Source organism: Silene latifolia, chromosome 5 (genome assembly GCF_048544455.1).
Source record: "Silene latifolia isolate original U9 population chromosome 5, ASM4854445v1, whole genome shotgun sequence".
NCBI lineage: Eukaryota > Viridiplantae > Streptophyta > Magnoliopsida > Caryophyllales > Caryophyllaceae > Silene > Silene latifolia.
In genome coordinates this window covers 32,185,285-32,257,373 of record NC_133530.1, presented here as the reverse complement: position 1 = coordinate 32,257,373, position 72,089 = coordinate 32,185,285, and the positions used below count along the sequence as shown (strand labels likewise).

Here is a 72,089-nt window from a genome sequence, read left to right as displayed (position 1 = left end):
TGTATTTCGTTTATGACCATATTTCACATGTTAAATTTACGTTATAGTCCTAAATTTAAAGGGTCTTATACGGATATTACCCCACATTAACAACCCATTTGATTGACCTAACCCTCACTTAGGTTCCCCCTAAACCCTAGTGGGAGACTACTCACACATGGTTGCAAAGCAAATGTAAAAAAATGAGTAAAAGTAAGCAAACATGGCAACAAACATTATGAGAAGATGAACAATCACTAATTATCAAAAGGAGATGTAAATTATTAAATGAACAAAGTAAATAAGGAAGAGGATTATACCAACAATAAGGAAAGATTGATACTTTGATTGAATTAAGGAAAAAATTCTTCAATATCTCAAAATACAACCCGATAACCAAATGTAAACAATTCACTAATACCAACTCTAAGCTAATAATAAGAGTAATTAATAATTCATTAAGGAAAGATTAAGGTTTTGATTAAGGGTTTGCATAAAATTAAGGAAGTAATTTCAAATCTAGGGTTGTGTACACAATGATTAAGGGAAGGGGGTATTTATACCACCCCCTTTAATTAAACACAAATGAAGGAAAAGAAGCCCAAAATGTCAACTGTTGTCCTGTGCCGCCGGCACACCGGCTGCCGGCATACTCAACCGGCGGCGCCATCTTCAGAGCTTGGACCAAAATCTAACTTGGGGATCTCTCTGCCGGTGGACCGGCTGTCGGCCTGCCGGCAGAGAGTGCTCCTTCTTGGCCTTCTTCTTCATTTCTTCAGTAAGGGAAGCGTGCGTCGGTTGACCGGCTGTCGGCCACCCCTACCGGTAGCACGCACCCAAATTTTTGGCTTCAAAAACTCATCTAAAATTTGGCTAAGTGTTGGGGGTGTTCCCTGCCGGTGGACCGGCTGCCGGCCTGCCGGCAAAGAACACTTTCTCAGCATTTCCTTCATTCTGTGGATAGGAGGGATGTCTCTGCCGGTGGACGGGTTGCCGGCCTGCCGGCAGAGGCATCAGCTCAGCCTTTTTCCCTCCTTTTTTTCTCAAGTTGGCATGATCCTAAGCCCGAGCTTGCTCCTTCTTCTGTCTTGCCTCTTCTTAGGCCTATTCCCTACAAAATGAGGCGGGGATTCATGATATATCACCACGAGAAGAAAGGGGACAAAATGCAAGGGAGTCGGGGTTAAAACCGTGCCAAATTGGGTAAAAAAGTATGAGAATAAAGAGGGGAAATGGTCAATTCCGTGCCTCTCGACTTATAGAATGAATTAACAAACTTAATCTACGATTACAGCCAATAACCAAAGATTAAACAATATATTGCAAACATGTTATAGAAACTATTTTAATATCGTGACATTTCATTTTAACACATGAGATTAGTTATTTAGCATGACTTCCTTTATCCCCTTGACAAGATATATTACTCTTGCATTATGTAAATTAAGCTATTGATGAACAAAATGATAAACATAATGATAAGGAAATAATACTAGAAATAAATTACCTCAACAATGGAAATGGAATTGGAATTGAAGAACAATGCTTGAATAGAAATTGTAATACAATATTGAAATGCTAAAGGAAATGTAAATAACATAAAGGAAATCTAACCTACATTTTGTTATAAAACTAAGACTAAAACATATATGAAAATGTATGGAAAAAAATGTGTGTAAAGGTGTAAAACAAGATATCCCTAATGACGGATTAAGGCTCCTATTTCTAAGAAAATAGGGGCATAACGTAAAAGTCCAAAAGAGGGTCAACCCCGATCAGGGTTGCCATCCCCGATCGGGGCCGTGGGTTTCTGGGTTTATCTTCTTAATCTATAAAATCTTATTAAAAGGCTAGTCTCAAAAGGCCACGCAGACAATGCCACATAGGATAAGGAAAAGCCACGTATGCATTTGCAATGCCACATCTTAATCCGCGTGTCACTCTAATCTATAAAATTTTATTAAAAGTCTATTTGAAACACCTATTAAATGTCACGTAGACATCGACTAAAAGACACCTAAAATTATAAATGTCACGTAAACATCGACTAAAAACCACCTAACAATAAATTATTTTTTAATCCACTCTTTTTTCCTTCCTTAAAAAAAAATCGGATTAGTAATCCCTATTCTTTTACTCCACCCACATATGAATCAACTACATATACAATTTTCAAAATATCATCTTCCCCAATTTTTTTGCCAAAATGCCTTTGGATTGCCGATGTCCGTGTTGAAATATATTTCTATCTATACAATATAGTTAAATGACTAGCTAAATCATCTATAAAATACCATTAAAAGACTAACTTGAATAATATTTAATTGTCATGTGACAACTCTCCAAAACCTCCTAATATGCTATAATATTTCATGTCTAATTAAGTTCTAATAATAATAATAACACATTCAAGATGTTTTATTATGCATTTACTCCACTTTTGTTTTTCCTCTTCTCACATTTATTGTAAGTTCGTAACCTAATTTCAACCTTTCATCTTACTCTTGAATTCTTAATCTTAATGAATGTTATAGTTTTTTTTTTTATATTTAAATACTTCATCTTTTTAAGTGAAATTACATATCTTTTGTGTATATCTTGGTATTAATTTTTTTTATGGTTTTTTTACATTTCTATTAGTAAATTAACTCTAACCTCTTTATTTTGTTGTGTTTTATATGATTCGATGTCATGATCTTCTTTGATGTGAACGCTTTATTGTTATGTTGTAAGTTACTACTTTCGCCTATTGTTTTATTTTTCCATTTTTTTAATTTGTTTAACCCTTTCATTTTCATATATGTATAGTTTTTATTTTTACCAGCTTTGAGTTCAACATGACAAACAAAACCTTATATTTCACCTCATTCATAATTTTTTTTAAGAAAATAAAAAATAGTTGCAAACACAAAAAAAAAAAAAAAAAAAAAAATTGATGCAAACCTTTTATCTCCCTCTCATAACTTTGGTTATCAACTTACCCTACTTATTTAACTTTATTATCTTCTTAATGGTGATCTTTTTGATTTCCCCTCACCATTATATAACAATAATCATAATTTCCATATTATTCAAAAAATTGGTATGTAAAGTACAATATTATAAAAAGACAAGACTAAATATTTCACTAAGCCATCTCATTAAGCCATGTGTCATAAAAAAATTCATTTTTTATTATCTTACTCTTGAATTCTTAATCTTAATGAATGTTATAACATATATATATATATATATATATATATATATATATATAAATATATATATATATATATATATATATATATATATATATATATATAGATTTAGGATCCTATGAGAACCCCTCTTACCATGAGAACCATGAGAATCTTAGGTTCAGAATCTTTGTACTAAAGGTTCAGAACCTTTATACCCATGGTTCGGAACCTTTGTACCAAAAGAAACGACTATCATTGCCAACTCTGAAGCGTTATGCAACCATTGCGTAGATTTCATAGCTATATCATTAATTGATCCTGACTCCTGAGCATGTTTTATATAAATCCAAACCTTATCTAATTATTTCATGTGTACATAACTAGACAAATTCTAGTTAAATCGCTCGTTGACTTCACGTGTCTCTTACAGTATAAGCACAACAACTTTGGTGATTTTATCGATGCTGAAACGAGCGATATAACTAGTATTTGTCTTTTCCTGTGACGGTGAATTCAACAACAATGGTGACAGCTTTGTAGTCATTTGTATCGTTGCTTTAAGGACTTGAGGCTCGCATGGAAGACGAAAACAAGGCGGCATTGCTGAAGCTGTGAAGCAAATGGAGTTACTACCATGAATGACACTGACGTGAAGGATGAAGGTGTTATTGAATTAATATGAAAGAAGCAAAGCTATGTTGCCCATTCTATATCAGCCTTTGGGAATTATAATTTTAATCTTGTAAATACCTGCTTGTAGTTTGTAGCGTGTCATTCAAGTAAGACAGTTCTACACAAGCAAGCAAAAGTTTCGGGTTTACTGAGGAGTATTTACTGGCTTATGCATCGTTAAATATGAGACCATAGAAAATACGGTAATATTGAATAAAAAATCACAATGGAGAGCTTTGCCATCTGAGTTTACCACTAATAAGATAAACACACGTGATTTGCAGTCATAATTCTTCCTTCCAATCAGGTAATGTGTAGAGTTTCATTATTATCAAGCAATTTATGATTATGATACTCCAGCAAGTAGTCGTGTTGGAGGTCGGAACTCGGAAATAATTAGATATAGGTTTGGATTTATATTTGGTTAAGCCTCCCAATAATTTTACCATGCTTATGAATGTATTTATGTGTGTCATAGCCTCAACAGGATTATAGCCTTATAGGCCTATGGAGATGGTTACATAACTATGAACCTTCGGTATAAATGTTCTGAATTTTTGGTACAGTTATTCTGAACCTTTGGTACATAGGTTCTGAACGTAAGGTTCTCACGGTTCTCATGGGAAAGAAGTTCTCATAGGATCTTAACCATATATATATATATATATATATATATATATATATATATATATATATATATATATATATATATATATATATATAGAGGCGGATCCGGTGAGGCACCTCATTATGGCGAGGCGGCCGGTCTCACCAAATTACTACCTTGGACTCATTTGCATTATACATGGATGGGCTGATTTTGTAATGTTGGACTGAAAAAACAAGGATGAAAATTAGGGGTCAACAAGAAACTTTTCATTTGGTCCAAAACACTTTCTCTCTCTAATCTAAAAAAAAGCCCAAATACCTTATTCTCTCTAATCTAACCAAAAGGCCCAGATTCTTTCCTTCCAAAACTAATGAGCTTTCACGTTCAAAACACTCAATTTGGGCGTCGATTTCAAAGAGAGCTACAATATCATCAAATTTGTGAGACGATTTCATCAAATTAATCAAATTCTGACAATCAAAGAGGCGAATTCATCAAATTAATCGATTTCTTAGAAGATTTCGAGGTAATTTTCAGGTAATTTCATATTATTTGATGAAAAATTGATTTTCTTAACTTCGTTCATTAATTGATGATATAATGATCAAATTTGAACAAAATCGAACTGTTTTGTAAATTTATAAGGATCAAAACTGAAGTATTTCGTTAGTTTAGGGTTTGAATTCGATCAAAACTGAGCAATTGAGCAATTTCGGCATTCGCGGTGTAAAATTTGTTGATTTTGTTAATTCATTCATTAATTGATTATAATTCATTCATTAATAAGGCTCAAATTGACGTTGCGGCTTTAATTTCAATGGAGATTACGGACATTACAATAATGGTGATAATCTGCTTTGTTAAACAGGTAATCTCCGTTTTTTTTCGCTATTTTATGAAAGTTTGTTTTGCTATTCTCCGATTTTGTGAATATGTGAGGTTATATTGTGAATCTAAGAAGTTATTTCGTAAAACGAGAAGTTATTTCGTGAATGTAGGCTATAATATCCCGAATTTGATCAAAAATAATCAATTTCGCCCTACTTATTATGGTATTATCTGCGATGTTGCAGGTCTAACTCCACGATCGCAACGACTCGATAATAGTGCTATTACAACGGGTATTCTCTTTTGTCCCTATTTTATGAATTTGAGACGTTATTTTGTTCGGTTTTGTGAATCGAGAGGTTATTTTGCGAATCTAGGAGCTAATTTTGTGCAACTGAGAGGTTATTTTGAAAATATAGATCGCATTCGGTTTTTGTGAATCGAGAGGTTATTTTGCGAATCTAGGAGCTAATTTTGTGCATCGGAGAGGTTATTTTGAAAATATAGTTTGTTATGGTTTTGTGAATCGAGAGGTTATTTTGCGAATCTAGGAGTTAATTTTGTGCATCTGAGAGGTTATTTTGAAAATATAAACTGTCTATAATATCCTGAAACTTGGATCGTGGCAGAAATTGTTTGACATTGTCTATTTTGTGAATTAGAGTGCTTATTTTGTGAATATAAGAGCTAAATATAATATTGTAAAACTTAAAAATCTTGTAATTTTTCATCACATAAAATTTCGCAAGTTCATGGCTTTCGAATTAACTAAACAACAACATTCAAAAATAAAATAAATGAAAAGCTGAAAAATTAAGCAAGATATGATATTTGTTTAGTTTATCAATCACCCCTATTTGTTCGAGGCAATGCACATAGAGCAATATTGATATAGCTATAGGTGCACCGTTCATCTGCATCAGCGAGTGATCTTCCTGCGTGTTTAGATGAATATGGGACTCTTCTACATACTGGAGTGTAGTTAAAATATTGTGAATCAATCCTTGATGCTACCCATAGAAAGGGCCCCTGAACTCGGGAATAGGTAGCCAGCCATTCAGATCTAGTACGCCCAAATTGCTCGAACTTCTCCTGCAACTTAAAAGCCTGTTTGCAGCCATTGTCATTTGTGCCAAATTGAATTAGTACTAATCCCATAAAATGACAAGTCTGCCTGCAGATAACAGGCACCAAAGACTCTATCTCATAACCTTGGCTCATTAAACAATCTGCCAATTTAGAGAGGTCAGGACAAACATACTTCCCGTTTTGATTCATATAACCTGGAACATTCGCCAAAACACAAGTATAGGGAAATACAAATAAATGAGACATTGTGTGCAATAGGGATTTTTGAAATGTGTTACAGAAGAGAGAAGAGAGGTTATTGGGATATACTATTATGTTTTAGAAATTAGAAATTTATAGGCCTGGTATTTGGCACAACTGTCAACATTGCCTGTTCGCATTACCCATATATTAAATTGTTTGATTGAATGCTTTCTGATTGTTCAATGTCCTTTTCTTGGGAATGGAAGTGTTTTTAACAAATCAACAAAATATCTAGATACATACAACCTGACCTTTTCTTAAAAGTGAATTCATAATCTTCACCAATTTTTTTTTTTTTAATTATTTGAACTAATAATCTGATACTTTATTTAGTGAATCTCGGATTTTATTTGGTGAATCTCAGCCTATAGTTAGTGAATCTTGGGCCTTATTTTTCGAATCTCTGTTGTTAAACGTTACGATGCAATTTATTTATTTCTTATAGTTAGTGAATCTTGGACCCTAGTTTGTGAATCTTGGACCCTAGTTTGTGAACCTCGGACCCTTGTTTGTGAATCTTGGGCCTTATTTTCTGAATCTTGGGCCTTATTTTTCGAATCTTGGGCCTTATTTTTACGAATCTCACCTATAGTTAGTGAATCTTGGACCCTAGTTTGTGAAACTAGAAGGTTATTTTGTGAAACTTAAATAACTAATATATACAACCTGGGTGAGATTAAAACTAAATAAGATGACAAATTCTGAAAAGTTTGCACAAGTCCGCACCATTGAATGCTTTAATTGTCTTGTATCAGTAATATTGCATGCTTTCTTATCTATGGTTGTCCTTGTATTCATACTTATTATGGTGTTCCTACTATTTTGTTAATTTGAAACATTATTATCGTGAAACTGTATTTGTTAATATAAGAGCTAATAAGGCTCAAATTGACGTTTGCGGCTTCAATTTCAATGGAGATTACAGACATTACAAGAATGGGTGATAATATTTCTTTGTTGAAACAGGTAATCTCCTTTTTTCGCTATTATCCCGATTTTGTGAATATGTGAGGTTATTTTGTGAATATAAGAGTGAATTTTGTAAATCTGAGAAGTTATTTCGTGAATGTATGCTATAATATCCTGAATTTGATCAAAATTTATCAATTTCGTCCTACTTATTATAGTGTTTCTGCTGATGTTGCAGGTCTAACTCGATACTACGGCGACTCGATAAGAGTGCTAGTGCAATGTATTCTGTTTTGTCCCTATTTTATGAATTTGAGACGTTATTTTGGTCTGGTTTTGTGAATCTGAGAAGTTTATTTGCGAATCTAGGAGCTAATTTTGTGCATCCGAGAGGTTATTTTGAAAATATAGACTAATATCCCGAAACTTGGTTTGTGACAGAGGAACTTAGATGCTAATATTGTGAAACTTGATTTGTGAATCTCCTATGTTGCTCTTTTTGGCAAAACTTACTAATTGAACCGAAGAAACATCAATCTTTTATGAATTTGAGATGTTATTTTTTTGAGATTGTTTTGCTATTCTCCTTATTTTGTGAATCAGATAGCTTATTTTGTGAATATAAGAGCTAATTATGTGAATTTGATAGGTTATTTAGTGAATATAGACTATAAGATTATGAAGCTTGGTTTGTGGCAGAGATTGTTTAACATTGTCTATTTTGTGAATCAGAGTGCTTATTTTGTAAATATAAGAGCTAATTATTTGAATCTAGTAGGTTATCTATTGAAATATAGACTATAAGATCCTGAAACTTGGTTTGTGGCATAGATTATGAACCTTATATGCGAATATTGTGGAACTTTATTTGTTAATCTCCTATCTTGCACTTTTGGCTTATTTTATGAATCTACAATTTTCAGTTGTTGATTCCAATGTTAATTACGGTGAAGCTTCTACCTCTCTTTGTGTTAACAAGCCCTACAAGTACCAACTATTTCCACACCTACTACTCTTATAACTTACACACCGAGTGGCGGCCAACAATGGATAAATAGGATTGATGAAAAGTTTACACCAGCGATTGGGAAAACATTTATTGACTTAGACTCAGCGATCTTTGTTTTATGAAACGTCGCCGTTGCTTGTGGGTTTAAATCAAGGAAATCTTCAAGCAAAAGGTTTCGTGATGATATTATCAGAACAAAGTGCATGGTTTGCAATCGGGAAGGTTGTAATAAGAAGAAAAGACGACCTGCCCTAAGCGGTGTTGCGAGAAAAGGCGGATGAATCCGTTGCATCGAAATAACAGAAATAGGTAGTACAAAGAGCAAACCGAACAAACCAAATCGCTAAACGTAGGGTGAAAAAAGGTGGAGGAGAGGCGAGAGAGTTCCAACAAAGGGTCAACCACAAGAATAACAAAGATTAGAAGGTGGGGCTGTCCAACAATGATAAAGTTCAAGTTCCATGAGAACAAGTACATGGTTGACGTGTTTATTGAGGGTCACAATCACCCGCTTGATGTTGTGAAAAATAAGGAATTTGAGAAACTTGCTGAAAATATCAATGAATTTCATATGCAAATGATTGTCAACCATTCAAAAGCAAATGTTGGTCCTAGCTTAACACACCAACTATGCACTCAACAATTGGGTGGTTTTCAAAATGTCGGGGGCAACGGTCAAGCAATTCAAAAATTTTCGAGGGAAATGAAGTGTCTAATGAACAGTCATGATGGGGAAATGTTCAAATCACGCTTAGACACCCTAGCTGAAACAAAAGGGCTCCACTTTGTTTATGAAAAAGATTCCAAGAATGCATTGACAAGGATTTTCGGGGACGAATTGTGACATGCAAAGAGCGTATGCTCGTTTGGGGATGGAGTTTCATACGACCCAACTTATGGTACAAACAAGTACAACATGACGTTCACGCCTTTCACGGGCATTGACCATCATAAAAGGTCAATCACATTTGCATGTGCGCTTATAGAACATGAAAACGATAAGTCATTCATGTGGGTATTTGACCGATTTAAAGCGGTATGGGTGGGAAAGAGCCCAACTACATAATCAGCGAAGACCAGGAATAATTAAAGCGAGTTCAGGTATGTTTGAACTTTGCAAATCGTACCTATTAACTTGTGAAACTTCATATTAAATTGTGAATCCTACATTTGTTTTGTTGATTCTAGTTGGCACTGGAAAATATGATGGTTGTAATAATTTGTTTGGTTTTTTGTTTATGTGAATCGTAGTGCTTATTATGCGAAACTAGATCATGAATTTGTGAAACTGGGGTAAAAATATGTTTCACGTACTTATATCGCGAATAAGGCACAAAATTTATATAGTCTGAATCCGAGGTTAAGACATGAGATTCACAAAATAACCCCCCAGATTTACAAAATAAGCTATAGGATTCACAAAATAAGCTATATGATGTATAGTCCGAATACGAGGATAAGACTTGAGATTTACATAATAGTGCATCGTATGACTTTGTTATGTGAAACTGCGTGAATTTAGTTATTATAAAATGATGGTGACGGTCGATAATTTGATTTTGTTCATTGCAGCTAAGTTCAAAACAGCGAAACATCGGTTTTGCATGTGGCACATCATGAAGAAAATAACCGACAAGGTTGGGAGTAAAATTTGTAGAGATACCGACTTTTTAACCCGTACGAACGGTGTTGTATGGGACGATGACCTGGAGCCCGGGGAATTTGAAGAGAAGTGGCTTAAAGTCATGAACGATTTCTCCTTGGAAGACAATACGTGGTTGAATGGGAAGTTCATTTGATAGACACACATGGATACCCGCTTATTTTAAATGTGCCAATGGGCGGTTTACTACGAACTACACAAAGGTCAGAGAGTGCTAATAGTTTCTTTAAGCGGTTTGAAAACAAATACGGGACATTAACTGAGTTTTTGGTGCGCTATGAAAGCGCCACTGACCACCAAATGCACTCGCCTGAAGCTCCGTGAAGAGGAGAATGCGAATTCAATCCACGAAACACTTGTATGGGTCAAAATGGGAGACACAAGCAAGTGAGAAGCTATACCCATGCGATGTTCTATGAGTTCCAAAACCAGGTGAAGCTTTCAATAAATACCTGCAGTTTGGTTGGATACACTCCGCATGAGATCTGTGACGAACTTTGAAGTGTCGTTAGTTGAGGATGCAAAGAAAGGACTAAAATTTGCGGTTGAGTGCGGTAGAAGCACGAATGATGTAAGGTGCACATGTAAATTGTTTGAAAGGAGAGGTATTTTATGCAGTCACATCATTTGGGTTTGTTCGGGAAAGTTTAAGGACATACCTGATAAATATATTTTGCAAAGGTGGAGCAAGAATGCACTCAAAAGTGACGTTTATGATTGGAATGGGAATCTGTTAGAGAAATACAACAATACCAAAGTACAAAAGCAGTTGGAATATCGTGGTGTGGTCCGAGATTCGATTAATCTGTTGGTATGCTCAAAAGGAAAGAAGAGTCGGATGTGAGAGAGTTTGCCAAGTTAATCAAGGAATTCAGGACAAAACTAGAGGGAAACACTCAACCGTTGACAAAACAACAACAGATTGAGCTTCTGGGCCTGCAAGGTTCAGAAGAAACCAACATCTTACCGCCTAATGTGTCTAGGAACAAAGGCTGTGGTAAACGGTTGGTGAGCAAGAAAAATAAGGCAATCAAGAAGGCGGAAAAAGCAAAAAGGTTGTGTGCTAACTGTAAGCGCAAGGGCAACCACGACAAAAGGAATTGTCCATATGATTTTGCAGACCTTCCTCCAGTGAATCAGGTTTGTATTCATCTACGTAACTACATCTGATATTAATCAAGTATTTCATTTATCTGTTTATCTTACTTTGAGAATCCCAGAGGTTGCTTTGTGAATCCCAGGTCTTAATTTGTGAATCCTGGGTCTTGTTATGTGAATCACATATCTTTATTTGTGAATCACAGAAATGAGACTGATTGTATGTAGTAACCTGATATAATTCCTCACTTTGTAACATAAATGACAACAGTTGGCTTATATGAATGTGATTCACGTCGTGTCACCCAATTTTGCATGATCCTCACTTTTATTATTGTACATCTAATGTTTGTAAAACATCTTTCTAATTCGGCTCTGTCTTTTACGTAGGGAGAGCTAGCGGACGAAGAAGTAGAAGAGGAAGGGGATGAGGATGAAGAATGAAGGAAAGAGTCTTCTTTCCTTGAGAAATAGATATGATGATTGAAGAAGACACTGACAATTTTGAAAGGAGCGATCTTTTAGTTTGGCAACATATTTATTTGTTTATCTTATTTTTGTGAATCTGAGAGATTCTTTTGTGAATGTAAGAGGTTTTTTAATGAATCTTAAATCTTAATATGTACAAAAGACCTGGAAATCTTATTTTTGGCAGTAAACCAATTCTCAAGCGCGCTTTCTTGTGAGACCATATCACAACGATTTAAAATGGACAAATTCTCATTTCAAACGGTCTATTTTGTTGGATAATTTCAGACGGATTTTATGTGACCCATTTTTATAGTCAAATGTGACAAATTTTAAATGGTAATATTTTTATAAAATTGTCACATCTGTTCATAAAAATGGTCATATAAGACCGGTCCAAGCCTTCAAACAAGATAGGGAGTCTAAAGTAAAACACTAAGAGCTACTATATTATCTAGTTTTTTAATCACATTTATTACCTTCAAACAAGATAGGGACTCTAAATAGAAAATGCCTAAGTACATCTTCTATTCTGTAAGTGCCTCATATTACCTTTTCGGATTGTTTTGAAATCCGCAACTCGTCATGACCTTTTTCTAATTGAATACATAGAATATGAATACATAGAATAAAAGTAAAATGATCATTATCACCTTCAACCCAATCACCATCTTTGAAGTTAATAAAATATAACCAACATTATAAAAAGTACAGAACAAATTAATAATCCGGAAAGTAGTTGCGGATTTCAAAACGAATATCACTGAAAACATCATTATCACCTTCAACCCAATCCACCGGGTCGTTCTCCCATGCAAGCGGAATTGTCCCGAACTCAAAGGAAGGCCCCTTCGCATACAAATATGCGACCAGTCCCAAATCATCTCTATTAGCAACCCATAAATATGGTCCTGACGGAGGTTTAACGTTTTCAAACCACCACCTCGAAGCTTCATTATTAGAAAAAGCGCGCTCCAGTTTGCGCGCTTGAAGGAAGCAATTGCGCTCATCTCCCCCTCCAAACTCGATCATTGCATGTCCCTTGAACGACCCATTGTCAGTAATAGCCGGGTGGATAGCTTGAACTAAATTTAATCCAGCACCCCGAATAATTTCTACTAATCTGTCAAGATCATATGAGAGAGTTTCCTTTCCAAACCCATCTCTTGTGCTTGGCAAATTATAAAGAATGCACATCACAGGTTTGACGTACGATATTTCGGAATGGCATCCGAAACTTTCTACTGAATCAAAGGATGCATCAGATTCATAGCCATCAGATTCATAGCCATCAGATTCATAGCCATCAGATTCATACGATGCATCAGATGAATTATTAGAAGACATAATGGTTTTAGAGGGAATTCACTATGGATTAAGTTTGAAGTTTCGGGATAGACGGGTATGGAGGGTTAAATAAGTAGATGTGAAACAAAGAGATGTGAGTAACTAAAGAGAATTAAACAAAGAGATGTGAAACAAAACCTATTTATATAGAAACAAACCGATTGATGAAACAAAGAGATGCATCAGATGCAATGGATAGAGTTGAAATGTGTTTGGTGTGAAACGTTTTAAATAAAGAGAATGAATGAATGTTTTGTGTGAAACGTTATAAATAACAACATTCATGGCACTTGCCACGATGTGTAGAAATGTCTAGAAATGTGTATGTGTGGTAAATAATTAACACAGATGAAATGTTTAGAAATATGTAAATGACGGTTTATCTTATTTTTGTGAATCTGAGAGATTCTTTTGTGAATGTAAGAGGTTTTTTTATGAATCTTAAATCTTAATATGTACAAAAGACCTGGAAATCTTATTTGTTGGTATTAATTTGTGAATCCTGGGTCTAATTTTCGCGATTATTAGGAAGATTCGTAATCTTATTAGAAAGGAAGTCAAATGGCTAAACGGTCTTATTTTGTGAACGACACAATTTAAATATTATTTCATGAATCTTACCGTGTGAATGACAATATATAAATCCGAGGTCTAATATTGTGAATCGACTTGTTTTGTGAATCCATCTTTTGTGAATATCGTTTTTTTTTGAATCTCGGACATTCTTATTCTTTTGTAAATCGCGAGGTCTCATTTTATCGACTTGTTTTGTGAATCCATCTTTTTGTGAATATCGTCCTTTTTTTTTTTTGAATCTCAGACATTCTTTTGTGAATCTCAGGTCTAATTTTGCGAATCAGACGCTTTATAAATCATCCACGTTAAATTTCACAACTTCAAGCGACTAATCAATTCCATTGATTAAAGTCAACTATTACAAACGGAGATCTACTAAATAAGCAGATTAGCACCCAACTAAATGACTAATAACATATTCACTAGAATACTTGATAGATCCTGCATATACCATCTAATACTATACTAACATAATACTTGATTGTATCCACCACAAGTTAAATCCCACGCATAAGGGACAAATGCCTCCGACGAACCAACCAGAGATAAGTAAGTATACACTGCATAACACCCAAAACTCACAACAAAAGAATAAATGCTGCCCCGTTTCTACTACACGCTCACAAAGACAATCATGAAGAATAAATTCCCAACCAGAGAAGCATACACTGAAGAACGATCTCACGCTTCACATCATATCACCACCATAGACAAGCACATCTTGCTACTTATACTCCTATATCGAAAAACACATACAATATTTCAAAATATATACACGGACAAGCATGGCTCGCTACTATTCAAAATATCGCGGATACTATGAATGAATGGGGATTTGATATGCAAAAGTTATTAAAGAACCGGGATTGTACCGTTCTAGTATTTGCATCCCATGAAAGTAGTTGCATCATTCGGACTTTCGAAAATCGGCATTTCTGCAATTGTAAGAAATTATAGTTGAAATTAATGAACAACACGGTTTCAAATACTGATTTCATGTACGTATCTTTGTTCAACTTGTTTCTTACCCGATAATTTATGCGGATTCGGCCAATCACCGAGCTCACGGTCCAACATACTCAAATACCTCAACACGTGAGCTCCACAATCAAAACTGAATGTAGTATAGTGTTCAATTGTTTAGTAAACAATATTTAATTTCCGTAAAGCGGACACATTAGGGAATAACTTACTTATTTGATTGTTGAGGAACTTTGAGAGTTATAACCTGTGAGAGTGCGAAACCGCATGGGATAATATGACGGGGAACTACTTGCCAAAATAGGAGATAATTTGGCCACACGAAAATGTTTCGAGTTAATACCGATTATACACTAAAAATGTTTTATATACTCGATTCACAAACTGTCAAGGGTTAGATTAGGCAAATAATTAATACCATGTCTATGGTTGTATTATGTACATCATAAGACCGTGTCTGTTGTTGCTTGAGTTGAGGATGTAATTCGTTTTACTCTCCATATCGCATATACAAGCCCACCAATGTTTGTCTTTGATCAACGGTATAAAAACCTGATATAATAAAGATTAGTCTCCAATTTGACCCTACATGTCCACCACAAAAAATTAAAAAAAATAAAAATAATAAAAAAAATATTGTGGAGGGACCAGACCTTTCGGATTGTGGCACCATTCATAGGTTTGTATGTCCCATCGATGTATTGATTCCAAATACAAGGGTTTTTCTTCTTTGTACAGTTCTACATACCACAAAAGGTGATTTTACAAACCATATCAATTTGGGATAATCAAGATACTTGAATATTAAAACAAGTTCAAAGCTAACCACGATGACAGTCGATGGCAAGTACAGAAGATCTGGTCGATGAAGTGTCGTCTTAATCCCAAACATATCAATCACCTAAAAAAACAATATTAGGAATGAAACAAAAGATTACAGATAATACAATGAAATGAACGCTGATAGTAGTCTACTTACTTGATCCATAACCCACTGACGCGGTCTAAGCGTAGATAAAGCCGCTCGTGTGACTTCCATCCACTCAGTACACACCATAGCCTCATTTGTAGTAAGGCACATTAAGAAACATTACTAGAATTATCCAAAATAAAAATAAAAATTAAAGTAAAGGGGCAAGGGAAAAGCACAAAAAAATAAAAGTAAAGGGGAAAAATACTTACTGTATGACATCTCTTCCTTTGCGGTGCCAAATAAACTTCACAAGGTCGTCTTCAGAATAAGGTAGACGCCGGTAGCCCCTGACAAATATTAATAAGACAGACTTAAGATCGTGATTCACAAATCAAGATCTTTGATTCACATAATAAGACCCACGATTCAGAAATTAAGAACAACAGATAAAACCAATAATAACATCTAAGATTCACAAAACATGATTAATAAGGGAATGGGTCATACATAGGCACACAATTCCACTCTTACGCACTTCGTTCGACAAAGTAGCTTTCAACATGTTGTCACCGGAGGTCATAATTCGAAGGCATAACTTCAATGCATAGCGTTTCAGTTGACTTACCTATAAATGCAAAACAAAAAGTCCTTATAATTATTCCAAAGTTCGGGCGGCCCCAGGTTTCAGGAAATTAACTCCAGTGTCCGACAAATCTAACTCTCGGGTTCACAAGGTTAAGTAAAGGTATCTTCTGAAGTTATAATTAAAGGACGATCAGTTTTGTTCCCTTTGTAATGCTCCAACATGTGAAACAAATAGACGCCGGTATCCATTTCACCAGACTTCAAAATTGAAGGAGGGATAAACAACTCGGGCATCATGTCACCCATCTGCTGCGAATCTTGGTGAAACCCAATTAATGAGCCTGTCTTTACGCACGAGACACAACCTAAATTAGCACTTAATTATGTGGATGTGTTACATGCTTGTCAAACACTTTGATCGTGAATTGACTTTGCATAACCAGAAATGGAGGAAAAGACGCACCGTAGGTTGCACATAATCAGAATAGTTAACATCTACTCCATTCATAAGGTGTATGACTGTCAATTTATTCCATCGAAGGTCGAAACAAAAGAAGAACGGTGGGCATGATGTAGACATGATTGGAGTGCAAATCTGAAAACAAGACAAGATGAAATGAAAAGAAGAACATAAAGATGAAAATAGGTTTCACAAAACATAATAACACCAAACCAAAACTTACTAATTGAACTAAAGAAACATCAATATTTTCCGGACAACCCAGGGGGGGAACTAACACCGTCATTGGAGTATGGAACAAATAAACGAACAGGAGAATCCGGTGATTTCAACTTCTCATTATTGTTTAGGATCTCACACCAAATATTTACTGACTTCAGAACATACTCGATCACCTTCGGGTATAGTCCTCAACATGCTCCTTGTCAATCTCTCGAGTGTTACTTTGAAAAAGAATATCACCGCACTCAACAATCAAAACAATCGATTCGCAAAACAAGCCGTCGATTCGCAAAACAGTCTATTGGATTCACAATATAAGCCCTACGATTTATAAATTGTCTGATTCACAAAATGAGACCTGAGATTTACAAAACAAGGTCATAGTCAAATACCTTTGTTCTCTTTGTTGAGCAAAGCCCGAAAATCCAACGGTATTTTCTCCTCCCTATTAAAAGCGTAATAACACCGATGTTTCTTTGGAGATACGGAGATCGATAGGGCGGCACTGGAATTATCTCTCTTCTAGGACGCACAATAGCGGGAGTATTGACATCAACATTATTGACATCAACATTAGTGACATCAACATGATCGTAAAGCGATGGTACCGATAATGTAGGAAATCTGGTTCCCTCATCCTCTTCCCCCGACACTTTGAACTATTCTTTCCTCACCTTGTATGCTTTCCTCACCTGGTCCCTCTTCGTCTGCGCTTTACGGCACGGGCCGGTGGTTTCATCCGACAAACGGTTTCCATGACGGCGACGAATGTACGGGTGAGTGACCAATGGTTTTTCAGGCAATTGCTCGATTCTTCCACACACGATTTCGGAGATGGTGGACGGACGACTGGAATCATTGGAGTATCGGGTAAATCAATAACAATTGGGGTTTCGGCTAGTTCGACAACTGGTGTTGGTGTTGGTGGGACCGAGGATCAATAGACTGTCTTCTTGAGAAGACAAAAAATGATCGTCGTCGCTAGCGCCTCCACCGTGGGCAATCGATGGGGTTGGCAATCTTGGTTTACGACGTTTCCGAATGGGTTTGCTTGTCACTTTGGGATCTGGTGCACGAATCGGTACAAAAGTGTCATCCATAATTTCCAATGCCGCACGTAAATCAGCGTCGGACCATCCACCCATCTTGTCCACATCGTCATTAACAACGTGATCATTCTCCACAACATTCGCTGAAATGGATAACGTGTTTCCAACGATATTATTGACCACGTTGTCCAAATTCAGTTCACCGTCCTCATCCTTATTAGCATCCTCAGTATTACCCATCTCTATATTTTCCTCCTTATTCCCATCGGCATTTTCTTCATCCCCAACATTCTCATCAAACTCATCCTGTTGGGATGAAATATACCCGTCCGCAATACCATTAACTGTTTTGCCACCATAGTAGAGACCGCCGAGGAAGGTAGCTTGTTCGTAGCTTGAATAGCAAGAGATGCAGTACCTAGCGAAAGTCTGCAGCCGCTACCTTTGCGGCGTCGGCAAGTTTGTGAACAATCTCACACTTCTTGTCACTAAGGCCATCGGTTTCCTTGTCACCGCAATGTGGAATGTCGGACCCTATATCCGGTTTGCCTTCTTCAATGGTTGATTTGGATTTGAACATGCTCAAGCTTTGTGACCGGTGGGTGAGGTGCGGGTGCGAGTGTGTGGTAGCTCATGACAAGGGAGGCTCCACAGAACCTTGACCGAAACCTTTTTGCCTTCAACTCTGTTTAATTCTTTTTGCAATTTTTCTTTCGTCCAATTACAACAAGTTGGAAACTTTCTTACGACCAATCTTGATTTGTAGACGAAACGGTCCAAGTAAATGTACACGAGCACCATAATGGGTCCACCAAAAAAATTATCTCCTTTCAAGCGTTTGACATCTCTCCACTCCTCCTTTTGCCAAGACTCAACTTGGTCACCAACTGTTTGATGAAATTGCACCAATTGAATTCGGAATCGAGTGAAGTATCACCTAAACTTTTTAAAATCCTCAAACTTGCGCGATTCCCTTGCACACCACCCAACAGAGACGAGAATATGTAAACGATGAAATTTCGTTTAAAGTCATCTCCACCATCTTTCTGCATGGATAATTTGTTCAAGACGTGGTGATCATCGATATATTTGTGTGGATATTGCTTTCGGAAGTTTTCCAACGTAGCTAAATAAGCAGGACACTTATCCACATGTGACGCTTCCTCAACAGGTCTTGAACCCATTGGAATGCTCATGCAAAGATGGATGTCCTCCTCTAATACAGGGAGTTTTTGGTCAAATAACCATCCCTTTCTTTGGGTTGTAATTTGACACTAGCCAATAAGCAAGGTCCCCGGGAACCTTGTCTGTTTCAATCATTAACAGACCGCCAAAGCCCATGTCTTTTATAGCTTGAATCTGTTGATCACTCGGTGGATTTTTCGTATCTTTCAGAAAGTTGTACAACCCTTTTGGCGACATTCGAGTCCTCACCGTGGCGGTCCCTCCGTACGCACCCTTTTGTCTTTTTCTTTGGTGGAGGAGCGGCGGCTTGCTCAACAACCGCTTTGTGATGGTCGCTTCATCTTGTAGCCTGTTTCACAATAATCATCTTTAGCGTCACAAAATAAGCTGAAAGGATACACAAAAATAAGAACTAATATTTATATAGTCTATTTTGGGGGGGATAGGACCTGAGCTTCACAAAATAACTCTCCAGTTTCACGAACTAACCTCAAGGATTCTTTTCAATAAGACATAAGATTTATATAGTCTGAATGTGAGGATAAGACCTGAGATTCACAAAATAACTCCCCAGTTTCACAAATTAACCTCTATGATTCACAAAATAAGGCATAAAATTTATATAGTCTGAATCCAGGGATAAGACCTGAGATGCACAAAATAAACCCCCAGTCTCACAAAATAAGCTATAGGATTCAAAAATAAGCTATATGATTTATAGTCTGAAACTGTTCTTGATCCAACGCCAAGACCAAAAGACACCCTAGGAGGGGACGGGTGAACCCTTTTTGGGGACGGGGGGTTAAGTAGGGGCCGGGTGTCCTAAAACGGGACGGGAAAGGGTTTAGGGTTGGATTAGGCGGATCCGCTACCGCGGATCCGCCTAATCCAACCCTAAACCCTTTCCCTTGTACATAGTCATTCGACCAACGCCAAGACCAAAAGACACCATAGGAGGGGACGGGTGAACCCTTTTTTGGGGGACGGGGTTAACAGTAGGGGCCGGGTGTCCTAAAACGGGACGGGAAAGGGTTTAGGGAAACCCTTTCCCTTGTACATAGTCATTCGACCAACGCCAAGACCAAAAGACACCCTAGGAGGGGACGGGTGAACCCTTTTTTGGGGGACGGGGTTAACAGTAGGGGTCGGGTGTCCTAAAACGGGACGGGAAGGGGTTTAGGGTTGGATTAGGCGGATCCGCTACCGCGGATCCGCCTAATCCAACCCTAAACCCTTTCTCTTGTACATAGTCATTCGACCAACGCCAAGACCAAAAGACACCCTAGGAGGGGACGGGTGAACCCTTTTTTGGGGGACGGGGTTAACAGTAGGGGCCGGGTGTCCTAAAAGCGGGACGGGGAAAGGGTTTAGGGTTGGATTAGGCGGATCGCTACCGCGGATCCGCCTAATCCAACCCTAAACCCTTTCCCTTGTACATAGTCATTCGACCAACGCCAAGCCCAAAAGACACCCTAGGAGGGGACGGGTGAACCCTTTTTTTGGGGGACGGGGTTAACAGTAGGGGCCGGGTGTCCTAAAACGGGACGGGAAAGGGTTTAGGGTTGGATTAGGCGGATCGCACCGCGGAACCGCCTAATCCAACCCTAAACCCTTTCCCTTGTACATAGTCATTCGACCAACGACAAGACCAAAAGACACCCTAGGAGGGGACGGGTGAACCCTTTTTGGGGGACGGGGTTAACAGTAGGGGGCGGGTGTCCTAAAACGGGACGGGAAAGGGTTTAGGGTTGGGTTGGCGGATCCGCACCGCGGATCCGCCTAATCCAACCCTAAACCCTTTCCCTTGTACATAGTCATTCGACCAACGCCAAGACCAAAAGACACCCTAGGAGGGGACGGGTGTACCCTTTTTGGGGGACGGGGTTACGATAGGGGCGGGTGTCCTAAAGCGGGACGGGGAAAGGGTTTAGGGTTGGATTAGGCGGATCCGCTACCGCGGATCCGCCTAATCCAACCCTAAACCCTTTCCCTTGTACATAGTCATTCGACCAACGCCAATACCAAAAGACACCCTAGGAGAGGACGGGTGAACCCTTTTTGGGGGACGGGGTTAAAGAGGGGCGGAAATGTCAACGGGGCATGAAGTTATTATTGAAGTTATTATTGAAATTGTCATTTGAAGTTATTATGAAACAATAGGGAACGCAAGGATTCACAAAAAACAAAGAACACAAAGCAAACTTCATTAATAAAACATAGTAGTCATACATTATATTTATAAACTATCGACAATAGAACACGGCAAACAAGATAGCAAGTTCAATGCCGAAAATTACAAAGATAGTATTTTAGGAAAAGGGATACAAATGTAGGCTATAGGTCCATAATAGAAGGTAAATCAATAGAACATGCATCTATACAATTGCGTAATAAGTTGACAGCAATAGCAATTGCAGTGGCTCGTTCAGTAGACATCATCTTTGGAGGTAAAGAACGTAAGTTCTCATAAATTGTAAGCGCGATCAATAGCATTCGGAAGGTTCATGGCACTTGGATGGTTATATTGGTGAAAATGAAGGATGAATTTAGTGACATATTATCGTCGGCAAACATTTGCACGTTTGGAATATTAGGTTAGCACCCCTATGAATAATTAGAATACCCTCCACATGGTTGATTTCAAGAGAAAGCCAATATGCGGTTACAGGAGCATTGGGATGAATAAGAAATAATCGAGACCAATTCCGACACACAATAGCCATATTTGCCTTGTCTTCAAAGGCATCAAGTTTAGAAAATATATTATGCATAACTCCTTGAATATTGAAAACAGAATGTTGTGAGTGATAGCGAGGGAAGATAATTTAACTTCGCCAAATCGGCTTCCTTAAAAGACAAACGATTGCGTTTTGTTTTTGACGGACATAAGTTGCACGAAATGACGATTCGTCTTCTTCAAAAGCATTAACGACACACCCTTTGCACCAAGACTCCATAATTCACTAAAAATAATAATAGGAACGCATAGTAGGTTAGTAACTAAATGAATAAGTTTCACAATGGCAGATCTAGGTTTCACAACAACTACTCCAAGATTCACAAAATCAAGTATACGATTCACGTAATTATGAATCAACATTACTGACATAGAGAGACAGAACAGAATCTCATCAAGTGCATGCCAGCTAAATTATTATGAAAGTTGTATTCGAAGTTATTATGAAAGATAGATGCTCGAGGATTGACAAAATAAAAGGAAAATAAACTTGATTAATAGAACATAGTATTCATACATTATGTTGATACAACATCCGAAATAGAAAACTACTGATTACATATTTATACAAGGGTGCCTTAGCAAGTATACAAACGTAAGATTAAATACTAACGGTGATAGACCTAAGTACACCGACCGACAACTAAACATAATAGGTTCATTTGAAATATAATTTAGTAGCTACATCCCTAACACGCAAGGGTACAACTTCAAGTCCTACAACTGTGTTCATAAGGTATTCTTGTCCTCATATTCAGCCATACTTTGTACAATTCCTTGTGTTGTATTATAAGGCGTTGTAGGCAAGCTTTCTTTAGATGTACAAGAAAGCAAATATATCAAAGATGAAGATGAGGACGATGAAGATAATCGATCCCTCCAAAACAAGTCTTTCTCATGGCATATATGTTCTGCCATATCCCACAATTTGGTGTTGCTCATTTAGCCAGGAAACAGTCACAACTAGAAGGCCGGGCTAAATGAGCAACACAAATGTCGGGATATGGCAGAAAATATAGGTCGTGAGAAAGGCTTGTTTGTAGGGATCGATCTTCATCGTTATCATCTTCATCTATGATACATATTCTTTCTACTAGTACATGGAAAGAAAGGTAACCTAAAATTCCGTTTTAATACAACCCAAGGAATTGTACGGATGAGGCGAGTTTGAGCATAGTAATACCTTAAGAACACATTTGTAAGACTTAAAAGTGTACCCTTGCGTGATAGGGAATGTAGCTACTAAACTATATTTCAAATGACCAGTAATAGTCCCTACAGTCAGCAAGCTGTCCGGCAAGATAGCATATCCATGTAATGAGCTCAAACTCTGCCTCTTCAAAGATATCGACTACCCGACCCGTACACCAAGTGTCCATAGTTGGCAACGTATACGCAGACAGGAGCAATTGACCTAGGCATATAAATAACTAAAACAGTTCAGACAAAAATAAATGAAAATAATTAAAACATAATAAGTAATACATTTCATACACATACACAAAATGTCAAGTTTCATATAAGTACATTCCAGATAAGTAGGATTAAAAGCCATATCAAAACAAGGTAAAGCATTCAGATGAAGTTTTACAAATGACCAACTATGGACAAAGTGGTCTATAGGTTTCGCAAGATAAGGTCTATGCTTGGACAAGCATTCACATAAACTCATCATAAAAAGATGACAATCATGAGGCGAGTTTGACTTCGCATTATAATGAGAATGATTCGCAAAATATTCCACAGATTCACAAAATATTCCACCAGATTCACAAAAACGACTCCAAGATTCACAAAATTAACTCGGGTTTAACAACGACACATCAGTCCAATATTCACAATATCACCTCCAAGTTTCATGATACACAAACACGGGTTTAACTTCTGCATTATAATGAGAATGATTCACAAAATATTCGACCAGATTCACAAAATATTCCACCAGATTCACAAAAACGACTCCAAAATTCACAAAATTAACTCAGGTTTAACAACACATCAGACCAATATTCACAATATCGCCTCCAAGTTTCATGATACACAAACACAGAACTATGTCGCCATTGCAGAATCAACAGAGCACCACAACAACAACAACAAAAAAGCACAATATTAACAAAAACGAAACATATTAAGCAATGAACAATGAGAAAAACCTAATAAACAAAAATTGACGAAGTAAGTATTGAAGAGAGCGAACAGGACATACAAATAGTAGATCGAAAATGCTCTGAAATTGATTTTGTTGCGTTAAATCTTGATCGGATAATTCTTGAGGATGATTAAAACTGCATTATAATGAAAATGATTTAGTAATACATTATCGAAAAAAATAGTAGATTGAAAAGCACGAAAATAGCGAGATCTACAATAATTGATCGAAAATGAAGAAAAATAGTGATACTGACGACAATATCACATACCTAGATCCGAAAAAGGACGACCGAAACGAGAGATGATGATGATGATGACGATCGCGATCAAAATATCAGATGATGAACTGCGTGTGATTGAGGACGATGATGAACGAAGTTAATCGAAAAACGGTAGTTGTTGAGTGTTGAGAGTTGAGTAAATGCGTGAAAGACGAGAGAGGGGGAGAGAGAGAGTAGAGAGAGAGAGTGAAATGTCGTAAATGAAGTTGTTGGCTGGCATTTGCTTTGAGTGTATGATTAAATAGGGACACGTGGCAAAGATCATACAGTGCGTCTATAGTTATTAGATCGACGGTTTAGAAGGTGTCCGGCCGCCTCACCCTAAGAAGGGTGCCTCACATGATTCAATCTCTATATATATATATATATATATATATATATATATATATATATATATATATATATATATATATATATATATATATATATATATATATATATATATATATATATATATATATATATATATATATATGCTTCATCTTTTTAAGTGAAATTACATATCTTTTGTGTATATCTTGGTATTGATTTTTTTTTTTTATGGTTTTTTTGACATTTCTATTAATAAATTAAGTCTAACCTCTTTATTTTGTTGTGTTTTTATAGGATTCAATGTCATGATCTTAGCTGCCAAAAAAAAACATGTCATGATCTTCTTTGATGTGAACGCTTTATTGTTATGTTGTAAGTTACTACTTTTGCCTATTGTTTTATTTTTCCATTTTTTAAATTTGTTTAACCCTTTAATTTTCATATATGTATAGTTTTTATTTTTACCAGCTTTGAGTTAAACATGACAAATAAAACCTTATATTTCACCTCATTCATAAATTTTTAAAAAAAAATAAAAAATATAAGTTGCAAACACAAAAAAAAAAAAAAAAAAAAAAAAAAATTGATGCAAACCTTTTATCTCCCTCCCATAACTTTGGTTATCAATTTACCCTATTTATTTAACTTTATTATCTTCTTAATGATGATCTTTTTGCTCTCCCCTCACCATTATATAACAATAATCATAATTTTCATGTTATTCAAAAAATTGGTATGTAAAGTACAATATTATAAAAAGGCAAGACTAAATATTTCACTAAGTCATCTTACTAAGCCATGTGTGATTTAAAAAATTCATTTTTTATTATCATGTGTCACATGCTTATTAGTAAAAAATTTTTAAAAAATATAAAGTCTCAAACATACAAAATAAATTAAAAAAAATTGATTCAAAATTTTTATCTCCCTCTCATAACTTTAGTCATCAATTTACCCTATTTATTTAACTTTATTACTTTTATTTAATGATGATCTTTTTGCTTTTCCCTCACCATTATATAGCAATCAAAATTTCCATTTTATTCCAAAAATTGGTATGTAAAGCTTACATAGATAACTAGAATATTTTTTTACTTTTTTTCTTTATTGTATATTGAATTAATTAGAATCTTATTTTTTACTCCGTATTATTTTTGTGTTTTCAAATTGCATGAGGATGATACATACTCACATATCAAAACAACTGTTACCTTAAGCAACTTTTTATTAGTTGAATATGCAACTCTTTTCACTATGAAATTTCATGCGGCGGCCCTAAAACCCCATCTATAATCTATACAATCTAATTAAAGGGGTACTTAAAATGACAAATTTAATTAAATGTAACATGGAAATTTTAATGTGACGTGGATTATCAATTTATAGTTACATGACATTGATTTCATTCACTCATCTATAAATAAATTTATACAATTTAATTAAATGTTACCTAAAATGACAAATTTTAATGTGATAAAAGAATGTAAATGTAATAAACTTTTTAGTTTCCTCTCATCTTTATACCTATTAATAATTAATACATTCTACTAATTTAACATCTAACTTTTTTTTTAAATGATGAATTTTTGGCTTCCCTCCTCATTTATACTATCTATACACGTTGCCATATTTCTGTCTACGATTATCATCTCTTGTGTTATCACAATATCTCTACTTGTCTACCTTAAACACCTTTGAGATTTTATTTTGTCGGTCTAAACACTCTAATTCATTCAATCAATAAATATAACTTTAAATAACGCCTAAATATTTGTTGGAAGATAAACATTCATAGTCCATAATCTTTAAGCTGATTAAAACAATAAATTATTAACGATCCCGTGATTTTCACGGGCTCCAAAACTAGTTCTTTGATTAAATGCTTGAGGAATCCTTATGCAACTCCTTAATGCCTCTTTAATCTCCGGTTAAATGTGATAATTAACACCTTAAGACCTTCTAAAGAGCATCCTAAGTTGAGCATCCTAAGTAACATTTGTGGACTTTTACATTATGGGCTTGACTTTCACTTGGCTTTGTTTTGCATTTCTTCATTTTAATCCATAACTTTTACCATGAAAATCCATGCAACATCTCTTGGTTGGTCCATCATGCTCTTCTATTTAGCCTTGCTTCTAGTGTGTGCAAAATATGTAGAATTATGCTCCTAAAAGCTCAAACACCTACAAAATATGACAAACCATGCAAATACAACTGGAATGCAATATTAGCTCAATAACACTAAGATTAGTGCAAATTAGCATGTAAAATAGAGCTAAAATATGGGGTTATAGTGTATATAAGATGGACTTATCATTGGCTCAACCCAGACTCGAGCAGCGCTGACTCGATTGTTTTGACCGAAACAATTATATTAATATGTTATTATTATTATTATTATTATTATTATTATTATTATTATTATTATTATTATTATTATTATTATTATTATTATTATTATTATTATTATTATTATTAATATATTATTATTATTACTATTAGTATTACTATTACTATTACTATTACTATTACTATTACTATTACTATTACTATTATTACTATTACTATTATTATTATTATTATTATTTTTTTTTTTTTTTTATTATAAAATGCGCGCAGCTTTCATTATAATAAAAATAAAAGGTTTACATGAAATTGGTGGGGAGCCGAGAGACAATCTGGGCTCCCACACCCTTAGCAATAGTAAAGCTAATACGAGTAAAAATGTAAGCGGCTACCCGAGCCCCAAAGATCCGAGATACCGAGAATTTCGGATCCGCTTGAGCAAGGCAACAAAGATCCGAACTCAACTCCCCAAGTGAAGAGAAAGAGAAAGGTAGGAAACCATAACCGCACCGCGCACAAATCCCCATACTTAGCACACTTTCGCCGAGCAAAGATCGGCGACAACCCGCCCAAGCACAAAATCGCCAACCCGGCCCGAGTCAAAGGTGAAGAACCTGTCAGGTCGACGCACACATCACGCCCCCTGTCCCAAGAATAAAGCAATAAATCCGCAGGACGAAGAGAGCCCCCATGCCCATCAACCAAACCGATAAGAATAAAGCAATATTATTATTATTATTATTATTCAAGAAAAGTTTAATCCTTTTTATTCATCCTTATAGGGAAAAAGAAAAAGGATACAAATCTTTACAAAGCATATCCACTAAGCCTTATGAAATAAGGCTAATTACCATTTAATCCCTCTATCACTCTACTATTATTAGGAAAACTATGGTTACGCATATACACACAACTAGTATATTTGACACTATACAAGACTTGATCAGTTGTCCTTTCCTTTCCTGAGAATAAACGATTGTTTCGTTCCTGCCACATATAGTACACAACTCCCACAAGACAGCAAATGTACCAGCCATTCCTTCAATGTTTCCTATCCCTTCTCCTGTTACTCCAAATTAGTTCAGCCTGGTACTTAGAGCTCCTGCCATGAATCCCCATCCATTGTTTTAAACCCTCCCAGATTTGCCTTGAGTATTGACAGCTGAAAAATAAGTGACTATGAGTTTCATTTGCTTGCTTGCATAGGATACATCTGTTAATAAGAATCATCCCTTTCCTGATCAACAAGTCGACACTGGCAAGCTTATGTGGGATAGCCAGGGAAGCAATAACACTGTGCCTTAGGATTACAGTTTTGCCAGAGAGAGCTTTTATCCAAGGCAAAACATGGTACTTGGGACGAAACTAGTCATAAGCTTCACTAACTATAAACTTTCCATGCTTTATCCAGCTATGTAACAAAGATCGAGCATTACGAATAGAGCTTGTGCCTTTGGATCATGTCATTCCTAACAGAAATGATGCTTCTAAAACTTTCAGAATGTTGAGACCCACATTTAGCACCCCAAATTGTAAAGTGGGGGAAATTATAAGCTTTGTTCCAAGTAGCCCAAGCCCCTTCCTGAGGGAGATCAAGCATCCAAATCCATCTAGCCACAAGTGCTTTATTCCAAGAGAGGAGCTCTTTAACATCAAAGCCCTCTTCTTGCCTTGGAGAGCAGAAACTAGACCAACTCTTCATTACAAGCCTTCTCTAATTGCTCTCAATATTCCAGAAAAAAATTTACACATTCTGTTGATTTGCTTAATCACACTTTTTGGCAAAAGAGCACTAGTACACCAGAAATTTTCTAACCCAAAGATGACAGAATTTATCAACTGAAGTTTCTCAGCATAAGAAAGAAATTTAGAGGACCAGTGTTGCAAGGAATGCTGAATCTTACCAATCAGTGCACCTTACATGTCAACTTTTGTACGAGCAGTATTAAGAGGTAGTCCTAAGTATCTGAATGGAAAGCTACCTTCTGAAAAATCAGTCTCCTGAAGAATAGCCTCCTTTACATCAACATGAACACCCCTAAAATAAATCTCAGTTTTATCTGGGTTTGCATATAGCCCAGACCAGCTAGCAAATTCATTTAAAGAGTGCACCATTGCTCTAACTGATGGAACATCATCCCTTGTGAAAATCATGAGATCATCAACAAAAATTAAATGAGTCATGACAATTTTGCAGCATTTAGGGTGATAAGAGACTTGATTCTGGACAAAACCTCCATGCTTAAAACAAACAGATAGGGTGAAAGTGGATCTCCTTGCCTGATTCCACTCTTACCTTGAAAAAACCCATGAACTGATCCATTAATTTTTATTGAAAACCAAAAGCTAGATTCACAACCCATCACCCAGGATATGAACTGATCAGGAAGTTTATAAGCTCTGAGCATGTTCTCAATAAACCCCCATTGCAGATAATCAAAGGCCTTTTTTATATCTACCTTAATAAGGCATCTAAGAGTCAAATATTTTCTATTATACCCTTTCACCAAAGATTGAGAAAGCATGATATTCATGAATATTTCTCCCTTGAACAAAAGATGTCTACTCATGACCAATTAACAAAGGGGGAGAGCTTGCAATCTTTTAGAGATGATCTTGCTAACAGTTTTGTAGAAAGTTGTACAACATGAAATGTGTCTAAAATCAAGAACAGAATCACATACTTTCTTTTTAGGGATTAGAACAATAAGTGTTGCATTTGTTTGTTTACTCATCCTACCAGTAGTGAAAATGAGTTAACAGCTTTGCAGAAATCCTTACCCACTAGGTCCCAGCTATTCTTGAAAAAAACTGAAGAAAAACCATCAGGGCCTGGACTTTTATCTGAGCCAATGTCAAATAAAGCAGATTTAATTTCATCAATCTCAACAGGCTTAATAAGATTTGCCATGTCAGTGCTTTGAACACAAGGGCTCCTTTGAATGAAATCAACATCTAAAGGTAAAAACATCATGATGACTGCCAAACAGACTTTTATAATAATCCACAAAGGCTGCAACTACCTCATTTAGCCCTACTCTTTCCTGCCCAAACCTATCCTTAATATGACCCAAGATTTGCTGCTGCTTCCTCTCCTGAATCTTAGCATAAAAGAATTTAGAGGAACGTTCATTATGAACAATATTGAGCTTTTTGTTTGAGAATTTTCTTCTCAATATTCTTAAATTTACAATATTGTTGAAGAAGCTCTTTTTCAGTACTGATAAGGCTAGGAGATAGAGGATTGATTTGCAAATCAAGTTGACAGGAGTAAAGCTTCTCCCTGAGAGCTTTTACTTTGTCAGTAATGCCATTAAAATGTGTCCTATGGAGATGAGTAAGAGCATGTTTTACATTTTTAAGCTTGGTAAAGAGTTTGTAGGGAATAGAGCCAGCAATAGGAAGGTCCCAAGCTCCCTTAACAATGTTCTTATATTGAGGGTGCTCAATCCAACAATTGAGAAAACTAAATCTTGTCTTTGTAGGAGGGTCATCAAAGACAATCACTACCACAGGAGAGTGATCAGAATACCAGGAGCCATATAATTGGCAGAGGTAGTAAGGTATCTTAAAAACCAAGCAGAGTTTGCTAGGGCCCTATCCAGTTTGGACCAGACTCTGGTCCTTGCTTCCTGTTTGTTTGTCCAGGTCAGGTCACAACCAGTACTGTTTATATCTTCCAGTCCACAAGCCAAAAGACAAGAATTGAAATCCAAGATATCTGCCATAACTGGAGAAGTAGTACTAACTCTTTCAGTAACATCCCTTACCACATTGAAATCCCCAAGAATAATCCAAGAATCCACAAAAGGGCTAAGGTTAATCAGCTATTCCCATAGTGTATCTCTATCCCTGTCATCATTACTTGCATAGATCATAGTCAAATGAAACCTTTGACAGGTTGCATTGTGATAAATCTCACAATGAATGAACTGAGCATGAATAAGAAGAGGAACAACAACCACAGTAGTAGAATTCCCCAACAACCAAATTCTACCATTTTCATGATAGTTATAATTGCAGCAAGAGTAATAATGCCTAAATTAAGTTTTGAGACAATTACCAGAATTCTTCTCTTTTATTCTAATTTCCAAAACACCCAGAATATCAATCTTATTAATCCACAAGAAGTCCTTTACTTCTTGCAGCTTGAGAGGATCATTTCCCCCTTATATTCCAAGAGGCTATCTTCATGTACTATTCCCATCCGGAGGGTCCCCATCCCCTAGATTATTTTTCACCAAGTGAACCTGATTAGTGTCCTGATCAGTTAGCATCTCACTCTCCTTTTCTGGGATGACATTTGTGGTATCAACAGGCATGGAGGAGTTCATCTCAGTCATGAGGGTAAACCAAAGGTGGGTCAATTCTTCATCCACCTTAACCATAATATCAGTTGTATCCCTTACAACTAAATCAGGGTCAGGAAAAGTATCTGTGCTAGGAGCAATTTCTCCTTCCTCGACTGATGAAGAGGAGCAAAAACATTTGGTAAGTGGAATAACCAGATCAGGGGTTGAATCAGATGAGGCATCTCTCTTCAAGGCTATTTGAGATGCACTCACCTTATCTTTCTTACTGCATCCTGAGTGATTTACAACAATCTGTGAAGGAGAGACCATATCAGAGGAAGGAAAGGAAGGGCCTAGCTGACAGCATTCTGAGCCTACCCCTTTTTCCACCTGAACAGGAAGCGCTTCCTCAAATGCTGAGGTACCACCTAGCAAGCAAGGAACAGAAGGCACAACCTTCTTAGTAACAGTAGCATCCTTGGTCAGTATGGATTTGATTGATGGAATAGGCTTAGGCTTATTTTTCTTACAGGTCTTCAGAATATGCCCAAGTTTTCCACATCCAGAACAAAAATGAGGAAGCCATTCATACTCAACTCTCTGAGTGGAGGGACCAAATGGGGTGTTCAAGGCAATTTCCAAAGGTAAGGAGGAGGAAATGCCCACCTCAATCATAACTCTGGCAAAAGAGAGCTTTGCCTTACTGGTTGTTGGTTTATCAGCAAATATAGGTCTTCCTATTTTGCTAGCCATCTTACTAAGCACCTGACTTGACCAAAGGAAGGGATCCAGGTCCGAGAAGAGCACCCAAGTGGGAACAATGGTAACCCTCTCCATTTCAAAGGAAAAATAAGGGGTCCATTGCTTAAGAATGAGAGAATAAGACCCTACTTTCCATGGTCCCTCCCTTAAGACATTGTCCATATCCTCTTTAGATGAGAATCGAAAACTAAACCAACCCTTTTTGTAATACTGAACCACGGGGGAAGCAAGATGAGTCCAATGCTTGGAAACAAACTCAGACATTTGTTTTAGAGTTGGCTTTGAACCAATTAAGTGCCCCATAAGAGTGTGCTTCCATATTTCCAATTCATCAGCAAAATCATCAAGTTCTACATCAATTCCCATGGCAGTCTTACTTTCTTCTTGGAAAAACAGACTCATACTCACTTGATTCTTACGTTTAACAACCTCGGACCATGTAGATTTTGTATTTTGATCCCCAGTTTTATTCGTATCCACAATTAACCCAGATGAGGTTTCAACAATCTTTGATGGAATTGGGTCAGAAACCACAGGATTAACAACATTTTCAGAAGGAATTTCACATGGAAGCACAGATTCAGAAGAAATCACAGTAGTTTCCTCATGTTGCAAAGAAACAGGGGAAACAACATGGATTGAAGAGACTAAATTAGGGGTTGAGTCCGAATTATCACCAGAAATTGACACTGAATTCTTTAACCTAGGACTAGTTCTAGCCAAATAATGAACAGCATCAACAATCAAAGAATTCAACAAAACAGGTTGACGAATTGGGGATTTCAGAGTTTCGTCAACATGATCAAGAACAACAGAATTAAGAGTAAAGTTAATACCAGCAGAAGCAGAAAAAGACGATGAATCCAGAGGAGGTCGACCTTTTGGAGGACGACCACGACTGCGCGCCATGAGAGCTAGATGTTTTTCCGCAACAATGGTGAATTACAGAGCTTTTTACCTAGAGAGAGAAAAACATCTTTCTTAAAGCATAACGCTTATTCTTATTATTATTATTATTATTATTATTATTATTATTATTATTATTATTATTATTATTATTATTATCATCATCATCATCATCATCTTCATTAATTTTATTTATTCTTATTTTTATTATTATTTATAATATTTATAATAATATTATATTATACTTATCATATTTATTTTACTTTAATTATTATTAATATATTTATTATTATATTATATTATTATTATTATTATTAATGTTATTATTTATATTACTAATATATTATTATTATTATTTGATTATTTTTATATATCTTAGATTATTTTTATTATTAAATGATTATTATTATTATTATTATTATTATTATTATTATTATTATTATCTTTTTATTATTATTTCAATTCATTTCATTTCAGTTCAGCTCCAATAAGTTCAGTTTAGTTCAGTTTAATATAGTTCAAAAAATTTCAGTTCAATAGAACAGGGTCTAAAACAGCTGGTTAAGATTGACAAATTTCAAGCAAATTAAATAATTAATGGAGACTCATATATTTAAACTTTATGTGCTAAAGCCGAGCCTATGTGTCGTGTACCAATTTGCTTCAAATATTTTGAAGACAACCTCTGAACACGGGGTTGTTTGATTCAATAGTAAAGTGGAATGAAATATGAATTTGAATGAGCCTATGAATTTGACTGAGTTGGAAGGAGACTTGGTCATATTGGAACACTTTTTTTTGCTGTACATGTATAAAGATGGTTAAAAAAGGATATAAACTGATTTTCCTTCTTCAAATTCATCTGGCTTCTCCAAAGATGGATCATACGAATCCCAGCAACGTATGCTCCTCTCGATTTCGAGTAAAAAAAGTTGAAGCTTACATCTTTCGTATTGCACTTATCTTAGTACTGTTTATTACTCCATTTACAATATCACTCTCCTTCAATTTTACTAGTTTTAGCAAAAACAATCCTGACATTGTCTTGTTGGGCGATTCGTTTATATCAAATGGAATGATCCAGTTAACAAACACATCCCTTCAATGGAGCGCAGGCAGAGCGTACTACTCTCCTCCTATACAACTTTGGAACGAAAGCACTAAAAAAGTCACTGATTTTACCACCCATTTTTCATTCGTCATCTTGTGCAAAAACCCTCCTCAGTGCGGTGACGGTCTTTCTTTTTTCCTTGCACCCGTAAACTCTTCAGTTCCTGACAATTCAACTGGTCCGTATCTCGGGTTAGTTTCAAACCAATCATATAACGATCCAATCAAAAACCACTTTTTAGCTGTCGAGTTCGACACCTACAAAAATCCTTGGGACCCAAGTGATAATCATGTTGGTATAGATGTTAATTCCATAGCTTCAGTAGCTAGTGTCAAATGGAAGAGTAGCATCAAGAATGGATCAACAGCGAATGCTTGGATAGCATATGATTCTTCTACAAAGAATCTCAGTGTTTTCCTAACTTATGCTCCTAACCCTATTTTCAGGGGCAATTCTAGCCTTTCTTATATTATTGACCTTCGCACTTACTTGCCCGAAAATATCCAAGTTGGTTTCTCCGGTTCTGCAGGACCAAATCCCGAGAGTCATAATATTCTTTCTTGGGAGTTCTACACAGCCTTGCCAGACATCTATGATGATGGTGGTCCAGCACATGGGCCTAGTAGCCCAGTACTTAAGAGTAAGACCGCCAAGGTTGGATTAATTGCTGGTGTGGTGGGGGGTATTTTCGTCTTGCTTGTAGTTTCGGGCATACTTTGCTGTTTTTGTAGGCGGAGATGGGCACTGGGTCCGAGAACTAAAAATGATGAAATTTATTTCGGTGAGGACGATGATGATGACTTTGAGAAAGGTACCGGTCCAAGGAGGTTTACGTATGAGGAACTTAGTAAAGCGACCAACAACTTTGCCGCGGAAGGGAAGCTGGGAGAGGGTGGTTTTGGAGGGGTTTACTTTGGTTTGTTGGGTGATCCAAGTAGAGAAATTGCGGTAAAGAGGATCTCAAGTGGATCCAAACAAGGTAAAAAGGAATATGTGTCGGAGGTGAAGACTATCAGCCGATTGAGACATAGGAATTTGGTTCAGCTTCTCGGGTGGTCCCACGATCGAGGGGAATTGCTTCTTGTTTACGAGTTTATGCCCAAGGGTAGTCTTGATTACCATCTTTACGGCAGAGTACAGGTTGCATTGCCATGGACAGTTAGGTACAAAGTTGCCCATGGATTGGCATTGGCCTTGCTGTATCTCCATGAAGAATGGGAACAGTGTGTTGTACATAGAGACATCAAATCTAGTAATGTCATGCTTGATTCCAATTTCAATGCTAAACTCGGAGATTTTGGCCTGGCAAGATCAGTTGATCACGGGTTAACTGAATCACAGACAACCGTTTTAGCCGGTACACTAGGCTACATGGCACCAGAATGTGTCCTTACAGGAAAGGCAAACAAAGAATCTGATGTTTACAGTTTTGGTGTGGTTGCCCTTGAAATCGCATGTGGAAGGCGGCCTGTCAAGTTCAGTGAAGAACCGAGTAAGGTGCTAATGGTAGAATGGGTATGGAGCCTGTACGGGGAAGGTATTCTTCTAGAAGCTGTCGATGAACGACTAGAAGGAGAGTTTGAAACAAAGCAAGTAGAATGCTTAATGGTTGTCGGTCTGTGGTGTTGTCATCCAGACTACCCTCAAAGACCTTCAATTAGACAAGTTATAAATGTTCTAAACAAAGATTCTCCTTTGCCAATTCTACCCTCAAGTTTACCAGTTCCTACCTATTTTGTACCTCCTATAAATATGGAGGTATTCTCCAACGAGTCTTCATCCGCCAACACAGGCAGCACTGCCACCACAAGCTCTTCATCTCAGCCCGTCCTAGCTGCCACTGCCCCTTTGCTGTCTGAGGAAGCCAGTGTGTGATTGTTGAAAGTCAGACATTAATTGGATGAAATTGAGAAGGATAGTTATCCAGGAAATGTTTAGCAACTAGAAAAGTTATAAATGTAGTTCATTTCTCTATTGTAAAAATATAGGAAAGAGGAGGGGGGCCATTATTATTGAGTGTGAATGATCAAATTGTTCATCAAGTTCATTCTCAAAATAGAAAAGACAACAATTGACTGAGACACCCAAAAATGGAAAAGAGCAACAAATGAGCAAATGTAAATACTTAGTTGAGTTGCTAATTATGGATAATGCATTTTCTTGTAATTTCATTACATGGATAAGAAGGTTGCATAAATCGACCCTATTACCCCAGAACCAACAGCCACACTAGTATTGCTGTTATCGTAGATCACATGTAACAAAGAAACAATACATAATTTCCAATCTAACAAAGAATACAGCAATGAACAATTGACTGAGAGGACAATTTACAGCACCATCCTATGAATCAAAATATTTGAATTCAATTGAAAAAGATATATGATACTTTTTGGAAAAGTGGAATTCAATTTACAGGACCGATAAACAAACAACTACAAATCCTTGTGCATACCATCCCAAACTGTAAACCAATATAGGTCTATATCCAAAAGTGGAGACCCAGGTGTTGGAGGCCTTGCCGGGGAACATGAACATCCCGCAAATAAGTCAATGTCAAACTCGACAAGTTTTATAGGAGTCGTCTCAAACGAGTCTCAAACTTGACAGGCGGGGAACATTGTGGAAGTATGTCCTTGATCATACATTTATCGGCACACTCGATACAACATTTATCATGATTGTGCAGTAATCCTTCCTCCTTGACTTAATCGTAATTCTCTCGTTTCGGGTGACTCACAGCAGCAGATACATTATTATCGACTGAATTCTTCTTAGACGGCTTGTCAAGAGGGCGTGGCCTTACTGTGGTGGTCAGATCCCCAAGAGGTTTCCGCACAACCTTCACATTCATCTGGATGGATCAAGATTTATTAGTATTATAATAAATTCACCTTCTTAAATCAAATCAATAGGCTACCACCAAATTCAATCACATCAATCAATAAAACCCTAAATCCGCAACAACTCATCTAAAACATCAAATATTTCCTAACAAAATAACAACATCAACCTAGAAATTAAATTCTAAACATCAGATTAAACCCAGAAATCTTCTTTACAATTTACGAAAAGGAAGAATACGAAAAAGAGACGAAATTACCTTATCTTTCACATTCGCAGATGCCTTCTTCTTTGCAACGGTCACATTCATCTCTATTATTATAAACAAGTTTAATTAACTTTAATTGAAATTGAAAAGAGAGTGAGACGAAATTAGGGTTGCTTGATTTCAGGAATTTGGGTATTTTTCTTATGGAATTGAGAATTGTGAGGAGCGTTTAATTAGTTTTGGTGTATTTATACAAGGAGAATGTTTTATACACGGGAGTATATTTTAGCGCGGTTTAACGTCTCTTTCCCCCTCTCTAGCACAAACGTCGGTTGCAAATCACAAATGGTCATTTGACTCGGGTTAATTCGGATTAGTCACACATTTTAGATTGGGTCGGGTTATTTTAGGTTTTGAGTTAGTTTCTGATATTAAGTTGTCGGTTTATTTTTGAGCTTTTTCGAATCGGGTAGTTTTTGGGTATGGGTTATTTTGTGTCGAGTCAATATTAACACACTTTAAGTAGTATTAATGTGATACACAAAAAATGTCTTAAAATTAATTATTTATTATGTAGCATTGCAACTTGCAAGTTGCAACTAGGGGTTATAATGAGACGACACAGCTCGCGAGCAATGCGAGATCGGCTCGGTCAAAGTTCGGCTCGGGCTCGACTCGAGAGTTTAACGAGTCAAGTCGAGCAAACGTTGGTTCGACTCGATAAGCCTGTGAGCGGCTCAAACTTGTGTGATTAGATAAGATATTGCTTATATTTTATATTATCATGATTATATTTTTGTATTCACACACTAGGTAGCACCGACACAGACACGTGACACGGCATCCCATGAAATTTAGGACACGGGACACGTTATTTAAATTTAATAAAAAATATATTTTGTAGTTATATATGTGTGATTTTATTTTTGAAAAAGTATTTGATATTAAATTTAAATAAATGAAGGTAAAATTTGAAGTTAAATTTAACTTATTCTCATTTCTAAAACCAAAAACCAACTTATAATCAATCTATTTCGACATCTCATTACTTGTCTAAAGAACATCATTTGCCCACCAAATTCAACCATATAACAATTCACGTCATTTACCTTAAATTCAACTTTCCGTTTGAAGGTGTGTCCAAATACCATGGACACGGCTCAAAATACCAAGGACACGCGTCGAACACGTGCCCAAATAAAAGATGAAAGTTAGACACGGCTTTACAGGTGTCCGATACGTTTTGACGTGTGTCCAACGAGTGTCGTGTCCGACACGGGTGTCCGAACGGGAACACCGATTATGAGGAGTGTCCGTGCAACCTAGTTCACACATATCAAATGTCTCACTGAGTTGCCAAATATTTTTACATAAACTTCTAGCCTTGTTATTGAAAATATTTGAAGAAAAAAATCAAAAAAAATAACAATAATATATAGACTCGATTTGAGATCGAGCTCGCGAGCTTGATAACGAGCACATTTTTTTCGAGTTAAGGTAAGCTCAAATTGCGACTTGAGCTCGAGTTTTGTTCTTGAGCTCGAGTTTTGTTCTTGAGCTCGGGCTCGGCTCGTTAACACCCTTAGTTGCAGCAACCAATGAACTGTTTCATATAATTGTAGTTTACTTCGTATCATTTTGAATTGGGTCATTTACAAGTCGAGTGGTTTTGGGTCAGGTCACCCCAAGTAGGTCAACATTCTCATTTAGTCAATCAATTAATCGGGTCGGGGTCAGGTTGAATCAATTTTAGTTACAGGTCATAATTGGGTAAGACAGTTTCGTCACTTTCAGATCTCAGGTAATTCTTATCGGATCACAAGGCCGATTTCTCTCCGTTCATCATCGAAGGCCTCATTAAAAAGTCAAATAGCTTGATGAAGGCCTTTTACAAGAAGCAATACCTAGACATGATTAACAAATTGATATCCATACATATAAATTGAAGCTAGCGCATACAAATAAATATCAATAGCTAGTGCGTACAAATCTGCAAGGAAAATAATTACCCTTGGAGCTGGAAACACACACTCCCTCCATTCCGGACCGTTCGGTTAAATTTTATACGGTTGATAACGGGAACGTATGAAATTCAACCGAACGGAGGAAGTATTAAACATCAGGCAACCTTTGACATTCAACCATTTTAGAAATGACTTTATTTGACATTAAATCGAGTAATGTCATGCTTGATTCCAATTTCAATGCTAAACTTGGAGATTTTGGGCTAGCAAGATTAGTTAATCACAGCTTAGGTGGATCACAGACATTGCCCCAGAATGTCTCATCACAGGAAAGGCAAACAAACAATCTGATGTTTACAGTTTCGGAGTGGTTACCCTTGAAATCGCATGTGGAAGGCGGCCTGTCGAGTCCAATGAAGAACCGAGTAAGGTGCAAATGATAGAATGGGTATGGAGCATGTACGGGAAAGGTATTCTTCTAGAAGCTGTTGATGAACGACTAGAAGGAGAGTTTGATACAAAGCAAGTAGAATGCTTAATGGTGGTGGGTTTGTGGTGTTGTCATCATGACTATAACCAAAGACCTTCCATTAGACAAGTTCTAAATGTTCTACACAAGGATTCTCCTTTGCCAATTTTACCCTCAAAAGTTACCACTTCCTATTTATTTTGCGCCTCCTATGAATATGGATGTGTTCTCCATCGACTCCTCATCCGCGTACACAGGGAGCACTGACACCACAGGCTCTTCATCTCGGTCGGCCGTACCTGGCACTGCCCCTTTGCTGTCTCAGAAAGCCAGTGTGTGATTGTTGAGTCGATTATTAATTGGGAATGCTACTTCTATTATTATCATTTACTTTAATTAACGATTGATAACTTAAGTAGTGGATGAAATTTAAAAGGATTGTCATCCAGGAAATGTTTAGCAAATAAAAAAGTTATAAATATAGTTCTTTCCTATTGTAGAAATATGACAAAAGAAAATACGAGTGAATAAGTTGAAGAATAAAAGGAGTAACATATGTAATTTTCTCCTCAATATATATACTCCGTATTATTTAGGGTGTTGATTCTCGCAGTACGCATTTTACTCATCTCAGTACACTATTGACAATTATACCCCTTATATTTCACTCTCCCATTCTCTCTCTTATTTCTCTCTAATTTTCCTCTAATGTACTACATTGATAAATTATTTGATAAAATCAAATAATTATATAATGTTTTGATAAATTATGTACTTCCTTGATAAATTACTTTTACAAACACATGTACCTATTCATAAGCATACTACGTACTACATTTGGGGGAAAAAAAGTTAGAACAATCTAACCAATTGCCAAGTACAAATACTACATTTAAAATAAAAAAATTCCAAATTGTACTACGCAACTTCGCAGGTGGCTAATCCTGCTACCTTTCTATACTACTAACCACCAACAATAATTGGAACACCATCACATGCGGCCACCGGCGTCGACTACCGACAAATGCCGCCGGCCAACCAAACCAGCACCATCACCACCGTCGCCAGATTTGTGTATCCCCACGAACCCGCCAACACTTTCCCTCCCACAACTCCGCAAGTGCCTCTCGTTCTTTTCGCAGGCTGTCGAACAAATTCCGGCGACCACCTGCGTCCTTCTCGCTTGCGGCGCCTGCCCTTATTGCCGGCGACATCCGACTACACTAATATTTCCACCATCCCACACCTATTAACAATAATCAATTTGAATATAAACCGTAATTAAAATAAGATACAAAACTAAACAAAGAATCAATTTAATTTGTATAATGAATTAAATATATGTTCTATATTCGAATAATCATTCATAATAATTGAATAATTTGAAAGGGGTTAAAAGAAGTTAAGATGTAACAAGAAAGAAAAAGGGAGAGAGAATTAGATTGATGATTTTCAGTGAAGGGTAGATAACTGGAAAGTTTGGTGCATAAAAGTACAGAAAGTAAAATGTGTACTGCGAAAATAAACTACGATTATTTATATTCAGATGAGTTAGTAATTTGTAAATTCTAACTCCTACGGTGATGATCATGATCCTCCTCCTTTTCTAGCTTGTTTATTTACATTGCTTGGTTCACTTGTTCTATTATTTGTTGTTGTAAAATGGTTGCTAAATTAAGATATTTATAACGATTCAAGAATTACATTATAAAAAACGACTCGAGACCAAATGTAAATAATTATTTCAGTTACTAGTTATGGACGCATAACAAACCTTTTCTTGTAATTTCATTACATGGATAAGGTTGCATAAATCGACCCTATTACACCACAACCAACAGCCACGCTAGTATTGCTGTGATCGTAGATCACGTGTATTTACATCAAACCAAGAAACAATATATATTTTCCAATCTAACAAAGAATACAGCAATGAACAATTCAATGAGAACAATTTACAGCACCATCCTATGAATCAAGCCAAGTATCATGGACGCACCACAGAGTTTATACACCTTGTTGAAACTGGCCGCATAACTGAAAGAAGTCCCCAAATTTTAGAAGCCTTTCCAAGTTGCGAGAATTTCTTGAAAGACCTCAGTAATCAAATCTCTATCAGCACACTGTAGGAACACATTGAAGTCATCACGTATGTCGTATATCTTACCAAACTTGACCAAATACTTCAGACAGTTATCCTTAAGTTCAGGAAGCTGATACAAGGCTGCATTCTGCAGCCTCTCAAGGACATTCTTGGCATCAATGTCCTCAAGGAGGCTTTCATGGCATGCCTCCTTGAGGTCGGAAACATCATACTTGTCAGCAGCGTGCAGAAGAGCAAGGCGGTGGGACTTGAAATCATTAGGGTCAATAGTGCCATACATGTAGCTTAGGAAAGCTTGGCATGACTCCACTGACATGTCTGAAATGTTGATGGTAGAGTACTCCTTCTCTTGGAGGTCGTGGGCGAACATGGTCTGGAAGACTGGTGACCGTGCTGCCAGAACCGCTCTATGGGCCCCAACTGACCCGTCTGACGTGTTGATCGTGATGTCGGTGTAGATGCCCTTGGTCAGCATGTGGTTAAGGCAATTGAGGGCTGTAGTATTAGATCTTTTCTGGGTTTGTCCTTCAGCCCAAATCGAGTAAGGCTCTCCGCCCTGTTATCATATTACTTGTTTTAGATAGATTTCGAGGCATTTCACCACACAGTTCAATAACTTTAGCTTGACTAGTGGCGGAACCATGATTTTTAATAAGGGAACACAAAATTTAAGAGGACGAGCTAATATTGCAATAATGTAAACTAAGAAGAAAAATAGAAATACATTAGGCAACCACCACATACTACACTACCAAATAGGTTTCGAACCCAAGACCAAGAAACGGAATATTGAACCCTCTTATGGGTGGGAGTTGGTCTCCCTTAAGGCAGGCCATTTTGGTCTTTTTCAAAAAGACGGGATTTTGAGACCATTTTACAGTCAAATGTGACCACTTTTTGGAAAACAAGTGTATAAGCCATAAAATTATTTGGACCATTGTGGTTACATTTAACCAAAAAAAATGGTCATCAAATCCCGTCTTTTTGAAAAGACGAAAATGATACGTCTGAAACAACAATTTGTGTATGGAGTTGACGCGTACTTGTGGAGGAACAGTCTTTAAGTCAAGAAATTCAACATCAATGATGAATTTTCCTCCAAGAAGCTGAAGATCAAGTGGCCAAACAAAGTCGTCGGCACTCTTGAGTTGTTGATCTTTTATTTCTGCACAAATTTATTACACTTTTGAAAATGACAAGCAATAATAAAATCGAGTTACATGTAATTAGAGACGAATGTATGGATCGTAACACGCCAAATCATCGTATTTTATCATTTCATGAGTATATTATTTAGAAGTATGGGTTTGTATATCAATGATAACTACAATCCATATAATGTGGGGACTCACAAGAATTTAGTCTATTGTCCCATAACATAAACATTTAGGATACTACCAAAAAAGTATTTCCATCCAAAAAAAATAATAATAATTTGGCTTACCTCCTCTTTTTTGTCTTATGCACAAACAAGGTTTAATCTAATTATAATTTTCCGCTTTGTGACGGAAATGTAAAATAATATCTAAGATATTTGAGATAGTCAAATAAGGAAAACGTTAAAAAAGTGACTGAGACGGAGGAGGTACCGGGATGGACAAGGGGCTTGCGGTCACCGATGGAAGATAAGACACGGATGATGAAAGATGCAATTGGCGGATTTTCTTTACTCAGTTTGGAAATTTCCGGATATAGCTTGATCATCAACACCCTATTTTTCTCCAGAACCAAATGCCTTAAAAAAACAAACAGCCATCAATTGAGAAAATTCAAATCACAATCAACAAGGCTACAAGAGAATCTACTGTAAATCATCTGACTATTAGAATTACTCGCTCCGTCCCAATCATTTTTTTACTTTTGTTATTCTTGGTGAGAATTATTTTAATTAAAAGTAAATAAATGATTGGGACGAGGGAGGGAGTATCACATAGACACATACATACCACTATCGACTGTCACTTCATGACTGCTTCATCACACGTTCACACATACACGACTCATAATTCGAAATGGCGATTTGGAAACTGGGAGTCCTCAATTACAATGATAGGACACCAAATAGAAGGGTAGGGCCGCTGTCAGATGTACGATATCTTACCCTATGTGAACGTTCCGAAAATACTATTTTCAAAAGTTTAGTGACGACAGCCGGAGAAAAAAAAAAGTAGGAAGAGTAGTTAACATACCAGTTCCAAAGGCCAATCTTAAAAGGATCAGAGCGACGAAAGGAGCAAGAAGAGAGATTGTCGATTCGCCATTGAGCAAGACGAGAAGTAGTTTCAACCTTATAATAACTAGAATCTTTCATCCTCCTATACCACCTATGTAACAACAAATTTCCTGCAGTAGACGAACCAATGACTCCTGTAATGTCATTGATACAATCAAATATCCCAACTCCCCCTGCTTTTACCACCTTTCTACTGTTCTCCCCCTGATCTCCTACTTCTTCTGCCACCTCCACCGCTCTATATACACATCTAACAACAATATACCACAACCCGTGACACTTCAGTCGTGAAAAATGATTTGGGGTCGACTGACATCAGACATAAAACCATAATTATGTAAGCAGTAATGGGTTGATTTAGTTGTAAGATATTATATGATGATGGAAGAGGTATTTAGATAGTAAGAGGTTGGAGATTCTATAAAGTATTATGTAAGGCTAAGATTCCATGAAAGGCACATAATATATACAAAGTACCCATACCGTCTTAATCATTTGCTTACGTTTGATTAAAAGACTCACCCGTAAAGAATATAAAAGGAAAATAAATGATTCGGACGGAAGGAGCAGTAGATTAATTTAGGAGTATGGTGGCCCAATATGGGCAGCAGGATGGTTTCCTGCACGCAATGAATTATTGGTAGCAATGACTAAATATCATGCTTTACGTTAATGATAGTGAAAGCTTTTACTTAAAGAACTGAGCTCTGTTCAACAAGGGAAATCATGGGAATTTCCATTTATTTTTATTACTAATAATAATATTACTATTATTTCAATAATTCTAGTTATAGATTTTAATAAGGTTGTTGATTGCTGGGTTCCACATATAAAACGAACGCACTATGAAATGGTCATTAAAAGCATTTTAAATTTTCAATGGCTGGACTCCTCTTCATAAGTCTTCTTTCTTAATTGTTTTTTTGTTGTAAACGGAGCTACAGTGGCGATTTTGATGGTGACGGAGTTTGAACCCAGGTATAAGTATCATCTTTCATGACTTTACCAACTAAATTGGTTAACATATGCTGTTTTTTTTTTCTTAATTGCAAGGAAAATATGAGCATATTTTATTATTTAATAAAAACATTATTTGTTTAGGGTATATAACGTATTATCACTTATATTAGCCAATTTTAAAAGTAGTGATATTCTACATCCATATGCTAAGTATAGTATAAGACCATTTACGTTTAAGAAACATACATTAGAAACAAAATATGAGCATTTTCAATGCTCAATTAAAGTGATGTGCATTAAACAGTTAAATGGGCTTTGTTTCGTATGGTATAAGTTTAAGTAATATCGCAATGTTCATAATGTTAATCTTTGATAAAAAGGCATTAGAAAATAATATACCTCTAATATTAATACTCCTTTCATCCGAGCATTTGTGCTTAAACTAATAATCCTTTTTGAGTGTTAGAAAATAGGAGGCAAAGAATTTTGTTTTACAAACCTTTGAAGCAAAGTATCAATACTTATTTTATTCGAACATTGGTGCTTGCTTTCTTTCTAACTAGCGTGATCCAGAAGTATGGTCAATAAAGAAGAAATATGATTATCAGATTATGCATGTATGTATGTCTGTGCTAACAAACAATCACACCATCCTCTAATTAACTAATCCGAATCAACACACAGCTTTTACCAGTTTTGTTGGCAACAATTTAAAAATCACAATTTTTGGCTTAAGACAATTCAAATAATATACTCCCTCCAATTTCCTATTATCTTCCCTCTTTCCTTTTTCACACAAGTTTGATTATCTTCCCTCTTTCCTTTTTTGGTAAATTTCATTCATTTTTTATAATTTTTCTCTCCTAAAAAATCAACAACTTTCATTACTTTATCTATTCTTTATTCATCATTTATTCTTTATTATTTTCTCTCACCTATAAATTTCACAACTTACAATACTTTATTCTACTTTATTCCTTCTTTCTTCCCCTTTCTTAATTTTTGTACCAAAAGAAAGGGGAAGATATAAGGAAATAGGAGGGAGTAAATGAGATAAAAGCAAATTGCATAGGGTATCTTAATATCTTATATACTCAGGTGGGGTGATATTTGACTCGTTTTAATATTAAGATGAGTTATTCCGTTTTTAAGGGAGACTAACTGGTAAGTGTAGAATTAGTCTAGTTTTATTAATAAAAAAAGAAAGCAAAGGAAGTGGTTTAGCGAGTGCGAGTGAAAGAGGTGATCGGAATATAGGCGCAAATCAAACGCCATATATGCTCCGCGGATCTCCGATCGGGAAACCACATATAATAATAATAATAATAATAATAATAATAATAATAATAATAATAATAATAATAATAATAATAATATATACCACCCTTTCCACAGTTTTGTCGAATCTATGGAACCAATTTATGTTATTCTATCATTTAAATTCCAATAAATGAATGGAAAATTATTTGGTTAAACTTTTGCTTGTCACAAATTCTCACTTGAAACAGAAATATCTGGTTTAAGCTTAAGACGGGTTGAATACTAACCGACTTGTATAAACAAGACAAACATCTTGTTATCTCTCAAACATTTTCCTTCTGCCTTATTTAAAGTATTTGAGTCGTTTTACCTTGAATATAGATACATCCGTCTTAAGAGATACTACTTGTTGGTGCCTTTTGACCAATTTTCCATGAGGGGAAATTTAAGATTTAATTAGCAGTAGTGTATGAACATTAGTACTAACGTATCTCTTTACTACGTTTATAAACGTCAGATATCATATGATGGTTGGAGAGTAGTTGTATCAGTTTGACTTGTAATTGAGGGATTTGCTCAGGTAGTGCACAAGTGTCTCTAATCTCTATGCGTCGTTAAACTTAGGTAACCACATCTTTCGCTCTTGACCATCCCTAGAAAATGACCCGATATCCAACCAGATTGCAACACCTAAAATGGCCCATTTAAACACTTCTATGTCCTTGTTCATAATCACAAATAATTAGTATTACAGTATCTTACTAAAAACAGTCATATCATAAGACTAACGTGAAGCAAATGTCAACTATCTTAATTGGTAAATTTATAAGATGTGTTACTCATGACATGGAGTTCGCAACTCATCAACATCAAAATCATCCTTATAACTCTCTTTACCCCCACATAAACACAAAAAAGACCGCAAAGTCAACACTAAAAAAAATGAGAGTTTCTCTCCATTTCCTAAAAAGAAATGGAGAGCGCGTTTTCTTTCGGTGGTCGGATCGATCTGCAGCGATCATGAACACTCAAAATTTATGGGTAAAAATAAAGGGATAATGAGGTTTGGAGGGAAAAATATTATTAAATGAGTTTAAGAGAGGAAATGGAGAGAAAGAAACGGAAAGGATCCATTTCCAAAAAAAATAGTAATAAGTGGACTTTTAGTTTATATTTTGATAGCCTTGTATTTTATAATAGAAACCAGTACATGGAGTATTTAAGTAGATCGGATTTTGTCATTAATTATCAAGTTGTCAAAACAAGCTCAAAAAAAAATACAGAGTATTTAATATGGAACTCTTTTTTTTTTCCTTTGAACAAATATTTATGAAATCAAGATCCGTCGTTGTTCATCTATCACATTGGTGAAATAACATAATTTTTTGAAGCAAGTTATGGCAAAGGTTAGAAAGGAAAAAAAAAAAGTTACCCCGAGGTTGAAATTCATATGCTTGTAAGTTACCTTTTATTAACAGCTGCCAAAAAAAAAAAAAAAAAAAAAAGGAACTGGCTTTTATATTGAAAGTCCAAAGATTTGTAGGTTAGATTGTTGTTGAGGTAGCAAATCTTCACATTGGAAGATTAGAAGAGTCTTAACCTTATTCATAAAGTACTTAATAATTCACTAACATGAAATTTTTTGAGAGTTCAAAAATATATCTGTGCGGACTTGACCAAAAACGTACAATATCATACTCCTAGAAGATTAGAAAGCCCAAATTGTAGGTTTGATGATATACGCCTGTTTTTTGGACTTAATTTCGTTCCATTCAGCTCTATTTAGTTCAGTTCAGTTCAGTTCAGCATTATTCAGCAAAAATATGTAAATGGCTGGCGGATACTACAAGTGGGCAGAAAAAGTGAGAGAGTATCTTTGAGTGTTTGAATCATGTGACCCATCCTTCAAGCAATCTAACCAGACAAACTATCTTTCTTATTCCACTTCCATTTATTAATCAACAATTTGTAATATTCTAATATTAAGTCTTCTATAATATACTATATCATTACCTGTTTACTTATTTACAACACTCTATGAATGCTAAGTTGAAAGGCATGCATGCAACTTGCTTGGTAGAATCTGATCAAGAATGATAGCAACTTCCACTGAGATGATTTTGAATGATAGACAAATAAAGTAGTAGTAACAATTTATTGATGCACAGAAAATAGATAGAATTAACTGTAACTGTAACTAAAGAAAGTACCAACTAGACTTGGAAACGGATCATTTAGTTCGACCTTGTTTGACGATTCTTAGTTTTGATTTTTGTTCGATTCAATTCTGATTTATTTTGGTCACTCCTCTAAATCAGTTTTAAAGTATTTCATGTTGATAACAGGATAGTCAGCCAATTAGGTCAATGTTGCAATAGAGTTTTCCTGAGGGTTAATCAAATACAAGTTAAAATCTAAAATATTTCCGTTTCATTCTGATATGCATAATTCAGTTCAATGCTGATTTAGTTCATGTTAAAGCAAGTTTTAGGTACAATTCAAAGTATTCATTTAAAGTACTCAATCATATAGTACAATACTTCAGACCAATTTTTCCAGTTTTGAGTTTGTTTTTCATATCTAATAGTCTAATACTAAAACTTCTTACTCCCTGAGTTTATACACACAGAATACTGATCAGACTGAACAATCTATGAAAGAACACAGGGATGAAAAGTCACAATCCTCAAAGGCCTCAATTTACACCAACTTCATTGCACAGTTACATACAAGTTTGCGAGTATAATCATCACAAGCTCACATTTCACACACTATATTACATTATGTCGCTAGGCAGGTACAGTAGTATTAGTAAGGCTGAAATTTCTAAGAGAAGATAAGCCCGATTATTACATTGCTTTACAGGGACATACAAGGACATGATTTTAGGTTGCTTCAGAATACAAACACAACACAGACATGAAAACTATATAATGAAAACTTTTTACAAACCTTTTACGAGCTTTTTCCGCCCATCATCTTAGACAGCTCCTTTAGAATTGACCTCTCCTTACTATCATGCTCTCTCTGATAATGCCATTTTTTCGATGTTTTATCAGCCTAAAAATATAAGCTAACAGTCAATAACTGTGCATGCCAGACACTAGCAAACGGAGTATCACACTAAGCACAAGATCAAGAAAGTAAAATACACATACCCAATCTCTCAAGGGATGCAGTCCTTCTTTGAAGGTTTCAAATTTTGGATGAAATATATCCTTTGCTTTCGCCTGAATGTCATCGATCTATAATTGACAAGCTTTCAGTTAGCCGCATTAACCATACCCCAAACATTATAGATGATGAATGCAGTCAGCTTAGAAGATTGAAAAAGAATTCAACTATATCGTACTCCCTCTATTTTTCTATATATGACTTTCTCACATTTCGAGACACACACTTCTCTCTTCAATATCTCTCAAATTATACGCTTAAATATAGTGATATGTATACTCATATGAAAGAGTTTTTCATAAGTAATTTAATGGTATAATTTTTATAATTTTTTACCAAATATTTTTTTGTAAATATTAAAGTCAAAGGCTCGTCTCGAAAAAGCAAAACGTCATATATTAAAAAGTGGAGGGAGTATTAACTATATTAACAGCTCTTACTGTTAATAAGACTCCAGTTCAAAGTGGTGATGGCCTAAAATCAATGGCTAACATCAAAACATACCTAAGGATGTATGAACCAAGGGGAATTAAGTATATACGACAAGAAAGAGTCATTCATAGACTTACACTATGAACATCAAGCTTCAATGCAGCCAGGCCAAATGTCAGGGCAGCACTGCCGAAGATGATGGCAGTCGCAGCAGCAAAGGCCATCCCAACTGAATAAAAGAAAAGAAAAAGAAAAGGAAAGAAACGTTAAGTACAACGCAGAACACAGAATCATAGTAAGAAAAGTAAGTCTATCAAACCATCGACCCATGATGCTATTGTCGGACCTAGGGCTGCATAAAATAACCGGATATATCCGAACACTTATCTGTATCCTATATTCCTATATATTCGAATATCAGATCGGAATCAGAAATCGACATTTCAGTGTTTGCTTTTCCTGAACATTGAGAGAGAGTCTGTACTTTTAGATGTTTTTTACTGTTTTACTTTAACCATGGATATATGTCAAAGACTCAAGGAAGATCTTGAAAGTGCAAGGTTTAACATATCCTTCCCGATTTCGAGGAATTTGGCATTTTAATTTTTAAGTTGTCTTTGGTTGTGTACATGTATTTCTTGAAAAACTATATATATGCCAAGTTGATAAGTAAATGCCCAATCAGCTGAATAAAAGTATATGCATTACCTAATAGAGCAATCAGATACCGAATGCCCGATCAAATATCGAATATCCTAAGTACTTCTGATAGGATATCTCATATTGAAATTTTGAAACTGTGGATACATATCCAATCAGATGTTAAGAGTTCTGATTGGATATCCATTTCATGTTCAAGCCTAATCAATATGTGAATTTTTTAAAATATAGAGCAACATAGTAAACCCTGCTCTTTGGTCATAGATTATCGATTCAAAATACATCCTGATTCATAACCAAAATTACACACCCCGGAGCTCGACCAAATTTCTTTTTGATGTTATCCATATCCAAGCCTAATCCAAAAACTTGACCCCAAACCCAATTTGATCCAACATTTTTTTCCCTTTGATTAAATTTTTTAACATCCGATTTTAATTTTAAGTATACGAAATAATATTTAAAAAAAAGTCATATAATCCTATTTTGTCAGGAAAATTGTGTGAAGGTAATATCATAGTTTCAAAAAAAAAGCGCACAACAGAAAAAAATACGCGTTGGGACGATTCCGAATAAGATTGTAACAAATCACAAATAATTTAATGTTTACATAATCAAATTTTGGATTGGCCAAGTTCGGCGAGAACCAGATTGGAAACAAATTTGATTCGGATTTCTAGTAACACAACTATGCTCAGGTTTTTGGGTAATACATTGAGCAAGGGTTTCAAAAAATGGCTTTTGGATTGAAATTTTTCCTTGACGTCCAGTTGGTTTTGGTTCAGTAAAAGACTCAATTTCCACCCATCACGCCATGTCACGGTCAAGAGTTAAAATAAACGAAAACATTCAATCCAAACACCTAACGTGATTTTGTTTAGCTCAAACAATACAACATTGAATTGCATCATTTGCATGTGTTACTTTAGTACCTTGTATATCTCAACACAAGCTTCTAGAGAGGGGATGAATAAATATATAAGCTAGAGAATAAACACATACTGTGTGTAAGACCTTCAGCGGCCGCTCTGACTTTTTCAGGATTAACATGTGTATATTGCTCCTGACGCAAGTCATTCGCTGTTGATGCCACAACAGATGAATCCGCTGTCGGTAACTGCCACCTGCACAAATTGTATCATCAATATCACCCAACTTTAAAGACCAATAATCGTGCATTCCCTCAAAACTAAACCCATTAATCCTACCTAATCCTTCATGCTCACAAGATTAAATACTGCGCTAACTTAAATCATTCAAAATTGTCTCTTAATCTCTTATAATACTTTTGCGTCTCATTTAGTGATACCAACTAAACCCATTACTTCCTATCAGGTCCTTCATGATCACAAGATTAATTCCCGCGCTAACTCAAATTACTCAGCTAGCAATAAATGATGTGCACAAGCATCCAAATTAGAGCCATTACTCCTACCACATCCGTGCTAACTCAAACTATTCAGTTAGCAGAGCTGCTAAACCATTTTATATTATACATACCCATTTTATTACTTTCGATGCCATTTTTAATTGAAATTGTAAAATGGTCTCACAATAATTTAATGAGAGACCGTCTCTCAAGGGAACTATTGCAAACATTATAACAACATTCGTACAACAGTCTTATTCGATAATTTGGGAAAATATAAAAATAATCACACAACGAACAGAAAACTACCTCTTTGGACCAAATGTAACCTGAGGAAGAGAAACATAACCGCGAAGAGGATTCAAAACATCCGGCGAAACCCCAAAAGATTGGGGATTCGAATTTGGAAGCGCCCATTTCGGAGAAGCAAAATTGGACGAAAAATCGGAAAGAGGGTCTTGCCGATAAATCTTCGACGGAAGAGAATGTCGGAGAATCTCCGGCAAAACGTCGACTGATTCGCCTGCGGAATTGGAATTAGGGTTTGTAATTGAGGAATTAGGGTTTGGAATTGGGGAACTAGGGTTCTTGTTGGTTTTCTGAGCTAAACGAGTAACGGCATGTTTGGATTCTTCGAAAAAGTAAGCGGCTTCTTTGCCCGCCAATCTACCCGCCAGAAAACTCATTTTTTTTTTTTTTGGATTTGTTTTTGTTGTCTGTAAATTGGGACTATGAGTGGTTTTTATATTTATTTTGTTTTCGTTTTTGTTTTTGTTTGGGGAAAAAGTTTAGTAAGATCTTGCTTCCCAAGTTATTCACATTGTTAGTCAATAGTTTGAATTTAGTATATAATATTTTAGTAGGGTAATTAGTTTTGGTGTCTCATTCGTTTTAGATTACCTATATTTATCATCACAAATTCTCATTATAGACGGACACTATCCGTCTATATGTATAGACGGATACCACTTTCTCTCACAAAATACACATTTGCCATAAAATGGGAAGCACATGGGGGTGCCCCACTTTGTCCCCTCTACCCATTTTATTAGAGGTCTTTACCGTCTGTTCGCCCCACCCATCTATACCAAGACCTATTGATTTATCATCTAATTTTTATATTTTATGAAAATTTGTCTTGGTTTGCCTTGTTTATACTATTATCAACCGTGTTATGATACACATTTATCACTCTTATTGTTATAATAGTGTTGTTTTAAGTACATTCGTTGTTACTAGGGATGGCAGTGGGTCGGGGACCCGACCCAGACCCTGAGGGTCGGACTCTAATGGGTCGGGTATGGGTCTCATTTTTTCAGACCCAATGGATATGGGTCGGGTATGGGTCTTAAGAAAATATTTGGTCAGGTCCAGGATCTAAGTTATGAGACCCATACCCGAGCCCTTAGACCCTTTATTATAAAAAAAAAAAAAAATCAAAATCACAACTTTTCCGAATTCATCTTGTGACCGTAGAAACCCAACTAAAGTCTCTTTTCTTCCCCTCATCCCATAAAGTGATAAAACTCAACCAAACTCTTTTGACAATACCACCACTCCACCACTGACACAAGAAAACCACCACCACCACAAAGACGATACGCGGCGGCAACCACCTCTCTAATAGGCGGCGATCGATAACCACCACTAACGGGCTGACAAAGAACGGTCGGATGGAGACGGCTATCAAGTACGTTATTGATTTTTGGGTTCCGAGTTTGATTCTTTCACATGTATTTGGATGTAAAATTAATTTAGGTCTTCTTTGTCTTTCTTAATCTCTTTGGTATGTATATTGGATTTGGTAGTGTACAATAGAGATTAATAAACTCATAATGTTAAAGTAGTATGAATTTTTTTTTAATATTATAGACCTCATACAATTAATCATATTCTTAAAGTTGAAACTCGGACCGGGTAGATTTAGGACCTCTACCCTTACCCATAGGGTCGGGTATGGGTCCTCAAATTTTAGACCCTGTGCGGGTCAGGTGAGATGCACGGGTCCAAAGGGAAAATCTCGGGTCCGGGTCCGGGTCTAGGCGGACCCTACCCAGACCCTACCCATTGCCATCCCTAGTTGTTACTATTGTTATGTACTTTCATTCACTACCACGCCATCATTATTGTTACTTTAAGTACCTCACATTTAATATCGTTAGTTTCACTACCCTACTCTTGCTAAAGGTGGACATCGGGTCGGGCTAGACTTGTAGGGAGTGAGACCGAGCCTACACCACGAGCTGGGTGGGAGCGGGTCGTGCTGAGGTGTGATGGCCCTGAACCGCCCCAGATAGACATGAGGGGTTTGTGGGCCATGCGGGCTAGGATTTTTGTGCATCGGGCTACACCATTCACAACCTGAGATTGATCCGTTTTGGGGAGCGGGCTAGGTGGGCCAGCGGGCCGAATATTCTTGAACTGTTGATCGGGTCGAATCAGTGTGGGCTGGGTCAGGCCGCACTTGTATCCAGGTCTAATTCCTGCTGCTACCTTTACTTTTACTACCTCCGCTCCTGTTGTGGTTACTTTTACTATTCATATTTGTGATTATTATAATTGCTAAATTTCAATGTTATACAATGACTTTCACTACTACTTTTTATATATGCTTACATAATTTTATCAAAGTCATTCTATCACTCGATTTTATGATATATATAAAATATTTGCAGTTAGTCATTCTATCACTGGATTTTATAATATACAGTACAATTTTTATATCGAGTGGTTATCTAATTGTATTATATTTATATATTTAAATAAATATAAATACTAGATTAGAATGTAATTTAAAAGCATTTATCAACATATATACTCAAAATACAAATCTAAAAAATAGAATATTGTATTTTTGGAAGACCTGATTTATTTATCTATTTATATAGTTCCAATATCCACTAAATTCTAATATGCTAATGAAAGCGCAAACTGAGAAACTGCGTCAATGTTTGAACTGAAGAATAAAGATATCCTTAGAGAACTGAATATTGTCAAGAATCTACGGACTATTAATCATAACGATAAAAGAAGTATTGATGACTAATTCCTATGTGAGGTTGAGGTGGATAGGGAAAGTAAAAGACTTATCCCTGATTTTGATAGTACTAATACTGTGGATGGGGACATCTCAGTTAACGATAATGGGGAGTCTTCTTGTGACTCTTGCGTTTCTCCACTTTCTGACTCCACTATTAAGGATACCTGCATGTCGGATGATGACCTTCCTATAAATTTCGAAGAAAATTCTTCTCCTAATATTGATTTGGAACACCATCACAAAGATTCTCAAATGGGAGATAATGAGCATATTCAGGTCTCATGAGAGACCGTATCCCACTAATTTAGTGGGAGACATAATAGGGGGGGGCAAAATTCAGTGGGTCCCTCATCCCATCATGTGAGAGGTCTCTCAATAACGCTATTAAGAGACCGTCTCTCTAGAGTTTTTGTGTCATAGCAATTCGGTTCTTGAATTCTCAAGAAAGGATGGAGGAAATTCACGACTAAGGATCTCCAGACAAGTTTATCAAAAAAATCTTCAAGGTAGTAAGGTGAGCTTTTACAATAAAAGAGACTTGTCAGCTATGACAATTCGGATCATTAACATCGAGGTCACCAAGGAGGGAGGAATTACAAGAGATCATTATAAGAGAAAGAAGAGGAGGAAACGTTCAAAAAAGTGGAAACCGAAGACAGTAGTGGTAAATGAAGACATGTCTTCTATTTCAGGTATCATCAATGTGATTCATGGTATTAGTTCGAGGAAATCCTCTATTGGTGACGTAAACTCGAGTTCGTCCTCTATTTGTGACAACATATCTCCTTCTGGTATTCAAACCCTCCAAGGAAACCCTATGGTTGTCGCACCTATTTCCTTCTTACCTGCTTCTTTGGTGAATGACACGGCCAACACCTTTATTTGCTTCCAAGCCCATAATGATTTAAATGAACATCAGTCATTCCCTTTTTCAGTTTCTCGTAATAAGTGTAAGATTTTTTCGTTTGGTCAACTGTTACGTGCCTCGCCTACACATTGGTTTTACAGGTACCCTCCAAATCGTCAAGTGAGTTAAAAAAAAACAGAATTACTAACTCCAAGAAGAATCATAGCCAAGGAGATGAATCTCCGATACGCAATGTATCTACTTGTTCTACAAGTAGGTCTTTCTCCCATAAATTTCTACACCCTTGACGCGTAAGTGTGTCTTATTGCATGTACTCCTCCGAAGACCAATTGATAAAGAAGAGAAAAGAAGTTTTCGTTCATTTGGCAAGCTCAGATCGTCCCCTCAAGAAGCGTTATCTATTTGTTAACCCCATTCTTAGTTTAATTTCCTTTTCAAATAATGTAATAATAAAGTCCGACTCGGAGAGTCGGGTAGGTACTGCGTAAGGAAACTTTCTTTATTGATACCAAAAAAAAAAAAAATATCCACTAAATTATATTAACATCTTTGTACATCTAAACTAAAAATCTTCCCCATAGTTTGTTGTTCTTCTACCCATATGAATTTCATATGTAAGGATCCTACATTGGAAAATTAGAGAAGAGAATTCCACTTATAAGGGGCTACTCACTTTATTGTCAATTGATTTTATAGTGGAACCGTCTTTGACCTGTGTTGTGGGCTCTTTCTCCTCCGTTCGGGTTCAGCCCAGGCCCATTATTGAATATTTGTCTTTTGTTTCACTTCCACCTTTCCCTAAATACAATTTCATCTACCTCACGCCTCACTCGTACAATAACAATCGTCGCCTTCTTCTTTGATCTCCTACACCACTAGTTTTATACTCGACTTCTAAGTTTTTTCCACAAGCCGCCTATAAGGTAATCTTCTACACTCTTACTCCACTTTTACTTATAATTCCTTTATGTTCTCGTTCTCGTTTTGATCTTGGATTGTAGTGTTATAGCCGGTCTTCGGTTGCTTGGATATCAGGTTTGAGGCCGAGGGAGTAACCTTCTAAGTCAATGTGGTACGTTTTAGGATGTGGATTTTTGGGTTGTTTTAGTATAAGTTAATTAATATAAAAAGTTACAAGGTCATATTAAGATTGTTATAATTCAATTCCTCCATCTAGCATGATACATATTTTAGAGGGGTGCTATGAACCTTCTCCTTCCCACCTTCTCTTCTACCTTCTCCCTTTTCCTCTCACAATTGATTAATTTAGTATATACGGTGTGGGGTCAAAAAGCAAGTGAACAAAGCAAAAGAAACGATATTTTAATCGGTTGTGAGAGAAAAAGGTAGAAGAGAAGGTAGAAAAGAGAATGTAGATAGTAATTCTCCGTATTTTAACCAAGTCATTATAATTATTGTGTAGAGTTCGAGTTCAACGAGGAGAGACGCTAGTTAACGACACCTCAAATCTGAGAGACCGTTGACATGGCTCCTAATTCAGATGCGTACGAGGTATATATCTATGGAATTGAGGGCTTCAATATTTTTACTCAAGAAGGTTTTTAATTTTATCATAATTATATTAACACGATTTATTTTTGTTCCTATTATATTGTCTTTGAGACACTAGGGTGAAGTTGTTGGTCGTTTAACGAAAAAGTTATTGGTACTTTTCGCAGGTACAACTTTCAGATGGGTTAATGAGCAATGTTTCGTTTACGGAGGTATGTGCTCCTCAAAATCATAATCCGTCTATCCCGGTGAATTCTTTACGTAATTCCATTTTAAAGTGTTTCAGTGAATTAATTACGTTTTCGCTTCAGGTAAATTTTATACTTCTAAAGTGGTTCTTCGATTTGTAAAATGTCTATCATGTCCTGATTATTAATGTACAAAATAGTAGCTATCATGAATTCCAATTCACTTAAATTCCATACAGAAATCATTCGTCTCAAATTCATTTACCTCATTAGTTTCTCTGTTTTTCTTCATGAAAACATGCCATAACAGCATGGAAAATATGAAGTTGTTTGGGTTGATGTTGAAGTTGGGAAAACTGAAGGAGACATGCCGTTACTGCTCCCTCTCTCAAGCAAAGCCCCACCTCACCCGTCAGTTTTTATTGAGGACTTTAAAATGGCTGATTTTAAGCAATTTCTAGCTAGCAAAGGCGTTCAGGTATGACTCTTAAAACACCTTAGTTGTTAACTCAGTAAATCTATCTTCTCGGTTGTCTGATGCTATAATGTATATCCCGTGACATGATTTCCAGGCAGAGTTTTCTTATGGAGCCTTACGATGTGGAGAGATCATTAGCTTTCGGGATGTTGATGATCCAACCTAAAAGGTTAGATGTTTTGCTAAACTTGGTTTTTGGTGTAAAGGGAACGATTCCAATGTACGAAAAGGGAGCGGTTACCATATCTAGCCGCTGCATGCTCAACTTCCTTGATTAAACATGATAAATATTTAAACAACGTGAGGCGAGCTTTAATCTCTGGAACAATGATGATGGGTGGTGTTTCCGGAAGCCGACAAATTGTCGTGAAAGGCCTTCCAACAGATAATTATTGATAAGTCCATTTTATATACACTTTAACCCCATATTTTAGCTCTATTTTACATACTAATTTGCACTAATCTTAGTGTTATTGAGCTAATATTCCATTCTAGTTGTATTTGCATGGTTTGTCATATTTTGTAAGAATTTCAACTTTTAGGAGCATAATTCTACATATTTTGCAAACACTAGAAGCAAGGCTAAATAGAAGAGCATGATGGACCAACCAAGAGATGTTGCATGCTTAAAGTTGTGGATTAAAATGAAGAAATGCAAAACAAAGCCAAGTAAAAGTCAAGCCCAAAATGCAAAGTCCACAAATGCTACTTAGGATGCTCTTTGGAAGGTCTTAAGGTGCCAATTAACACATTCAACCGAAGATTAAAGGGGCATTAAGGAGTTGCATAGAGATTCCTCGAGCATTTAATCAAGGAATTAAGAAGACAAACGCGGATAACCACGCCCCCGATCGGGGTTGACCCTTTTTTGGACTTTTACGTTATGCCCCTATTTTCTTATAAATAGGGGCCTTAATCCGTCATTAGGGATATCCTTTCCTTACGTCTTTCATACACTACATTAGCCTTAAGCAAAATTTTCTCATTAGCAACCAGGAGGGTTTACACCAGCTGGTTGTTATGCCTGGTTTAGAGGGACTAGGCCAAGAGTTCACTGGGTTAAGGCAGTCTGGAATGAGTGGGCTTTACCAAAGCACCAATTCTTGGGATGGTTGGTTGCTCACGAGGCTTTGAATACAACAGCTAGATTAGCCAGATTTGGGGTGGATTTTGAGGACAAATGTTCTCTATGTGGTCTAGTCTCTGAAACCATTAAGCATTTGTTTTGTGATTGCTTATACAGTAGAAGAATTGTAAGAGAATTGAATAAGAAAACTGCTTGGGCCTTTCCTGTAAGAGGTGTTATGACCTGGTGCGTGCATAGGACATGAAGTGCTGCAGAGAGGAATACAGATTGCAATGATGTTGGGTCTTTTGTATCAGGTATGGCAGCAGAGAAATAAAGGCAGAACCGAGAATGTGTTGATTCGTCCAGAAGTTGTGGCAGGCAAAATCTTGGAGGAGATGAGAACACGAGTTCGAACCCGAGAGAGAACAACTATGACAAGAGCTGAAAGAGATTGGCTTATTAGAATGCGTCTTATAGAATGATATCTTGTTTCATGTGTATGATCACCATATAACCACATGTAATTAATATTTTTATGATTTATATAATTTCTCACATTTCACCAAAAAAAAAAAAAAAAAAAATCTCTCATTAGTTTCATCTATAGTTTTAATATTGTTAAGCATTTTGATTGATAAACATTTGGTTATTTATTCAAGCTTTTGGTTCTCTTTTGTTCCTTCTTGCAAGTTTATAAGTTCCATTTCCATTACGATTCTAATTCTAGTTTGCTAATCTACATTTCTATTTTAGTTATCACATAGTTTATCATTAGTACTTTTATTATATCACATTAGTATTGTTTTCATTTTATGTTTCTTACATCATATTAGGTAGTTTACATTTCATCATGAGTAACTAATTTCCCTTAGTCTAGGGGCTAGGGATGCCATGCAAAATCAAATATGTAAAATGATAAATTATGTTGATATAATATTGTCTAATTGTTTCTATCGCATGTTTGCGCCACAACGTTTAATCTTTGGTTATTGGTCGTAATCGTAGATTAAGTTTGTTAATTCATTCTATAAGTCGAGAGGCATGGAATCGGATTAGACTAAGCATGTGTGGTAGGACGACATATTCATAAACGAGAGTTTCTCTAGGACCCGGTCTATGTTTGACACTAATATCGTAAGGTGGGTGTCTCTAAACCTAAACAATTGACAATGTTATTATTACCGAGTTTAACATGAACATATATTTACTTGTGCATGTGTGACCCGACTCCCCTAGACTCCTTTTATCATATAGTTTACATCTTTATATTTGCTAATCATCAAACCAACCAACAAACCAAACCAAACGTAATCGACCTTGATAGAAATCTTTCCATAGCATTTCACAACGCAATTCCCGTCTCCTTGTATTCGAACTCTACTACTACATTAATTTATGTCTAGGGTAATTATCTTTGCATAGGTGTGCGATAGCCTATCAATTTTGGCGCCGTTGCCGGGGAGCACGGTTTTATTGCGTATTGATTTGTCGATTTTTATCTTGTTTTCTTTTCCTTGAGACCGCTAGTTATCATTTTCTAGAGATTGTTGTCTTATGCCCAGGTCTTCTCGTAGTGGAGATTTGCTTTCACCGGATTCCGAGCCCGAGAAAACCTTTAGGAGAAGACGACGTTTTTGGAAAAAAGTGAAAGAAGTCGCTTCTCCCGTACAAGTTGAAAGTGCTAAAATGTCTTACTTAGACGACCTAGATGCTCTTGAAGAGGAGGAGGTTTCAAGTTCATCATTTCCACCACCGCCATCTCCAACTAAAAAGATGGTGAAATTTTCCGATCACTCAAAGCCCACTGTGGCCATGCTTCTGGCCGGTATTACAACTACTCAAATTACCGCGCCGGATTTCGAGATCAAGCCGGCTTTCATTAGCCTTGTGGAGAGGAAGCAATTTGGGGGAAGTCCTTTGGAGGATCCCAATTTTCATGTGCAAAATTTCTGCGATTATTACTCCATGATCCGTCAAATGGGCGTCACTCAAGCCCAAATAAGGGAAATACTTTTCCCTTTCTTTTTGAAGAACAAGGCAAAGCTTTGGATTAATAGCCTTGACCGCACCACTATGGGAATCACCAATTGGGAGACATTGGCTCTTGCGTTCTATCAAAAGTTTTTTCCACCGGAGAAAACTCAAAATTTGAGGAGCCAAATCACCGGATTCCGTCAACAAGCTCTTGAGAGCTTATATGAGGCTTGGGAGAGGTACAAAGATTTGCAAAGACAATGCCCACATCATGGGTTGGATGATTGGTTCCTAGCTATAAAATTCTACAATGGATGTTGTGCCGAGTCTTGAAGGATTATTGATTCCGCCATCAATGGGCGGTTTGATCTAATTGACACCGATATTGCTCATGCCATGATCGAATCTATGGCGATCCATGACGCACAATATGTCAATTCCCAAAGTGTGCCACTCAAAAGTAAAGAAGAATCCTCCGACAATCCCGTCTTGTTAGCTCAAATTGCCTTACTCAACAACAATTGGCGGAACGAGATGCTAGAGATTCCCTTCAACAACTCAATGTCGTATCCTCTACAAGTCAAATCATTGTTTGTGACGGTTGCGGAGGTGCGGGTCATTAAACCGCTCATTCTCGAGCTACTATTGAGGAGGTAAATACTTTTCAATCTTTTAGACAAAGTTCATATCCAACGGGTACTTTTTCCAATACTTATAACCCGAATTCAAAATTCCATCTGAACTTGTCTTATATAAGCAACAATGTGCTTAAACCTCAACCCCCACCACAACAAAATGCCTATGTCCCTCAACAACAAAAGTATAATCCCCCACCGGGTTATCAAAACCAACAAAGACCACCTCAACAAAATTACCAACAAATCAAGATCCACCAGGAAATGGCCAACAAAATAACAAAGGAAGAGATAAACTTTAGGCTATGATGGTTCAAATGCAAAGGTAATTGTTGGTTCAAATCTAAAAGAGTGATCAATCTCACAATGCCGCAATCAAGATGTTGGAGCAACAAATGGCTCAACTAGCCTCATCTAGCTCTTCAAGGAAAATGGGTCAATTACCACCTCAAGGTGAGCAGCCACATGATACCCTTAATGCTATCTCCTAAGAAGTGGTACGAAATATGATGGACCACCTATGCTCAAGAAAGATGAGGAGGTACTTGTTGAGTTGGAGATTTCTCCTAATGGTAAGGAAAGTGAAGATATTCCGAAGAAGGTGGATGATCCACTTGTGGTTGTAGAATTTAAATATGTGGAGGATGCTCCTCCAAAGAAGGATGTTGAAACAAAGGTTCCGGAAAAAGTCAAAGTGCCTTTCCCTCATAGATTGGCAAAGCATCAAAAGAGATCTCAATTTGGTAAGTTCATGGAAGTTGTGAAGAATCTCCAGGTAACCGTTATTTTTACCGCATTAATCACTCAAATTCCATCTTATACTAAGTTTATGAAAGACATTTTAACTAAGAAGAGGACTTTTGACGAAGTTGAAACAATATCCCTCATCGCCGAGGTGAGTGCTCTTTTACAAAACAAGTCCTCTCCTAAGTTAAAAGATCCCGGTAACTTTTCTATTCCATGCACAATTGGCACCTATCAAATTGATAAATCTTTATGTAATTTAGGTGCTAGTGTGACTGTAATACCTTACTCTATTTGTGCTAAGCTTAATATGGGAGTCTTAAAATGTACTAGTGTCACATTGCAAATGGCGGATCGTTCTATAAAACATCCTTTGAGAATTTTGGAGGATGTTCCCGTAAAGGTTGGTAAGTTTTTCATTCCGGTTAATTTTATTGTTCTTGACATGGCCGAAGATGCCCAAATCCCAATCATTTTGAGAAGACCCTTTTTACATATCGCGGGTGCGGTGATTGATGTCAAGATGGTAAAATCACGTTGGAAGTGGATGACGATAAGGTCACATATAATTTGAATAGTGCCATGAAGAGTCCTATGATAGAAGAGTCTTGTTATTCTATTGACATTTTGGATGTTGTTGACATTGTCATAGAAGACTCTATACCCCGATCTTTGTCGAAAGATCCCTTGAGAGGCACTCTTACTATTGGAATCATTTGCAGGTGATGAAGATTAGAAATGAGGATATATATGTTTTGGAGCATGAATTGAATGGAGAATAGCTATCATTAGAGAAAAGCTCACACTTTATAGGTTTGGTTGCTACACCTTAAGACCTTGAGGTACAAAAACCCGAACTTAAACCCCTCCCCTCCAATTTGAGGTATGCTTTTCTAGATGATGAGGAGATGTGTCCGGTAATTGTTAGTGCTAAATTGAATGAGAGTCAGTTGTCTAAATTGCTTCATGTCTTAAGGTCTCACAAGAAAGCCATTGGATACAAACTTGATAATTTAAAGGGCATAAGCCCCGAATTTTGCATACATAGAATTAATCTTGAGGAAGATCATAAACCACGTGTCCAAGGTCAAAGACGACTAAATCCTAACATGCAAGAAGTGATAAAAAAGAAGTGCTTAAATTGTTGGATGGGGGAATTATTTATGCAATTTCCGATTCTAAATGGGTGAGTCCGGTCTAAGTGGTTCCTAAGAAAGGAGGAACCACCGTAGTAAAAAATGATAAAAATGAATTAATTCCAACTAGAATTGTGACAGGTTGGAGAATGTGTATTGATTATAGGAGGCTAAATTTAGCCACCAAGAAAGACCACTACCCATTGCCTTTTATTGACCAAATGTTGGAGCGGTTGGCATGTCACAAGTATTTTTGCTATCTAGATGGTTATTCCGGGTTCTTTCAAATACTCATTCACCCGGATGACTAAGAGAAGACCACATTTACATGTCCCTATGGTACCTTTGCCTATCGTAGAATGTCTTTTGGTTTTTGTAATGCCCCCCCCACTTTCCAACGTTGCATGATAAGCATCTTTTCCGACTTTATCGAGTCTATCATGGAGGTGTTTATGGATGATTTTAGTGTCTATGATTCTTCTTTTGATGCATATTTGGCTAACTTGTCTAAAGTATTGAAGCGTTGTGAAGAGGTTGACTTAGTGTTGAATTGGGAAGTGCCACTTCATGGTGAATGAAGGAGTGGTGCTTGGTCATATTGTCTCAGAAAGAGAAATTAAAGAGGACCGTGCTAAGGTCCAAGTTATTGAGCAACTACCCCCACCAGTAAATGTGAAGAGTGTAAGGAGTTTCTTAGGCCATGTGGGATTCTACCACTGTTTTATTAAAGACTTTTCTAAGATTGCAAAACCCCTTACGGAGCTTCTTTTAAAATATGCTTCCTTTGTGTTTACTAACGATTGTCTTGAGTCTTTTCATAGGATCAAGAAGGCTTTGATTTGCGCGCCTATCATCCAATCACCGGATTGGAACTTGTCATTCAAGCTCATGTGTGATGTAAGTGACTATGCGGTAGGTGCCGTGCTAGGACAAAGAAAGGACAAGGTTCTCCATGCTATCTACTATGCTAGCAAAACCTTGGATGCGGCTCAAATCAACTATGCCACCACGGAGAAAGAGCTACTTGTCATTGTCTATGCCTTAGACAAATTTCGCTCTTACTTGATTGGTTCAAAAGTCATTATTCATATCGTTCATGCCGCACTAAAGCACCTCCTAGCCAAACAAGAAGCTAAGCCAAGGTTGATACGATGGATCTTGCTCTTGCAAGAATTTGATCTTGATATTAAAGACAAGAAGGAGGCCGAAAATGTTGTTGCTGACCACCTATCCCGTTTGAAGTTCAATGATGGAGGTATTGAACTACCTATCGATGATTCCTTCGCCGATGATGTTTTGATGATGTTGGAAGCCAATAATCCTGGGTATGCCGACATAGCCAACTATCTAGTTGGAAGAGAGTTGCCATCTGACCTTTCATATCAACAAAGGAAGAAGTTCTTACATGATGTCAAGTTTTCCTATGGGATGATCCAAATTTATTCAAACATTGCTCCGACGGGCTATTCCGGAGATGTATCCCACATTGGGATGTAAAATGGTGCTAGAAGGATGCCATTATTCTCTTTATGGTGGTCATCATGGACCATCGAAGATGATACCGTCGTTTTGTATCAAAATTAAATTTATAAATCCGAACTAAAACTATAGCTAGTGATAGTAAGGGTCGAACCATAGAGAGACAAGATCAATTCTACTTGCTATTTTCAGTCTAATAAAGTAACAATTAATTGGGGGTTTTGAATTTGTTTGTTTCTAATGACTAGTTGCTAAAATATGAAATTTCTCAACAAGATAAAAAGAAGATCAGGAACTTCGGTTCACCATGGCTAAGGTCAGGTCACAAAGGGATAGTAGAGGTCTTGTAACAGTCTCAGACTCTCAGGGAGTAAGAGCAAGCCTTTCGATCAATGCTCAAATACCTTACGGTCTTCTAATTCCCAAGAATTTCTCAAAGCTTTCGCTCAAAGGAAATTCCAACCAAATGAAAGCCTAACCCACTAATCTTTCAATCTAGCAAGACGGGTTTATCAAAAGGTAATAAGATCGATACGGAAGAAATCATACTAACAAAACAACCCTAATTTATGCCATGACTCACCTTGTTCCCAATCAAGGTAATTAGCTATGCATGATTAAAACTACAACAATTGCAAACTTAAAGGCAGAAAATAAGATTGACATGATTGAATTGAATTAGAGACAAAAGACAAAATACTGAATTGCTGAAATTAAATTGGTAACAACAAGAATTGAATTAACAAGAAATTCAAGAAGAACGAATTTGTATAAAAGCTTACTAATTAAATGATGAACAAAGTAATTGAATTCGGAATCTGTCGTCTCTCTTTCTTGTCTCCAAACAAGATCTAAGATTAGTTCTTGAATAATAAAAAAGCATAACCTAAATTATCTTTGCGTTCTACTGATAAACGATGCCAAAAGTTAATTACAAATTGGGCTTTTTAAAAGTCTAACACGAAAAATCAATCTCGGCTGCTCGGCCTGGTCGATCGACTGAGGAGCATGGTCGATCGACTGGTGATGCTGGTCGATCGACCAGCTGAGCTGTGCAGTAACTTCCTCCTCTCATCAAAACAGCCACTTCACTCCAATGCACGCATCCCAAGGTGAGTGAGTACGAACTCCCTTCTTCCAAGCTTCCCTGAAGTTGCCTCCGGAGGACGATTTAGGCTTGATTTAGCTCACTTTCACTCATTCCTACAATAAATCATAGAAATCGCAAAGTAAACCGTTTCGGGAGAAATAATAGCCTTAAGCTAACAAATACGCATGGAAATACGTGCCAAAACTGCAAATAAAGTGTATAGAATATGCACGTATCAAATCTCCCCAAACCAAACCTTGCTTGTCCCCAAGCAAGCACTAAATGCAACTAAAAGGACCTAATGGAAAGGAGTATATATCAGAGCTAGCTACAAGTCAATGCTAAACCGTTTAATGCACATAATCAACTACTGCAAAGCTCAAAGCAAGTGAACAAATTTATGCATATTATGGAATTAAATCGGGCGTTCGACCTTGCAAGATTCATAAATTCGGACTCTTCCGGGTCACTCTTCCCTCAGCAAGGCAAATGGTAAGAATATATGTAGAAGAGAGGGAAGAAAATACAGACTCTCACCTAGACTGCGACCGACAAAACATGTATGCTTGACTAGTATGAATAATGATTCTAGCTACCGTACATACGCATAACACCGTCAAGAACTATTACATGCCGAACTATTGCAAGGTTTGGATAAGTGAGGGTAAGTGGGAAAGAAGGGCAAAACAAGTATGGAAATGTGAGGGTAAGAGCCAAGCTAGTACCTAACAAACCATCAGAAACCGCATCCCGTTCCTCCAACTTGAAATATGAACCATTGCCTCTAAATGTCTAGGCAACACACTATCCCAAAAAGGACACCTCCAATTCATAAAGTAAGCACATGAGGTGTGTTCTCAAATCAGCCGAATTTTTTTTCTTATTATTTTTTTTTCAAATTCCTTTTTTTTCTTTCTTTCTGTTTTTTTTTTTCTCTTTTTCTGGAATGGGCAGTCGATCGACCAGAAACAGCAGTCGATCGACCACGTCTGCTGGACTAAACTCACTGCCCAGATCAACTTCTCTCTTTTTTTTTTCATTCATTTTTTTTTCTGAGTTTCTTTGTTTCAGGCTGACACATTGGCAACTGATATATAATTTATTTACACCTTATTTCCCCCTTTCTTTTATGTATTCCGACTCATATCGAGTCGGTTTAGTGTGCCTTTCCTTGCATTTTGTGCCCAATCCCCGTACTTGTTATTTTGTGTATCCTTTTGCAGGAACCGAGTCGAGTATAGAGGAATTGGGGCAAGAAAGGCATTTTAATGCCTTTACATGAAGAAAGGGGAGATGAAGGAGCGAGACAATCCTCCGCAAGAAGAGCGGGCGACCAGCCCACCGCAGGGGATGTTGTTGTGAGGAGAAAAGGAGGAAAACCAGTTGAGAGGAATTCTCTACCGGCAGGCCGGCAGCCGGCCCACCGGCAGGGAACACAAGTCCAACACTTAAGCATTTTTGAAGAAGTTTTTGGCCAAAAACTTGAGGAACGCGCTGCCGGCAAAGGCAGCCGGCAGAGGGCAGCTCTTCATGAAGAAATGGAAGAAAATCCCAAGAAGGAGAATTCTCCGCCCAGACAGATCGCCCACCGGCAGGGAATTATGCAACATCTATTTTCCTCGTTTTTGAAGAAGCGCTTGACAGAGGCCAAGAGCCGCCCGCCGGCACAGGAGTACGCAGCACGCAAAATGGGCTTTTTCTCTTTTCTTCCCTTAATCCAATGATAGCCTATAAATACCCCCTCCTTAAACCCTTTGTACACACAACCCTAGATCTGAAAATCCTCCATATTTATTGCAACCATTCCCTAATCAAGTTCTAATCTTTCAATAATTATTATTAAAATTTAGTAAGAATTAGTTAGTTCAAGTAATTGTCAATTGTTTACACTTGGTTTTTGAAGATTGTATTGAGAGATTATTGAAGGATTTCCTTCTTATTATTCAATCAAGCAATCACCTTTACTTTTGTTGGTATAATCTCCTCTCTTATTTACTTGTTAATCATTTGTTTACATTTCTCTTGTCTCTTATAATTGCTACAATAATCATCATGCTTTCTCTTTATGCTATTTGTTCTTCTCCTCTTATTAGTATGATTATCCTCAACATGAGTGAGTAGTTACCCTTCTAGGGTTTAGGGGGAGCCTAAATAGGATTAGTGGGCATGATTAGTTGATAAATTTTGAGTCTTTGGTGTAGGATTTTGCCTTTCTTAACATTGCACACAAGGTGTTTGACGAATTCTGTGAGTGAAAGCTTGTATCTTTTTGTCTTGCTAACTTAATTTCTCCTTTGAATGAAAATTTGTTGGTGGTCTTGTTGCTTGTTTTGAATTAGTTGTTGCTCAACGAAAATTGGTAACCGCCTCTAGGACGAACCCTCACCTTAGACTTCTATATCAACTTTGTTGCCCCTTAGTTCTTTTAGGTGACCCCGAAGACCCTAGTCTCTTAATCCATCGTATTCATCTTCATTTAATCGTTTATTTAGTTGCTCTAGTAGTTAAGATCAAACCCTTTTCCTTCATTGTTGACTAGACTTGACTCTTAGTTGGACTTAGTAGAAACCCCCGCCATCTTCGTGTTCGACCCCGACTAAATACTACATTTAATTGGGTTTTATAAATTGCTTTGATAGAGAGAAAAGGCGACAAAATTCCGACTATCAAATGGCGCCGTTGCCGGGGATGGCGTTAGGTTATGCTTAGTTTTTGCTTAGAGTCTTTGCTTTAGTCTTATCTCAATTGTTAGTTTGTTTTAGTAGTTGTGTGTTCTTTGTAGAGTGTGTGATTTCTTGCCTTCCCCTAGTGTGTAAAAGCACTAGGAGACTAACGATTTGTCAAGTGCATGCCTAGAAGGAACCACCAAGCTCTTCTCTTCAACTCCGACCCCGAAAGGCTTTTTAGAACCTTGAGGACAAGGACCCTTGAGAGAGTTAGGAATAGTTCCCCTCAAGCAAACTTGGACCAACCAAATTCACACGTCCCACAAAATATTGATACCACAACCACACTTCAACCAAACCTCACAATTGAGACTCTACTAGAAAACCCCTTTCATAACTTCCCTAATTATAATAGCCCACCTCAAACACCACCACATCAAGTACCAAATCCACCACCACAAATGGCTCTTAGAGATCATAACCGGCCTAACCATAATGATTCATGTAACCCTATCAATTTTGGCACCTTGGCCCCAAACAACTTTGAAATGCATCCCGCCCAAGTCGGGTTAATTGAGAAGGACTTGTTCGGGGGTCATATTGAAGAGGATGCCCATGCTCATCTCCGGAAGTTTAAGAGGAAAGTTTCAATGATGAAGAAGAATGGGGTGTCCGAAGACACCTTGAGAATGATGTTGTTTCCGTTTTCATTGACGGGCAAAGCGGACCGATGGTTGAACATTCACCCACCGGATACTTTCACTACTTGGGATGCTTTGGCTAAAGTATTCATGGCCAAGTATTACCCTTCCTCCAAGACCGCGATGCTCCGTAATGAGATCCATACGTTTCAACAAGAGGATGGGGAGTCTTTGGGTGAAGCTTGGGACCGTTATCAAGACTTGATAGCGAGTTGCCCCCACCATGGAATACCGGAATGGTACATCACTCAAACATTCTTCCAAACTTTACTACCAAGGACTAAGGAGATGGTAAATGCCTCCGCGGGGGGAGGATTTGATCACTTGAGTGATGAAGAGGGCACGGCGTTGATCAAGAAAATGGTAGACTCGGAGGCAAACTATGGTTCTAGAGGAAACATGCTAAGAAGGAATGAGAAGTTTCCTAAGGAAAACGCCTCCAACTCCGAGACAAATGCCAAGCTCGACTTACTCACAAAACAATTTGAGAAGTTTTCAAGAAATCAAGTGAACCAAGCCGCAACCTCATATGGGGCACCCATGGAAGAAGTGGCTCAAGTCGCAAGTTGTGAACTTTGTGGAGGAAGTGGCCATACTTATGACTTGTGTGGCAACAATTACAATGGGTCTATGAAGAGAATGTTCAAGAGGTTAACGCTTTTCAAGCCTTTAACAACAATTCAAGACCCACAAGACCACCTTATAACAACCCAAACGTCTACAATCCAAATACCAATTTCTACCACCCCGGTTTGAGGAACCACCCCAACTTTAGTTACAAAAGCACCAATGTTCAAAACCCACAACACCTTCAACCACAAGCCCCAACCAACCCACCCGGTTTTGCTCAACAAAGGGGAATATTCCCCAACCCAAGACCTAATCCCGGGAATCAAAACCAATGGCAAAACAACAATCAAAACCAAAATTATGGGAACCAAGCACAAGGATACCAAGATTTTGGTGGAAATCAAGGCAACCAAGGGTTTTACCAAGGGAATCAAGTGAACCAAGCAAACCAAGGATTTGGGGAAGGGTATGTTCAAGGGTTTCAAGAACAAGGTCAAGGATCAAACTTCAACAACAATGGTCCTAGAGCTAACTTCCAAGGGGGGCAAAACAACAACTAAGGTCCCAATGCTCGGTATGACTATGGGTTCCCTTTACCCATAGCCAACCAACCCTATCAAGAACCCCAAGGTGAGATCTCTCAAGTTGAGCTTTTGAAGATGATAAAGAACATGCAAATTCAACATAGTCAAGAGATAGCTAATTTTGCTAAAGCTACTCAACAAGAACAAGCAAACTTGAGGGCTACCTTCCTTAAGGACATGAGGGAAATGGAATCTAGGATGGCTTCTCATGCTATGGCTAACCCTCAACGGCCGCCCGGTGGTTTGTTGGCCCAAGGACAAAGCTCCAAGGATGCCTCAAATAGCCACCATGCTCATGCGGTAGTGCTAAGGAGTGGTGTAGAGCTTGAGGACCCCTACAAGGACCTTGTGGTAGAAATGGATGAAGATCCCATGAGGGATGAGTTGGAAGTAAATGATGAAGAGGAAAGCTCACCCGTTGAACAATTGGGTAAAGCTAGAGAAGACAAGAAAGGGAAGAAGGCTTGTGAAGATGTGTCTAGAAAAGTAATTCAAGAGGACAAGGATGTTGATGGGTATGTTGAAGACCTCCCTTATGAGGAGGAAGCTATTGAAGAAGTACCTTTGCAACAATCTAAAAAGGTAACAAGGAATTCGACTCCTCCAAAGGTATCTTCAAATTCCCAACTTGTTCCTAAAATTCCTTACCCTTCAAGAGCCATAAAGAGTAGGGAAAACCTTAAGTATGCCAAGTTTTGTGACATGCTTGAGAAACTTGAGGTTACCCTACCCTTTACGGAGGTGATAATGAACATGCCAACCTACTCAAAATTTTTAAAAGATATTTTGACAAAGAAAAGAGTCTTGGGTGGCCAAGAAATAGTGGCTATGGAGGAGGCATGTAGTGCTCATATCCTTAATAAAATGCCCACTAAGTTTGGTGACCCGGGGAGCTTTTCAATCCCATGTGTAGTAGGTGGTGTGCCCATATCTAGAGCTCTTTGTGACTTGGGAGCAAGTGTAAGTGTTATTCCTTTGAAGGTTGCCAAGAAAATCGGAATTCAATGAAAGAAATGTAGATCTTTATACATACTAACATACTCATATATGTGAAATTAATTTGTCATAAAATTAAATACGGATTTTATGCATGCAAACAATATAATAAAATAGAGAAGAAATCATATCCTTACATTGGTATTTCGGTTTAATGGGGCACAAAAGAAATCTCCTTTTCTTTTGTTCTTGAGCTTTCCTTTAATGGAAGAACAAGATCCAAGTGTAGGATCTCTCCTTAGGAATAATACCCAAAGCTAACTCTTAATCTAATTAATATTATTTGAGCTAGTATAATATTAATCTAGTGAAAAATTGAACCAAAAATGTTTGGTTTTTGGGTTCTCAAAACCGGTTGAGAGAGAGGGATTTTGGAGGATTTTATCTTTCTAAAACTTAATCCTTTTAGAAGTTGGATGAATGAATAATGTATTTCACACTATTTCATGTAGTGTATGTTCAAAAATAAAAGACAAAAACCTTTGCCCTTTTCTTTTGTGAACCGTGTAAGAAGAGAGGAGAGGGGAAGAAAAAGACCCAATGCATGCATTAGTTTGCCTTCACAAGGTAAATAGGGTTGCATGGCTACTCTCCCTTTTTAATCATTATGTTTACCACTTAATTATAAACACAATATTAAGCCTAATACTCCTCCAATTTTTCGGCACATTGTATAATATGGATTCCATATTATTTTTGTCAATTGTCAATATGTCACA

General features: G+C 36.9%; 3 protein-coding genes and 2 non-coding genes across 5 annotated transcripts; 1 reads left to right on the top strand and 4 right to left on the bottom strand.

The window, feature by feature from the left end:
• Window positions 1–33,682: 33,682 nt before the first annotated feature.
• Window positions 33,683–36,186, top strand: LOC141657202 (L-type lectin-domain containing receptor kinase IX.1-like). Its single transcript, XM_074464354.1, has one exon. The coding sequence runs from the start codon at window positions 33,730–33,732 to the stop codon at window positions 35,836–35,838; it is 2,109 nt and encodes a 702-aa protein (XP_074320455.1). The 5' UTR covers window positions 33,683–33,729; the 3' UTR covers window positions 35,839–36,186.
• A 5,025-nt stretch (window positions 36,187–41,211) lies between these two features.
• LOC141657201 (BTB/POZ domain-containing protein At1g55760-like) lies at window positions 41,212–44,411 on the bottom strand. The gene is made up of 4 exons (XM_074464353.1): window positions 43,742–44,411; window positions 43,142–43,287; window positions 42,596–42,717; window positions 41,212–42,108 (listed from the first exon to the last, which is right to left on the bottom strand). The coding sequence occupies exons 1-4, from the start codon at window positions 43,861–43,863 to the stop codon at window positions 41,506–41,508; spliced, it is 993 nt and encodes a 330-aa protein (XP_074320454.1). The 5' UTR covers window positions 43,864–44,411; the 3' UTR covers window positions 41,212–41,505.
• Window positions 44,412–48,675: 4,264 nt separating this feature from the next.
• On the bottom strand, window positions 48,676–52,381 carry LOC141657200 (uncharacterized). Its single transcript, XM_074464352.1, has 5 exons — window positions 51,950–52,381; window positions 51,274–51,395; window positions 49,749–49,840; window positions 49,164–49,250; window positions 48,676–49,065 (listed from the first exon to the last, which is right to left on the bottom strand). The coding sequence occupies exons 1-5, from the start codon at window positions 52,324–52,326 to the stop codon at window positions 48,961–48,963; spliced, it is 783 nt and encodes a 260-aa protein (XP_074320453.1). The 5' UTR covers window positions 52,327–52,381; the 3' UTR covers window positions 48,676–48,960.
• An 8,559-nt stretch (window positions 52,382–60,940) lies between these two features.
• Window positions 60,941–61,047, bottom strand: LOC141658022 (small nucleolar RNA R71). The gene has a single exon (XR_012548933.1). It is a non-coding gene; the product is annotated as a small nucleolar RNA R71 (small nucleolar RNA).
• Window positions 61,048–69,343: 8,296 nt separating this feature from the next.
• On the bottom strand, window positions 69,344–69,450 carry LOC141658183 (small nucleolar RNA R71). Its single transcript, XR_012549084.1, has one exon. It is a non-coding gene; the product is annotated as a small nucleolar RNA R71 (small nucleolar RNA).
• Between the last annotated feature and the right edge of the window lie 2,639 nt (window positions 69,451–72,089).

Coding starts and splice junctions, on each gene's coding strand:
- LOC141657202 (XM_074464354.1), top strand. CDS start 33,730: ATGGATCATACGAATCCCAGCAACGTATGCTCCTCTCGATTTCGAGTA.
- LOC141657201 (XM_074464353.1), bottom strand. CDS start 43,863: ATGAAAGATTCTAGTTATTATAAGGTTGAAACTACTTCTCGTCTTGCT. Junction 43,288..43,741: donor AAGATTGGCCTTTGGAACTG/GTATGTTAACTA, acceptor TGTTTTTTTAAG/GCATTTGGTTCTGGAGAAAA. Junction 42,109..42,595: donor TAAAGACTGTTCCTCCACAA/GTACGCGTCAAC, acceptor ATATGATAACAG/GGCGGAGAGCCTTACTCGAT.
- LOC141657200 (XM_074464352.1), bottom strand. CDS start 52,326: ATGAGTTTTCTGGCGGGTAGATTGGCGGGCAAAGAAGCCGCTTACTTT. Junction 51,396..51,949: donor GTTACATTTGGTCCAAAGAG/GTAGTTTTCTGT, acceptor CAATTTGTGCAG/GTGGCAGTTACCGACAGCGG. Junction 49,066..49,163: donor TGCATCCCTTGAGAGATTGG/GTATGTGTATTT, acceptor TTATATTTTTAG/GCTGATAAAACATCGAAAAA.